Below are 72,089 nucleotides of genomic sequence, written 5' to 3' on the forward strand. Positions count from 1 at the left end.
CCCCTAGAAGGAATATTTTAGAGTAATTAGGTACTTAGAATAAAATTTTGGTAAGCCTTTGACTGTTATGAGAGTAATATAGCATAGTTATGAACATCAAGTTGATAGTCATTTATAATCATATTTGGCTTATAAAAATAGCAGAAAAAATAGATTTTTTCACATTCCTGATATTTTTAACTTATCTTTTCTCTCCATAGGACATTTTAAATACCTGTGAAAGAAAAAAAATTCAATGAATTCTCACAAGTCTCACACATAGTTATGAGATGTATTTCGTAAAAGGTGTTCAAACATATACAGTTTTGATATTTTCGGAGATTTAAATAACTACTTTTATAATGATAGGTGAAGTATTATTTAGAACTTGAAAATATCTACAAATTAAAGGATCCTGAAGTGCTTGAGGATTTTTCCAAACTAATAAATTCCAGGGCACCTGGGTGGTTCAATCAGTTGAGCATCTGACTCTTGATTTCATCTCAGACCGTGATCTTGGGGTCATAAGCCCCACATCAGGCTCAGTGCTGAGCATGAATCCTGATTAAGATTCTCTCTCCTTCTTTCTGCCCTTCTTTCCTGTTAGTGCTCTCTCTCTCTCAAAAATAAATAAATAAATAAATAAATAAATAAATAAATAAATAAATAAAGTAAGTAAGTAAGTAAGTAAGTAAGTAAGTAAGTTCAATTTGTTGAGTATCTATTCCTTAGGAGGAAACTTTATGTTCCTTTACTCATGTCCCCATGGAAGAAAGAATTATTTAGGAGAAATAACTCAGGTCTCTCTATCTCCTTTCTTTATATCACATATTTCCATATGAGAAAGTGTCATTTACCTGTCAATGTGGAAAGAAGAAATAGCCTTTTTCTCTGGGAGAAGCATATCTTATTTTCTCCTCAGCTACGAGTAAGTGTTCTATCAACAATGGAGACGTCTACCATTGTCCAGTTCTACCTGTGACAGATAATAACTTGATAAGTAGTGGAATGTGTATGTGTGTTGGGAACAGGAAGGGAAAGTTAATGGAAGTTTTGAGTATTTTCAAGTACATTTGGTAACAGATCACAACCTTGTTCTGCAAGCAATTTGGCATGATTAATAGTGATAGGATTGGAAACTTGCTAAATTAATATATGCAAAGAGTACCAAACAAAATATTTTTGATGTGTAAATGTTAGCCCCTGTCACCATTATTATTATTATATTGAGCAACATATTTTGATCTCCATATATCTCAGTCTTTTGCCTCAACTGGTTCCATTAAGGAGGGTAAGGGAGATGTGTTGTTATTGATCCATTGAACATCAGGAGAATCGTTACAAGCTCTATAGTAGAGTAACCCTAGGGGCACCTGGGTGGCTCAGTCGGTTAAGCGTCCAACTTTAGCTCAGGTCATGATCTCGTGGTCCATGGGTTCAAGCCCTGCATCGGGCTCTGTGCTGACAGCTCAGAGCCTGGAGCCTGTTTCAGATTCTGTGTCTCCCTCTCTCTCTGATACTCCCCCATTCATGCTCTGTCTCTGTCTCAAAAATAAATAAGCAGTAAAAAGAAAAAGTTAAAATAAAAAAAGAAGAGTAACCCTAAAAAAACAGAGAGAGTAGATGACCTAACCTTGGAATCTAATATATATCAGCTAGATACAAGAGCTTGTACCCTTCCTTATTCCTCAGTGCCTCTCAGAAGTTAACTTATAATGAATCAAAATACAACTCAAAGTCTCCCCCCCCCATTATATAGTAAGAGCAAAAACAACAACAAAAATAAACTCTTTTTTCAGATATTTATGTTGTGATGGATTCTATCTGAAATGCCAGAAGTTGTATTTTTCCATTTAAGACTTCAAAAATTTAATAACACTCAAGAAAAAAGTTAATGACATTCAGCTTAATGGACATGAAAACAACATTGGCACTTGTGTCACCACTTTCACAAAGCTATTTTTTAAAAATTAAAAAAAAATTTTTTAAGTTTATTTATTTTTGAGGGAGAGAGAGAGCGCGCACAAGCAGGGGAGGGGCAGAGAGAGAGAGGGAGACACAGAACCTGAAGCAGGCTCCAAGCTCTGAGCTGTCAGTGTAGGGCCTGACACAGGGCTTGAACCCACAAACCATGAGATCATGACCTGAGCCAAAGTCAGACACTTAACAAACTGAGCCACCAGGTGCCCCTATAAAACCATTTTAAAAGTGAAGTGATGATATTGTTTTCTTCTGGTGTCCAATATTAAGACAAAAGTTCAGAATTCAGATTGATGTTAATGTTTTTCAATGTATACTTGTTGATGTAATGGGTATAGACATGATCAGTTATCATTTACAGTATATTTTAATAATGCCTTGCCTTTAAACATTAATTATCATGTTACTATGATCATTTATTTTTTCAGATTTTGCTCAATGTTCTTATAAAAATTGTTAAATATTCTATTCCAATGTTCATTTTACTTGTTTTATTACTTGGCTTTGAAGTTATTCAGTTGTACATCTCTGCAGTAGTCTTATAAGTGCTCCCCACATTGTTCTTTTTTCAGGTCCGTTCAACAGCTGTCATGGTAAGTACTGCCTCCCTATTGGTGCATATGAAAAGTTCTTGTTGTTTGTTTTCTCCAATTAGGAAAACTCTCCTTCAAAGATAAAGTAAACACTTAAAGCGGTGCTTTGTACATACCAAGCAATGAATGATTTTTATTGTATTAAATTAAAATGAATTGAAATAATGCATTTTGCTGTCTTCTTTAATTTTTTATTTATCGGGAAACACATTTACCTGTGAACCTTGTGGGACCGGCAATTCTTCCAGTAAAAGGGAGTAATTTATGTTTCTTCATTTCCCAGATTTCACATCACTCAGAAGCACATGGACAGGCTTTCAATGAGGCATCCATGAGAAGACTCAGTGGGATGTCTGGCAGTTTAAAGCAAAGAGAGAGGAGATCAGGAATTTGTAGGGACGACCTACAAAACCACCAACATAAAACAACCTTTCTAGTTTTATGTTTCCCTTTGTCAAAAAAAAATGAACTATCTAAAGTATAATACAAACATGTGATCTCTGTTTTGGCAATTTCTTAAATATCTTTTTAGCTCTGTCACTCTGGACTGATATTTCTGTTTCTTTATGGTGCTATCACATCACATGACACAAAGAGAATGTGCCAAACCAATCTATATATGCAGTTGAATAAATGAAACTAAATCCCGTATGAAATCATCTTCAGGGAAATGTGCCATACATAAAAGTATTCAGACTCTCTGATAAAAGACGATTTTATTTTCTTAAAATGAATGACACTGTTTAACCATGGGATCAGTTACACACAGATATGCTTATAGTTTATCATCACAGGATAAGTGATCTTTTTGGTTTGTTATACATACAAACACACACAAAAATATATATTCAAATCCTTGGTTTATCATCCCAAGTGTTATATTGTGGAAATAAATGTAAAAAGAAAATTGTTTTAAAACTAAGTATTACATGTTTTAAAGCAAATTTAAGGAGTATATTGCAGGAATTTGTGTAAAAACTGATACAATGAAAAGGAAAATTTAACAGCCACATTAAAGGCTATTTTTGATATTAAAAAGAAAGCAGTGGCAGCTTTAATTAATCATTAGGGTGAAAGAAAATTCTGTGTATATTTTTTACCTATTTTTGGTACCAAAGATACTGAATTTTATATGAAGGAAATATTGATTAGCACCACATTTAATATAAATTCATTACAATACTATTTGCAGCTCTCGTGCAGAACCATGAAGAGTAAGCCTGGGACTGTGAATACATTTCAGGACAAGAAGAAGAAAAGGAATATGAAGAAAAAGCAACCCGACTTAATGAAAAATGCTTAATGTTCTCATTCTGATTGTATAGGCAGATTGGATGGTCTTATTTTAACACTAGTGTGCTTATTAAATGCATTAACCTCAGGTACCAAAGCAATATTATATTTATTTCTTCTTTTTCTGCTCATCAAATATTACTCCAGTTATATATGACAGGGAAGATATGGGCAGGCAAACTCTGAAAATATGGTACTTCTGTCAAATGTCTTTTAACTCAGGTTCCTGTCATTTTTATATTTATATTTCATATGCCATGCAAAGTTTTCTTGTGGGACTGTCATAAACTACCCGTGCTTATTTCTCACATGAGCTGTGATCAAAACATCAACATTTTGCCAGAGGCTTTTATTTCAGTTTGTTTTATACCAACTAACTTCTTCTTTGGAATCATTACAAAGCATTAACGGAACATTCTAGAGATGGGTTATGCACGGCATGCTCACTGATGATATACTAAAATGCCACATATTATCATTTTGTAACTGGGTTTTAAAGGTTACCGGCAAGGTTGTTAAAGGAAAACAATATAAAAGTTAAGAGAAATTGTATTATGTTAGTTTTTGAGGTTTTTTTTTTAACATATAGCGTAGGCTAGAACCTTTTTTCCTAAGGCTTGCCATTTTCTCTTGAACTCTTAAATATATTTGAGAAATTTATGATATGAAGAATCATGAGATGTTTAGCAGCTACAGATAAATATGTGAAGGGTGAATATCTAAGAGTAAATTGCAAAGGGCGAGAAGCCAAGCATTAGCACAGAAAATGTAAGAAGTTAGATTTGAAAATACTGTAACTATAATATCGTAAAGGGAGAAGGAATAGCTTGCAGCTAATGTTAAGCTTCTGCCATAGCTGGTCTTCTTTTAAATTTTTCTCATTCGAAGTTTTATACTTCAATTTACACAGAAAGTAAAACATTTTCAATGTCCATAATAATCATAAATTTCAAAAGACACAGCTTTTTAAAGAAAAATGCTTCTTTTTAACAAACAAAATGTGTTTTCAATTGAAATCTCTAGTTAGAAAAGATTTCGCTCCTTCTCTTTTGACATAAAATTTCTACTTAAAGCAAACTGATGGTCAAAGGATGCACTGAATGACATGGTAGAAAGGACACCACTAATATTTTTATAATATTAAACAAGTCAATTATATATAAGTCTCACTCCTTTTTTTTCTTTCATAAAAACAAGATAAAAATTAACACAGTGGTTTTCAGTCTACTCATAGGAACATCTGTAAGTATTCAGAAAACATTTTATTTAAGCAACCATTGAAGCTCAGTACTTGGCGAGGTTCATGATCATTGATTGCTGCTAGTCTTTGGGCAGGAGAGAAAGGCCAAGGCAGACACCAGTGGAGGGTGAGTTGCTTAAAGATGACAAGAATTTCAAGTCCCATGGCCTCAGCGATGGTCCCTTGAGGCTTCCCGGTTCCCCCAAAGCTAGAGTTTCTTGAAATATTTTGTTTGGAAGATGGAAATCAATTTTCTGAAATAAAGCTAGATATTCTCTATTTTAATACTCTTTAGTGATCATTACAATTCTGACATTCTAGAAATTAACTTACTGATCAATTATTCTCTCTTGACCATAAGAAAGCTATGTTATTCACAAAACTTTAAAACCACTAAGAGTAATTTTAAACAATTAAAGAATTCAGATTGATAGAACACTGAAATACAACCCACTTAAATTATTAAGAATACTGTGGTCTACGTACCTAAAAAGGAATTGAAAGTTATCTTTGTACAACATAAATTATTGGCAGTAGGAGAAAAGGTATGTTTGGGAGTAAACATTACCCAACAAATTAGTGGGACAGGCTTAAACAAAGAACAATAGATATTGAACAAGGAGTTAGTTTATATAGGTAAGAATATGATCAAACCCTAATGCCTGGGCCAGAGCGTACGTTCATATTGAGAAAGATAATATAACGCTTCAGGGCAACATGTATCTCCTTCTTTAGGAAGAGAAGTAGCCCTAAGAGTTAGCAAGATTAAAAATATAGAAGAGGATTAACTCTGAGAATTTAGCTCTGGGTTTCTTCAAGTATGATCCATATGCTCTCAGGAGTAACGTTTGTTAGTAATGTAGGTTTCTAAGCTCACCACTTGCGTCAGAATGTAACTTCTTTTTTATAATTGATTAAGCTTAGGTAATGACTAAAACAGAGTAGTGGGGAAGCCTCAGTTATCACGTGACAAGTTTTATAAATAGTTTACAAATTGTTAAGGAAACTTGCTAAGGAAGAAAAAAAAACTTTAGAGAGGAAATAGCAAAAGAAAATCCACAGCGTGGAGGAGAAGCAAGTTTAATGTATGACAAGAGAAGAAAAATACAGATAATCCAAGGCAATAAATTTGAATCACAGGGATGATAAATAGAATGTACCGGATCATGAAAGAAAGGACATATGCCTACGGTTCAAAGAGTTAATACCCTTACTCCCCAAAACAATAATCAGAGGACTAAATATAATACTTTGTCTTACAAGTAGAAAGTGGAAATGAAATCAGATAACCCCTCAAATCCTGTAATTTTATTCTGTCCAGTGATGGGAGCCACAAAGGTTGCTTATTCTCATACTGCTTTCTAGGCTTTCACATGGCAAATGTAAGAATTGGAAGAATTTTAGAGAGGACAGAGAAGAAAGGATGTGTGTAGAAAATGAGTAAAAGAACTGGAGAGAGTTGGAGCTCCTGGGTGTCTCCGTCAGTTAGGTGTCTGAGTTCAGCTCAGGTCATGATGTCACAGTTTGTGAGTTCAAGCCTCACATTGGACTCTGTGCTGACAGTTCAGAGCCTGCTTTGGCTCTGGAGCCTGCTTTGGATTCTGTGTCTCCCTCTCTGCCCCTTCCCTGCTTGTGCGCTCTCTCTTTCTCTATATAAATAAATAAATAAATAAATAAATAAATAAATAAATAAATAAATAAATACATTTAAAAAAGAAATGCATTAAAAAAAAGTAATCAGAGGGGCGCCTGGGTGGCAGTTGGTTGAGCGTCCGACTTCAGCCAGGTCACGATCTCGCGGTCTGTGGGTTCGAGCCCCGCGTCGGGCTCTGGGCTGATGGCTCAGAGCCTGGAGCCTGTTTCCGATTCTGTGTCTCCCTCTCTCTCTGCCCCTCCCCGGTTCATGCTCTGTCTCTCTCTGTCCCAAAAATAAATAAAAACGTTGGAAAAAAATTAAAAAAAAAAGTAATCAGAGAAAAATGATAGTCGACATGGGAGATGATGCCATTGTTTACCATTCATCCACTCTTCATTTATTCACAAGTACTAAATGCCCTTACTCTGCCAGGTAAAGACAGAAACTACAGAGGGGAATAAAGCAAAGCTCTTGACATCAAAGTGCTTAGTTTTGTGAGCACTTGGTGAATTATAATGGGGACAGTGGCAATTAATGTTTTGGGGGTAGATCAGCATCTGAAGGGGAACAGGTACATCAAAGAAATAGCTGTTCCACTTTAAGGATAAAACTCAAATTTTAAACTTGATAGCTAGACAATAGTCCTGAGAACCCAGCTTTGTTGAGGAAGAATGCAGGTTGAGTGAGAGAACTGTAGGAGCTCCACTGAAGTGCAGCGATAGGGCAAGTGCAGGGAGAATTCAGCATAGGGAACATGTTAGAAGACAAATCATAAATATGAAAAAAAAAGCCTGTAGAGTCAATTGTTTCATGAAAAAATGTGCTTAAGAGTATCAAACATTGCATCTAAACTAAAAATTGCTTATTTTATTTCACACTAAGGTCGCTAGCAATCTTAAAAATAACCCATTCAGTATAGTGGCCAGGGAGCATTGTAGAGAATATTAAGTAAGAACTGAGCAGCTAATGTAAACAACTCTTCTATAAAATTTAAGGTGGTATCAGAGAAATGACTGTGAAATACAGAGGATAGTTGATGCTTTAGCTATAGGGGTTTATAGTATAGGGAGAGAGAATAATGGGTGAATCAAGGACCTCAAGCAAACAAGGTACGGGACCCAGAGCATAAGGAAAGTAATCATCTAGACAGTAAGAGAGAAATGTTCTTTGATATTTTCATCATGACAGTAGGGGAAGAGATCACAAGATTTCTAGAACTGTGCTGGTATAAGTATGAAAGAGTCTCAATTTGATGGTTTCTATTTCTGTTTCAGAAGTAGTAGAGAAGGAGGCTCTCTTCCCAAGTGAAGGGAATGGGAAGTTGAGGATAATTGAAACATTTTGAATTAGCTACTGTGAAGAATTATAAAAGGGAGTTACAGAAGTAGTTTTAAGGAGCATTGAGAATTCCATTGAAGCAGATTACATAAAAGTACTGTAACTTGTGAGGAAAGTATCTGTCACAAATGATGGATAGAGTTAGGATGAAAAAAGAATTTGGGGCATTAATTTTGAAAGGGATAAAATGAAACAAATATTCAGTTAAGAAACACTGAAAGGATGAAAGTTGCCTTCAAAAAATGTGCCCAACGCAAACTTAGCTAACTAAAATTTTACTGAAGGGTAGTCCTAAAATCAACTTGCTCCGTGGAACTCATTGATTGAACTTGCTGGTTCAAGCAAAAAGTCATTGAATTGGGCAGATTTATTGAAAAAAAGTCAAGGATTAAAGCCTGCTGCCTTAGACTGTGATCCCTGGAGTTGTGTGCAAATGGTGTATAAAAATTGCTCCAGAGAGATAGGCTTGAAAAGAAGTTAGGGAGTGTATCCATCCAGGTTTAACCAGCAAAACAGACCAAGTAGGAGGTATATGTTAGGAGACTAATGGCAAAAAATCAACTTAAGCAATTGTGGGAGCTGGCTGACTAGTCAAATTCAAAATCCATACAGCAGGCCATCAGGAAGGGTAGGCTGGACCTCTCAATACAGGCTGAAGCTGTTGTCCAGTGAGCCTCACTCTGTTGTGAACACTTTTTAGCTAATTGAATCAGGCGCAACCAGATTATGGAAGATTTCACCTTACTAATATTCTATTGATTATGGACTTTAACCCAATCTTTAAAAAATACCCTTGCAGCAACATCTAAATTAGCATTTAATTGAATAACTAGGGACTACAAAACACCATCATTGGAAGGTATGATTGGACTGGACACACCCAGTCCAATGGAGGTTGTAATGGAGGCCTCAGTCCTTCCTCTGGGAGCTGAGCTCACCCTTCAAAGTTGTCCCAGTTGAGGCATGAGTGTAAGGCTTTTGTATTTCCAAAGACTCAAATAAATTCTCAGTATTGACCATTCTGAAATTGTCTAGAGAGATGGTGGGTTCTTTTTCTTCAGCTAAATAATTTGCTCTTGGTTCTAGAAACATAGGATCATTTGGTATAATCTATATTCAAATAAAAAAAAATTTCTCTTCCCATTCTTTGTGACTTGATTATTGTGATTCACTCAGCAACTGCTACTCCTCATTTCCTTTGATGTCTTTGAAGCTTTTGCAGATGAATCTTAGTGGATAGGAACTTCATGTTGATGAGGAAAATCAACAAAACAATTCATTATGTAAGTGACTTTTTCATCTGAGCTGAATCTATCAAAAGGCAGATATTTCATTACTTTCATCATCCTTTTTCTTTTTCTAATAATCATATCTGGAAATAGCCAATCATAACAGAAATGTCTACAAGCACACTGGTGAAATAAACAACCATTTAACTATCTTAGTAACCTATGAATTCACTGTTTTTTGCTAAATATGCTATTATTTTTATTCGAAGTGTCATTTAACATTAACTTTATATCTTTTGTCTAAAAAAATCCATGTTTAGGAAGTTTTCTTAAAAACACAAGAAATGTCTATATAAATATCCACACAAGGATGTACATACATAGTTCTAATAACAAAGCCATGATGCTCAGTTCCAACTCTCTCGTCTTTCAACTGTGTCACATTAGAAACGTAGCAAAACATTATTTAAAAACTTACAATTTCCTTTACTATTCCCAAACAGCCCAAATCTCTCTAGATTTTCTTACCTTAAACCCCAACATGACTGTGGTACTCCGTCATAGTCATAGCCCTTTGGTTTCTTGTGGTCCCTTCGTTCATTCTCTCTCTTCTATTCTCAGCCATGCGTGGTGTGATCCTTATCAGTCATGGTCATATTCTTAGCCTTTCACAGTCTGCCAAGTAGGATCGCACTGTCCTTAATGGCTCTTTCTCCCTCGAAAGCACTATTCCCAGACACTAGGAAAGTCAGGCAATGGTAGAGGGGTTATGTTCATCTTTATCTTATAAGACACAAACACTGTATCTATATCTATCTATGTATCCATGCATCTACCTACCTACCTATCTACACATAAACTGGTCAATAATTAATGAAAATGAAGAGAATGTTTATTTGTGAGTGAACTTTATTCAGACATTTGAGTCATTAAAGGAGAGTGTTTGCTGATTCCCAAAATATTGGTGAAGGAAAACAGTTCAACACAATTAATGTTTTAAGGATTTGTATAATACTGAAAAATAGCAAAAGGACGTACATAAAAACCTTAAGAGACATTATTGAAGACAGTAGGATGATGATTAGTTTTGTTTTCCTACATATTTATCTGATTCCCAAGATTTTTTAAATTGAGCATGGGTAGATTTCAACAGGGCAAAATATACAAATTGATCTCATATTAAAATGAAATATACCCTATTCCAGAAGACAAAAGGAAATAAATATCCAAAATAAATTAATGCTGAGATATGTTTTTAACTTATTAGATCTGCCTCAACTGAAGATGAGGTTATACCCCCAATAAACTCATCATAAATTGAAAATATCATAAGTAGAAAATACATTTAATACACCTAACCTACCAATCATCACAGCTTAGCCTCACTACTTGAAACACCATCAGAACACTTGCGTAGCCTACTGTTAGGCAAAATCATCTAACACAAACACTATGTTATAATAAAGCGTTGAATATCTCATGTAATTTTATTGAATACTGTACTGAAAGTGAAAAACAGAATGGTTGTGTCTTCGTTGTTTACCTTGGTGATCATAGGGCTGACTTGAAGCTGAGGCTTGCTGCGGCCATCCAGCATCATAGGGTATGGTGCCACCTATCTTCTCTCTAGCCCTGGCGATCAAATTCAATATTTGAGGTAGAATTTATATTAAATGCATATCACTTTTGCACCATTGTAAAATTAAAAAAAAAGAAAGCCAAACCCTCTTAATCAGGAACAGTTTGTACTCAAAATTTCTTACATTGTAAAATAATATGTATTTCCAAATAGTTTATATTTTAATGTTTAATATTTTCTGAAAACATCATTATGAAACATTTGTTATAATTTCCGTCTTTTAAAATATTAGGTCACTGTAACTATCTTTCTTACTCCGCTAGACTCTAAACTCAGTCAAGCCATGCACAATGGTGTACAACGGCCAGCAGAGAACAAACACACACACACACACACACACACACACACACACACACACACATATACATATATACTTTTTTTCAAGGCAAACATCCCATTTAGTATTGATTAATTTACAGTTGCAATATTCCTGATTCCATACCACATTTTTAGTTACACTTTCATTTTGACAATCATGTTTATCCTTCACCACTTTTTCTTCTTTGCATCATACCTGTGGAATCGATTATGCTCTCCTTAGTAACAGCTATTGTTTCCTGAATATTCAGTCTTTACATGTAGCCTATTTTCAGCATTTGAAAGATGATAGATTGTGCTGAATTGTGTTAACTTACGGCACTAAAAAGGTTTATCAAGTTTCTCCTGCCCCTTCCTCTGAATCGGAGGAGAATAGAACTCTCCCCGACTCTACTTCTGTGTCGAGGTGTAAATATTTAAAAAACGGTCTTTCCAGATTATTCCCATATTGCATATAAAGCCAGCCACAGCGTGGCTTTGGAGGTATAAATTGCTTTAGCTCCTTTATGTTTATCTTCTTAGCATTTCCCCTTGGTTATATGCACAGAAACTAAAATAGAATGTGCTTGTTTTACAAGTACATCTCAAGCTATCCACCCAACTCTACATTTCCAGGTAGATTGACACCATAAACCATTACTACATAACATTTTCAGGCTGCCACTTATAAGAAACATTTTACTTTTTTTATACCTCAAAGTAGCTTAAGTCTAAACACACTTTATCATTAAAATTTAGTTCTTTTTCTACTCTTATGATTTTGGTGTCTCCATTTTGATTTGAGTCAAACCCTGGTCCCTTCATTATCTTGGAAGGGGAATGAAAAGTTAAGGATAGGGAATATGATTTATTTTTTAAAACAGACAGAAGAAAAGATTTATCTTCCCTTGCTTATGCATTCTTTGTTATAGAGACTCTTCTTCTAAGTCAACATTGTTTGCAGATAGGGAAACAGCAAGTAACTGCCTGAAGTCATGCTCTAATGAAATCATGACGAGAAAAGTGACTCTTTGGAATAACTGAAGGAAGTAAAAAGTGCTTGAGGAGACCAAAAATATTTTTTGATAAAAATTAAAAAAAACACACAACCAAAATCTCATACACACACTGTTGGAAAAATATAATTTAAAACAAAATATCCTGCCAAGCTATAAAACCTCTCCACAAAGGCAGAAGAGAAAGAAAACAGTTGCATTATTGAATAAGCATTTAACCAGAAAGTGACGCACATCATAGACAATGCACTAAGAGGCAAAGACAATAGTCAAACATTTACATACACACTCTTAAGATAAACAATAACGGGGCAGCACCACTTGTCACCCATAGTTCATCCTAGATTCACCTTGTCATTGAGGTGACTGTTTGTGTTAGCTAATTGGCTTTATCCAAGGAAAAATAATTTCCTCATATCTTTATGGCAGTAGGTATTTTTGCAAATTGCAGCAAGGCCCCCACCAAAGTTAGATTCCTACCCTCCCACAGAATATGGGAGGTTAGGAGTGCTGTCTTCCATGATGATTGCATTTCAAAGGTCCTTGAGAAAGATATCCCTTGGTTGTAAAGCTGGCAAGAGGCTTATTTAGCTCTTAAAAAGATTTATATGTACTTCAAAGAGGCAGAGACAGAACAATTAATATATTTCTAATGTAAATGGTCTAAGAAAGAGAGGTAGGAGAATTTCTTTCCTTATTCTCAACAGGGAGAATTAAGGCTCTTATTTTTTAATTTATATTTGCCCTCACAACACAACACACACACACACCCCACCACCACCACCACCACCACCACCACCACATACAGCATATAGAAGTTGACGGATTACAGGGAATCGTAGAATAGCATACAAGTATGTTAATTGTTTCTCTCGGGTTTCGCCATGCTCTTAAGCTTTTATACCTTTCCTTGATAAAATGCTATCAACACCCTTTAACTACTCTTTTAGATAATTTGCACTGGTCACTTCTACAGATACCACTGCAAAGATTAAAGAGGTCTTTAGACAGCAACCTCTGCTTATTGATTATCCTGTGAAGTAACCCATCCAAAGCATCTCACACTCAGCATGACATTTCAGCTGTTTTATAAGATACATTTTATGTCTATGGAAGAGATCTCAGGAAACCAGCAGGGAAGTGACTGATATGCACAGTCAGTTCAACAATTTTTTCTTGGGCAGCTTGTCTATATCATGAAGTCAGAGAAACTTCCCTCTAGACCATTTCCTTTCTGGAATCTTTCCATATATTCCACTGCTATTTTGGTCCCAACTATTTCCCTCGTAGACATCCGACAATTTTGAGCTAGCTATTCTTTGGTCTGTGTATGGAAAGTTTTAAGTTTGTTTCTTTTCTCGACTCCCTGCTTGCATCCTGCTGCTAACACATTTGGTTATTAAGCAATTACTGTTGATTGATTCTGTTTATTCCAATATTTTCCTTTCTAACTTCTGTTAGAAATCTCATTCCATACGTTGTGACTTGACTCCATGTTTTATTCAAAGATCTCAGATTATTTCCTTTACTATTTCTTTGTGTTTCATGACTCAATATTCATTTCATTAAACCATTAGAGTTCTGAATTCTTTGCATTATCCCCAAAATACAATACTTATCATTTGCAATGGAAAACAGTTATTAAGGGTAGTGTATAGTTTTATACTAGGTGGAGAAAAGAACAAGATAAAGCATATCATAAATTCCTAATTTTATGACCAAACTGGGCCTGCCTTTGCCACAGCTCATAAGATAAATCCATCTCTCTCCATCCATCCAAAACATGAAGAGACCCTACTTAGAAGTTAGGGATGGCTGGGGCACCTGGGTGGCTCAGTCAGTGAAGCGTCCAACTTCGGCTCAGGGGCCCCGTGTCCTGCCCTGTGCTGACAGCTCGGAGCCTGGAACCTGCTTCAGATTCTGTGTCTCCCTCTCTCCCTGCCCCTCCCCCATTCGCACTCTGTCTCTGTCTGTCTCTCAAAAATGAATAAACATTTGAATTTTTTATAAAGAAGTTAGGGATGCCTTGTGGAGGGAGAAGTGAAGAGGCAACGATATTTTCAATGAAGTTTTGAAAATAGGCCACAATTTGTTTGTCACACTGTGCACTAATTTCATTAACTACAATTCACAAATCTTACTTTTGTCCTATCGTTCTATCTTGAATAATCAAATAATAGGCCCAACAAGTGCTCCAAAGTCCTACAATATAAAAACTAAACATTTGACTGGATATTGCTTTAAAAACACAATTTAACTCTTCATAGTATATATTTGCAGAGGTTAGGAGAAATGGTCTCACTGTTTTTTTTTGTAAATGATTAAAGTTAGTGGTGTCATTGTGATTCTTTCACAAGAACATACATTATACAATGAAAATGAAATTCTCAATATTTTTTCTTTCTGAAACATCGTTATCGGTTTTCTCCTTAATGTAAAAGAAATAATGTTTAGCCTTGCCAAATTTCCTCCTATTCCTTTTTGCTTGCCTCTTTCAAGTGTCTCTGGAAAGATATCAGGCTTCTGTTTATTGCAACTTAGTCAACCTGTATATACTTATTTTCTTCCAGTAGTACTCCAGGTACTCCAAATCAACACTGGTCAAAAAATAACCATTTTCCAAAGAATATAAAATTTGCATTTCAAATACAAATTGTTAGAAAAAGAAACACCTGCTATTATTTTGATACAGCCATGTAAGTTAGTTTCATTGAGTTTATAAGGAAGGAACGTCAAATATCATTTAGAGCTTTGAATTTCATATAATTTTTTCTCACTGCACACCATTTCCCTCAAATTTTACACAAAATGAAAATAAAGAAAAAATAAGTATCAAAACAGAGATTCAAGCATTATGCAAATCATCAGATATAGGTGCTGAGTTAAAGCACAAGAAAATGGGTAATCATAACCTTTTGCTTTTCATAAATCTGATCAAATCCCATTGAATTTAATTTTCGGGGACTGTCTGGTTTCAGTTGATAATGAGCAAGCCATAGTCCTGAGCTTCAAAATCATTATTGATTGTCAGAGAGTTGAATTAGTCTGACTGAGTCCACAGCAGTCTGGTTCAGAGATGTTTAGATAAGGTAATACATTTATAAACTCATTGGACTGAAAGCTATTGTACTTTCAGGAATTTCAGCTTCAAAAATATTCATTCTTTATTCAGCTATTTGTCAAAATAATTCTGGATTGCTCTTCCCTCTTTTTCCCTCTCATTTCTTCTCATCTGAGTTAGATACTGTGGTGTATGTGCTGTTGAAATAAATTTGTCACTCCTTCACATTACATAATATTCACTTAGTTTTAGTAAAACTAGGAAACTCCTTATTCTTTTTCAAAAATGTGGGTGATGTTATGGACCACTAGTTTTTTTTTTATTTTATATTTCCCCTTCCCTGCTAAAAGAGTTGGTACATCCAGTGAATCTTTGAATTTCAACATCTAGTGAGGGGGATATCAATGGGCAGAGGAAATCTTTGAACTTGGGCATTGTGACAGCAACGAAGTTGATTTTGATCCAGCAACTGCATCATTTGAGACTGATTTGAATCAACAGAAAAATCATGTTGAGAATACAGAAACATTAAGAAATTTAATACATATTTCTGAAAACGTAATTTTAGGAAAAATTGCATTATAAGCGATATTGTCTCTGGACTCATACATATTTTATTCAATAATATGCAGATGGTAATCTTTTATAAAAGGGTTTTCAGACTTGAGGAGCCACAATTAGGCTATCTTCTCATATAAATTTCTAACTCGGTGACATAATGGCCAAAGAACAAAAACCACGTAATACTATTTGAAACTATAAATCAAGCTAATATTTTCAAATCAATATTGGTATCCAACGTAACTTTATATTAAACATATAATTTCAGAGCAACTAAGTGGTTTTTCCACAGACTGAAAGAACTCATTATTTTGGCATTAGCTTGCTCATTTTAAAAATGAATAATAACTAATAAGTATGAATTCTAAGCCATCTCACATCTTACTAGGGCACAGATATTTTGCTGTACTTTTTGGAAGGCTAGGACACATTTAAATCAATCTGTAAACCTATGTTTTCTCACCTTGTTATTTATCTTCACTAACTTTAAGAAGCACATACATAGTGTGTAAAAACTTCTTCAAAAGCCATTTTTATCACTTTTTTCCTAAAAAGTCTTTAATTTTCTGGTACAAATTATTTCTTTTTGTGGTCTTCCCAAGTGATATTGTAAATATCATAATTTTATATGCCTGACTAGTGTGAAATAACAAGAGTATGATCCCCAATCAAAGAAACAAAAGCTTTGGACGCATTGAAAGGCTCTGATCAAACTGATTATTTTCTGGAATATAATGACAAAATACTCTTTCATTAATTAGACAGTGGTTTGGTAAAAATTTTATAGACTTTTAATGATTTATGGTTTTCCATGTTTTCTTATGCAACATCCCACCAAACTACAACTTTCCAAAAGTTGTAGTACTGTGTACGTTTTGGTATGACAGAATTTGCGTTTTTTTCCTTTTTTAATTTTTTCCCTTTTTTGAGAGAGAGAGAGAGTACACATGAGCAGGGAGGGGCAGAGAGAAAGGGAGATAGAGAATCCTAATCAGGCTCCACGTCCAGCACAGAGCCAGATGCAGGGCTCGATCTCACGACCATGAATGAGATCATGACCTGAGCTGAGATCAAGAGTCAGACATTTAATTGGCTGAGCGACCCAGGCTCCCCAACAGCATTTTTATTTTAAAACCAGAATTGGACTTAATGTGGCTTTCTTTCTGAAGCTAAAATTTATGCTTTATGTATAGTTTTATGACACTGATATCCTAGTGTCTCATTACCTTTAATCAAAAGTAATTACAGTCTTACTGAAAAGTAACTTATGTATCAAATAATGAAACTCCAAGTTGTAGTAAAAGTGAAAAAAAAAAGTAAAGGGCAAAAACACCTTGCTTCTTTGATTAATGCTTTATGGAATAGAATTTGTATTTAATTAGAATGACTAAAGACCCTTTTTTGGCAATGAGCTCAAAAGAAGCAAGTGTAATTGTTAGATCTCTTGGTTTTTGTCATTTGTTTACATTGTAATATCAACTAGGTATAGTATGTTGATATGAAATACTTCTGAAATACATACTCTTTTTAAAAAGTGGAACTTATGCAAAAATTACATACTGCTAGATTGGGTGTTGAAATGACTGGTGTGTTATATTTTTTAAAATCTTCATTTATGGTCAGCATAAATTTCCTTTAATTTGTTAAAGGATTTTAATTTTGGGGTTTCCAGTAGGATTTCATTTTGGGGTTTAACATGTATGAAGCCAGTATAAAGTTTTACAATTTGGTAATTCTGGATTAAGTCTGGATTAAGATGAAAATTGAAATGCAAAGTTTACAGAAGAAAATTAATTTTCTTCTTCTGTAATGTCTAAGTCTTTGTCCTCTTCATCATCTTCTGTTTGTTGATCCTTTTCTGAGTAGACAGGTGGCTACATGTCCTGTTCAAGATACAGACTTAGCTGACAGTAATCTTTCAAGAGGCCACTTTGAATTTGCTCTGACCAGATTTAAACCTGAGGAACAATCTGGTGGTACGGACAATTTTGGAAAAGCTCTAAATCTTCCTCAATAATCTTTCGTATGTTTTGGTAAGCAGCAGTGTAGACCGTGAATGCTTTGCCAATAAATAACATTTCAATAATGATCTAATCTGAAAATATAGTCTTTAGATCCTTACTGCTTTTCGAAATTGTCAATAGTTTCCTCCAGATGATGAGCTGTTTGGGTAGCATCCATTGCAGCTCTCTCTGCAATTCAGTTTCTGTCTGTGAAGTAACATGCGGAGCAGATGGGTTTTGCTGACATGTTCTTTCTGAGTTAATTGTTTAGCTTCTCAATTCCTTGCTGTTAATGTTGCTTTGAAGTCATTTCCTTTCATTCTCGAAATCGGTCCGTAAGCTTTCAAAGCTTCAACCACTTCAGCTTCAAATCTTTCAACCTCTGCTTGTAGATAATGCTCAAGTTTGGCAAACTCCTCAGCGAAGTTTTTCAGGCCCTGCTTTAAATGTGGGGTCTCTGCAGAGGCATACAATTGATTTCATTCACCAGTAGGTCTGCTTTGCCTCACAGTCTGGCAGTTTTCCGCACATAAGCAGCAAAGATTTGGCACTGCTCTCCGAAATGCTTCTCCACATTTGTGAGAATATCTTACAGTTGTCTGGTTGGAGCGGCCTGGTTTTCCAAGCCCCGCCTTCACACCTTGCCTTGTGCTCCACTGGGACCCTGGGCTGGGGCCTTTGACCTGGGTGTGTGCTAAGGGGTGAGTCGCCCTTCCTGGAGCCCTTTTCTTTTATGTTTTATTTTCTAACTGCTTCTTATTTTGTTGTAGTAAAAAATACAACATATGAAATTTATCATCCTGACCACTTTTAAGTGTAGAGTGCAAGTGATCTCTAAAACACTTTCATCTTGCAAAACAAGCTCTAAAACCATTGAACAACTCTTTCTCCCTCTCTCTCACCTCTGGAAACCACCATTCTACTTTCTGTTTCCAAAAAAATTTTTTTTGACGTTTATTTATTTTTGAGAGAGAGAGAGAGACACAGAGACAGAGCATGAGTGGGGGAGGGGCAGAGGGAGAGGGAAGCATAATGTGAAGCAGGCTCCAGGCTCTGAGCTGTCAGCACAGAGCCCGACGACACGAGGCTCCAACTCACAAACAGCAAGATCATGTCCGGAGCCCAAGTCAGACATTCAACTGAGCCACCCAGGCACCCCTCTGTTTCTAAGAATTTGACTACTTTAGATACCTTGTGTAAGTGGAGTAGTGCAGTATTTGTCCTTTTTGTGACTGGCTCATTTCTTTTTAATGTTTATTTACTCATTTTGAGAGAAAGGGAAAGCTTGTGCTGGCAAGACTAGGGAAGGGGCAGAGAGAGAGGGAGAGAGAGAGGATGACAAGCAGGTTCCACACTATCGGGACAGAGCCCTGTGCAGGGCTCCTTCTCACAAACCGCGAGATCATGACTTGAGCCAAAATCAAGAGTCAGATGCTTAACTGATTGAACCATCCAGGTGCCCGTGACTGGCTTATTTCGCTTAACATAATGTCCTTCAAGTTTCATGTCCTAGCACGGGACAGGATTTCCTCAGTAACATTTAGAATGCCATAATTACTTTGATGTATTTCTTAAAAAGTTATTTAAGTAATTCAGAATTTTTTTTTATATTTTAAAGCAAAGAAACATCTTTGTAAATGATACCTAAAAGAGAACACCCATTATATAAAGCCAATAATGATGATCATTTACGTATAACTTTGTTATGTGCAATTTTATTTAATAATATTTTTAAAAAATTAATGAGTACAATGAGTCACTAAAATTATTATAATAATATCATGACACAGCATGCTATGAATTCACTTTTTCATTTGAGTTTTACCTCCTGTTGTGTGCACAGATAGAGCAGATGCTCTCAAATATTTACTTGAGTGCAGGTCACATGTATTATAATGACATATTTGATTGTATGGAAAAGACTAAAATCATTTCCCTCCTAATAGGTGAAATATTTACAGAAAATGGTTGCATTATGTACGTGCTAAATTACAAATTAGCTAAATTACAAATTAATGAATTAAAAAAAATATTCCCTGTGCCTAAAACAATAGAAATAGTTGATAAAAATTTGTGGAGAGCTGGTGCTTGGTCATCTGTAGGGAACAAAAGAGACAGATCTCAAACTAATTCTTGTTTCTAGCCACGGTGAATAGCAATAGTATTTATTTTTCAAGAATAAGAAACTTATAGGAATGTACAAGTTTTTAAAGGGATAATAACTTCAGTTTGGAAAATCTTGGGTTTTGGAGATCAGTTGAGTGCTCCAGGTGGAAATATTTGGCTAAAGTTGTATGTATGGATTCAGATTTTAGGAGAGTTATGGACTTGGAGATATTGATTTGGAAGTTAATACAAGCAAAAAGTCTACATAATGAGAAGGTAGAGTCCAATTGTCTATGGAATGAGCCTAGTTCCTAATCACAGTTAATTTATAATCTAGTCAAGAATAATCAAGAATTGACTACGTATTTCAAAAGAACAAGTGAACCAAACTTGTGCTGAAATACTTGTAAAGCCTCTATGGAAACCAGCTTGAAAAAAATTTTATCTCGTAGGATAAACTGAAAGTAGAATTTAGCCAAATTTTTCACAATAGCTCCAGTTATCTTTCTAAATACTTTTGTACTTAAAATAATTTAGTGCCTTCCTACTGTGCACAGAATATTTAAAATATGTGCTTGAAATACTTTATGTAGATGTCACTTATATATTATTTATCTCCCTGTATTATACATATTTTTTATCTTAGTTTTATTTTATTTTTTTGCCTTCACAAATTGTGAGATACTTGAGGTCAGGGACAAAATTATATTCCTAAGTGCTAAATGTCATTGACTTTATTTATAGTGAAACTTCTTTTTGAAACCCTAAAAAATGTGAAATTGTGACTGACATCCAAGATATGTTTACTGACTTAGAAAGTGACCTGAAGATGAAAGTCTACTGATGTGTGTTTGGCACCCACCAACTTGTCGCTGCTGTTGCTGGTCTCCCAAGTAATGAGCAATAATGATTTCTCCATCTGATCAGTCTTCCTTGTTGTAAAGTCGCTTCCTGATCTGCAAGGACTATAGCGTTTACTCAGTCAGACAGAACAGAGTTTAACTGATTATTGTGTGCGTGTATGTGTGTGTCTGTGTGCTCTGAATTGAGATTCACCTGGGCCTGGAGAAATGATCTTATTTAGTGTAACTATCTCTTCACAGACTTGGGAATTTCAATTCCTTTGTCCATGTTTATTCTAGTCTTTCCATCTTGCAAACAGTATTCTTAATAGAAAATTTGAAGCACATTTAAAGATGACTGCTTTTATTCTTTCTATATCATCTTTAGTTGAGATATCATTTGTCCTACACTTTTTAGCTCTTCTTCTTCTTTTTTTCCATAACATGCTTCACAAAAGGGACTTTTAAAAGGATGTTAGTATTTCCTACACTCCTCTGTCATTTAGGTTCAGATTTTTCTGAATCTCTTCTTAAAGTCTATGCTGTTAATTTGTCTTGGGTTTTACATCACAACTGCTGTCTTACATACATCCCTTTAAAACTGGGCTTGCCAGAAAATAATCTTTGCGGCTATATGAATTTCTTTAGATTCTTCACTATCTTTTGTTCCTGTTTTACTTTGTTTGCTTGTTTGTCTGAGTAGGAAGATTGAATTAATCAGAAACAATAACAGTAAAGTCCTTGTACCCTGAGGCCTAATAGTAACTTAAACCCCTGCCAACATCTGAATCTAAGCCTGGTATTTGGGCATATTTCACCTAGGTAAAACTTTAAATATGCACTTTTTAAAGTACATATCCTTACTTTCTCATTTTGGATGATATATAGCATACTGCTTGTTAGAAAAGGTTATTTATAAGATTTTTAGACACCTGCAATGCAATCTGCTTGAGGATTATTACAATAGCCTGATTTAAATATCAATTTGTCAGTTTGAAGAATTAGATTTCTACAGTATATCAAAATTGACTTCTGGTTCTTAATAAGATGACAAACTAGTGTGGGCTGCTGATTCCCTCTTTCCAGTGTAACCCTAGAGATGCTGTAGGTGGAAGACTGACAGACTTGAGATACTCATATAGATTTTTTGAAAAAACACTAAAGAAATGGAAGTGTCACAGAGGTATAAAATGGCAGCCCAGAGCACCTAAGGGACCATGGTTATTTATGGGAGTCTGTGGGTAGAGCCATTTTGTTATACAAATTTTGGACCCTCCCATTACTAAGTCCCTCTTTTTCCACCCTTTTACCACTGAGAGGCAGAACAATAGAACTCAGGTTCTCTGAGGGATGGATTCAGTGGGAGAGACTAATAATATTTTATGAGGATCTTATAACCAAAAGGATATTACTGTGCATGCTCTTGATACTCCTTTCTGAGCCCATTCCCACGGGACACATAACCAGAGGAATCTGCACTGGAAGTACAGAGAGCTCCCTGGGAAGCAGAATCCCCTAATGGAAAATAAATGGGTGTGAAGCATTGGATGGGAGCTTGTCAGAGAAGCTTTCAGAACAGAGTTGTGTCACTGTCCCACCTTCCCACATCAGCAGGATTTTACCTGGGATCAAATTAATATGAGAGAAAAGCAAGATTCAAGAAAAAAAGAAATCATCAGGGAAAAGTGGGATTTTTAAATACTGGTAAAAGAAAGACCTATTCAATAAAATACAACGTCTATAAATATATATTTAAAAAGGCAATAAGGGTGCCTGGGTGGCTTAAGCAGTCGGTTAAGCAGTTAAGCCTCTGACTTTAGCTCAGGTCATGATCTCATGGTTTGTGGGTTCGAGCCATGCATCAGGCTCTGTGCTGACAACTCAGATCCTGGAGCCTGCTTCGAATTCTGTGTCTCCCTCTCTCTCCGTCCCTCCCCTGCTCTCTCTCTCTCTTTCTCTCTCAAAAACAAACAGTAAAAAAAGTTAAAAAAAAAAAGCAATATAATTCAAGTATGCTCGGAAGTTTTAGCACGTTTCCCAAAAAATGATAGATTTGGCAGACAAAAGATAAGCAAAGTTATTGAAGATTTGAATAATTAATAGTTAGAATTAATAGCTATATATTTATGCCAACAGCATGGGTAGATTTATTCTTATCGTGTACATTTGAACTTGAGAAAATTAAGCAACTATCCGCTCATAATGGCACCCCCCAAGAACCTTATTTATAAGGTCCAAAAGAAATAATATCATATTTCATAACCAAATAAATACTAGATATCAATAAGAAAGGATAAATTAAAAACTAACAATCATAAAACTTGTGTCTATAAAAAATACAATACAATACAAAAAAATAATTCTTGAGTTAAAGAGAAAAATCAGGAAGTAATTATTTAAACCAAAAAACTGAAGTTCAAATCAAGCCTGTAAACCAATATCAAGTAATTAACCTTATTTGACCCTTGAGCAGAATTTAATATCATTGAGAATTTCCTTTTTCTTGAAACACAACTCTTTCTTTGGCCTCTGTGACAATAGCTTTGTCTATCTTTATGGCCTGTTTCCTCAGGTTCCTTGCAAATTAATCCTTCTTAGTCCTCCCATGAAATGTTTTAATTCCTCAGGATCATCCCAAGACCTTATTCTCTATTTTTTCTTTTCTGTACTCTTAGACATACTCATCCATATACTTGTCTTTAATGATCAAATGCTTACAAAATACTTCCAAAATACTTCTATTCTATACCTTTCTTTTGAGTGCCAAACACCTATGTACCAATTGTCTATTTGACATCTCTGCTTGATTATGTAAAGGCAGATGTAACTTAAAGAAGACTCCAAAGAATATCCTTGTGACCTTTATCCCTTAACCAGAGTCCTCTTTAATGATGCTGTAAACAATGTCCAATATATCAATGTTATATTAATAAAACATTAACATATTGATATGATACTAGCATCTTGTGCAGTATATGTTCTCTATACTCGATGATATTTTTTCACAATTTATTCATATACTTTCATGTAGTCTTTTCAACACTCCATAACCTGGGTTATTAATTGTAATCAGATCTTAAAGACTTAAAATTATTTATAGAGAAATTTTGTAATTTGCTCAAGCTCACATAATTAGGAAGTCACTGAGATGAGCTACAAACCCAAGTAATCTGACTTCAGAGCCTTCACCACAATCTCTCAGCACACATAACTGAATCCTGCCAAGTCCAGCTGAACAATTTCTGAGTCCTGCCTATTCTACAATATTCACTAAATATCTGTATCACTGACAGTACTTAGATTGTTGTAACAAATACCCCCCTAATGTGAAATAGCTCAAACCAACTCAAAAAAATATTTTGTTCAGAAAATATTCCCAGATGGGACACACCTGGTTGTGGATGACTCCCTTTCATTCAGTGGTTCTGAGATGCAATCTCCTTCTGTCATACAGCCTTTGCCTTTCCCTCTGATTGTACTACAGCTGTGTCAGGATGGTAAAAGGGTGAGAGCATAGTGGGTACATGTTGGCTTTTTTTAATGAGCTACTCTTGGAAGTGGCTCATGTCCCTTCTGCACAAAGCCATTATTTATAACTCATTCAACAGATAACACTCTTTAGGTAACTGAGGAAAGGGTTGGGAAATCTACTCTCACTGTATACTATTCTTGCTCTTGTATAAAGCTATCGTCACTTTTCACATAGTTTACTTATATAGTCTCCCAAATATCCCTTTTGTATTTTTCTTGCTCTTTTCTAATTTGTTATCTACTTAAAACCTAACCTGATCACATAATTTTCTTGCTAAAACCTCTTCAATCCTTTCCATTGCTGTGAGAAGTCCTCAAGTCTAGCAAGCCTTGGCCTCCACTTACATTTCCAACCTCATCACACTCCATACTCTCTTTTTTTCTGAACTCCAGATGTGCAGACTTATCTTTGAGTTTGTAAACACGACTTGCTTCCTCTGGCCACCGATAATCTTTGTACATGCTGATTCATCTCCCTACCATGCTGTCCCAAGTCCTGACCAGTTCTAACTCATTTTTCAGAACAAATAAACACCTCACTTCCTTGGGGAAGCTTCCATAACATTCCCTTTTTGAAGCACATCCAAAATTTTGAAGTTGGTTTCTCTCATATTCTTACTGCATATTTAATGTTCTTTTCCTACATTATAACACTGCTTTAATTCTAATAGTACGTATTAACATGCATATTAGACTACTTAGGGATGGACATATAAATATCTGTTCTTCACAAATTTTTCTGTCATTCTAGTGCCAGAAAGTATAGTTTTTCTCTGGGGTTAAATGTAGGATACAGAAGTGGCCTTCATGAAAAAAAAAGTGTATATCAGAATAAGGGGAACTATTCCAAAAGGAGGACACACCCAGAAATTTTAGCAGGAATTTTGTGGCAAGATTCTAAATTGTATGGGTATATCAAAAATTATGTGTATGGGGTACATTAAGACAAAACAGATTGTTGTCAGAGTTTGCTTTAATATCTGGCTCTTCTAACTTCCAAATTTTTGTTAAGTTGATCACACTCTCAAAGAATTAGTGTGTGATTTTTAAGGTGCATTTTAGGGGCGTCTGGGGGGCACAGTCAGTTAAGTGTCCAACTCTTGATTTCTGCTTAGGTCATGATCTCACGGTTCATTAGATTGAGTTCCATGTCAGGCTCTGTGTTGACAGCACAGAGCCTACTTGGTGTTCTCTCTCTCTCTCTCTCTCTCTCTCTGCCCCTCCCCCACTTGTGAGCTCCCTCACTCTCTCTTGCTCTCTCTCTCTTTTACTTTAAATAAGTAAACATTAAATACATTCTAGTTCATGTTTATAGCCTACCAACTTGTTCAGACATTAACCAGATGATCATAAAACATACATAGAAAGAATTGGCCTTTTAAATCTCAATGAAACTTGAATCATCTTTGTTCCCCACCAGGAAATTTTGAGAGATAGAAAGAAGTTGGGGGAAAAATGATTCCTTCCCCTCCATATCTAAAATCAAGAATTCATTAAAATATATGAAGTATTTATTTTATGGCTCTTTTTGCACAAAACATCACATTTTTACAAGATGCAAGGAATATAAAGATGAAACAAAGATAAGGCCCATACCCTTCAGCTGAATCACTTAGCAAGCAGGATTAGAAGAAAGAATCTTCAATAGTGGGGTTTTTCTTACCGTAAAGGTGGCAATGACAGTAGGAGAGAATCCCAAGCAGCTGTTGAAGGATAAGGTGAAATAGGGAAGCCACAGGCATTTGGGCAGAAGGTACTCTTAGCACAACACAAAACAATTTCACATAGTCACGGATGTTTGGAAAGTGAAAGCAGCAGACAGACCACCCTGTGTGTGATCATCTGAGATGCATTGGCTCAGTTTCAGCAAAACTGTCATGTAGCCTCAGGGACAGATCCATAAAAGAGAAAGCTGAAATTGGGTGGATGCTTATAGCTTCTCAAATCCTGTTTGGGGAGAAAGGGAAAAAGGCTTGGAAAAAGGCCATAAATCAGCATGTATGAAAGGTCATCCAATATGTTTTCATCAAATTCCTAATAAAAATGATAGTGTCAACACCTGCTAAGAAAAGCAAAGACTAAATCAGTTCTCTACACAAACAGTGTCGAACATTGTCCTTTTCAGTTTCCTCAGTTTGTCAAGCAGGTTGTGCTACTGACCACAGCCTGGTTTATGAATATTGAGGACTGAATTCACCACATTGGTCTAGAATGGTCATAAATCACCTCTTCAGTTTTCTTAAAACAAATCGTTCCCTTTCTTCCAACACAACCCGGAGAGAAAGAACAAAACACTTGTATTTCTACATGATGGGTATTTTTAAAAACTCTCTTTCCCAGGTCATTTTTACTAGGGCTTATTTAGTGATTGTCTTATGCTGTGTTCTGAATCCATAGTGCAATTTCTTATTTCAATATTTGACATTGAGACAGAGAATGACTAAAATCTGAAATTATGCATTTCATGAAATATGTATATATGTATATATACACACATAGATATAATTATTACTTGTCACACAAATAAAGGGAATTGACTTTCAAAATGTAAGTTTTGAACCCCATGAAATTTAAAATATCTTCTTTTGAAATCTTCTGTTTCCAGATGATAGATATTCTATTAAATCTTATTTAGAGAAAAAAATAGAAAATAAACAGAAAGAAGACAGAAGAAGGAGGGAGGGAAAGAAGGAGGAAAGAAAGAAAGAAAGAAAGAAAGAAAGAAAGAAAGAAAGAAAGAAAGAAAGAGAAGGGATGTAAAGTGACATACGTTATTAAATACATTATTAAAATATAGAAATACATTACAATTCCCTGAGATATAGTCCAAATTCCTAAAACTGCACTGGGAGCTGGAAAGCAATTCCATCTCAAGGCAGATGTGACCTGGTCCTCTTTGCAGTGCTGAATGACATCCTATTACAGGCCTCCTCTGATAATATCCTCTCTTCTCTTTCACCTCAGACTCGTTTTCTCTAATTCTCTGTGTGCATAGCTATATATGGGAACCCCACAATTCAAGCATTAAGAGAGAACCACAAATATGTCACAATCCCAGATACAATTTTAGATGACAGAGCTTCTCTTCAGCCCCATTTGAATCAGGTGTCTAACCCTCTTACCTACAGGTATGGCTAACGATAAAGGGTCATGGTTGTTGGGGGGGGGGGTGTCACATCTCAGGGTGGGAAAAGTTGTCAGTAAAATGCAAGTGGATTATGCTCCTAATAAACCATTTAAACTATCATTTAAAAATAAATAAATAGAAGTGAATTGCCATTTAAATGATTCTATTCTCACATATGAAGTTAGTGAGCTCTCACATGTCTATACAAATGGTGTACAACAGTGAGAAGTATTGAGAGCTTTGTTCCAAATATAATAACCTAACATCGATTAAGCTATGACATTTTTGAATCCTTTATTGAATAATTCATATGCGATTAAACTACACATAATTAAAAGTGAACAAAATCATAAGTTTTGACATAGATTCACCCATGAAGACACATTAAAATCAAAGACAATGAACATATGTACTCCAACTCTTTCCTCATGCCTCTTTATAATTTTTCCAAACTGCTCTCTACCAAGCATTCCCCATCCCTAGGCAGCCACTGATACACTTCCTGTTGTTAAAAACAAAATTTTATTTGTAGAAATGTATATAAATGTAGAATAATAAGCATCTATTGTTTTGTCTCTCCTTTTACTCAGCATACTTTTTCTGAGATATATTCATATCGGTGCATATATTCAATACTTCTTTTTTAATGTTTATTTATTAGTTTCTGAGAGAGAGAGTGAGAGGGAGCACAAATGGGGGAGAGACAGAGAGAGAGAGAGGGAGAGAGAAAATCTCAAGCAGGCTGCATACTCAGCAAGGAGCCTGACACGTGCTTAATCTCATTACCATGAGATCATGACCGTTAGATCATGAGATCATTTGTACCACTTTTTTTGCGTGGGCATATGTTCTTTTTTTAATCTTTAAAGAGAGAGAGAGAGAGAGAGAGAGAGAGAGAGAGAGAGAGAGAGAGAGCAGGGAAGGAGGAAAGAGAGGGAGACACAGAATCTGAAGCAGGTTCCAGGCTCTGAGCTTTCAGCACAGAGACTGACATTGGGCTTGAACCCACAAACCGAGAGATCATGACCAGAGCTGAAGTCAGACACTTAACCAACTGAGCCACCCAGGTGCCCCATGTGGGCATATGTTCTTATTTATCTTGAGTAAATACCTAGGCATGAATTGCCAGGATATATTTCCAAACCGGTCTTACCAGTTTGTATCCTCACCAGCAGTGTATGAAAATGCTATTATTCCTCAGCTTTGCCTACACTTGGTATGATCAGTCATTCTAAGTTTAGTCATTTAAATACTTGTGTAGTGGAATCTAATTGTGTTGGCTAATGATGTTGACACCTTCATAGGTGATTATTTGCAATCAGTATATTTTCCTTTGCAATTCAAATATTTTGTCCATTTGAAAAAGTTGGTCGTTAGCTTTCTGTTCATTGAGTTATAATAGTTCTCTATATATTCTACATACATTTTTTGTTAACAAATATGTTTCATAAAGGGGATACAGTCTGTCTCTTACCTTCTCATTTTTTGATGAAACCCAATATATTGATGTTTTTCTTTCATCGTTCACATGTTTTAAATCACATTTTAAGATTATTTACCAAAGCTAACATCATCACAACTTTCTCCTAATTTTTGCCTAGATACTTAATTTTTTATTCTCTCATTTATATCTATGACACATTTATATTTATTTTTTCCTGAATTAAGTTTCATTTATTTGAGGGCAAATTCAAAAGGATTTTTTTCTTTTTTGCCAAATCTTAGCATATTATTAATGAAAATATCTGCACACTTACCATGATACACTTGAAAGTGAGACAAATAAAATATAAATACAGATATGGATGTAACATGAAAAGCCCAAATTAAATTTTGAATATATGGTGTAAGGTAAGTACCTAGATTTCTTTTTTCAATATTGCGTAAGAATATCCAATTGTTCCAGTACCATCTGTTGACTAATTAATCATTTTTAAATTGAATTGCCTTGGCATGTGTGTTAAAAATCAATTGGCCATATGTATGTGGGACTATTGTTTTCCACTGATTTATGCGTCTGTTTTCAGTACAATATCACATAGACTTTATAACTGTAGCTATATAAGAAGTGTCGAAGTCGGGTGCTTTAAGTTCTAAAACTTTATTAATCTTTTCAACATTGCCTTGACCATTTTAAGTAGATGGTATTTCCACATACATTTTAGCTTTTCAACGTTTATAAATAAGCCTATTTGTATTTTGACTGGATTGACTTGAATTTATAGGTCAATTTTGAAAGAATTAATGTTTTAACTATATTGAGTGTTCTGACCTATTACCCATTAACATAATATGCTGCTCCATTTACTTAGGTCTTCTTTCATTTGTCAGCCATATTTGTTTTATAGTAGTCAATGTAAAACTTAAGACTTTTGTCAAATATATACCTATATATTAAATGTATCCCTAAGAATTTTATTTTTACACTATTGTAAATAGTAACTTTTATTTCAATTTTCAGCTTTTCTTTGTCTGACCCACTCCAATTTTCTTTTAATAAGAATATAGATACTCCAACTTGCTTTTGATAAGAACATGATTTATCTTTTTCCATATTTTAAATTATAACCTATCCATGTCTTTACATTTAAATGTTTTGTTTGTTTGTTTGTTTGTTTGTTTGTTTTTGTAAGCAACACATAATCTCCTGGCTTTTTTATTTAATCTGATAGTTTCTGCCTTTTAGTTGGGGATTGAGACTAGTTATATTTAAGGTAATTATTCATATATTTAGACTTAAATCTAATGTCTTGTCATTTATTGTTTATTTGACCTAGCTTTTTCCTTTTCTTCTTTGCCAATTTTCTTTAGATTAGGTGAATATTGTTTTCATGATGTCATTTTCACTCATTTGTTCACTCACTAGTTAGCAGGAATTGTTTTGCCCTTTTAGTGATTACTTAAATTTTATGGTATATATCTTGAAATTAATGCATTCTAACTTCAATATATATTACACTACTTCACTAATAGTATTAAAAATTTAGAACAGAATATTTGCACCCTCTCTTGGCTTTTTTGCCATTTGCTCTCTAACACTTTGTCTCTGTGTTTTTATTAGTCCCACAAAAGTATATGTATGTATGTATGTATTTTGCTGTAAGAAGTCACTTATTTTTTAAAATATTTGAAAACATACTCTTTTGCATTTATCCACACAAGTTAGTTATTTCATGTGGAGAGGTAAATCTGTTCCCTGTTACTTCCTACTTTCCAAGATATGTCCAAAACTATCTTTTACTTTAGATTTTATGCTTTCTTCTTCATAGTTTCTTAGCCTATACAAAGATAAATATTATTTATTATTCAGATAAATAACAAGCAAAAAGACAGAGTCCAGATTTAATCATTCATGATTCTTTAACCCAAATATCATAGTATTTATAGATTCTGCAACAGTAAACATTTAAACTTAAGAATCATTCTGACTATAATTATGAATCTGAAATATTTTCTACTTCATATTTTCCAATTGAAAATTTTCAATTTCAAATTTTCTCTTGGGAAAGTAACAAATGTGTGATATTGAATTACCACAAATCGATAGATGTTTATATAATACAGCAAACAAGATTCTGTGGGGATACATGTATCCATAGGATACATAGGATATGTATGTCAGCACATAGGAAAATAAATAAAGCTCAGATTTCTGAAATCAGGGTGTCTGTGAAGCATGTATACAAATGATTTAGTGAATGTTTATGTGTTTGTCTGGAGTTCATTGGAGGATGTTATATTTTTGGCAGTATTAATAAATAGCTAGCCAAGTTCTTGAGTACGATGAAACTGTCAAAGAGAGTTAAAAAGAGGATAAAGATTAAATTTGATGATGTGATCCTGGAAAACTCAGTACACAGCCACAAATTAAAAACAGGAAGCATGTAAGAGACAGAATGAGACAGAGATTCTAAAGCTTTATTGAACTGTTGAATTAAATAAAGAGAATGTTCTTCTCTCTTTTTTCTTTAAATGTTTATTTGTTTTTTTGTTTGTTTGTTTGAGACACAGGGAGCACAAGCAAGGGAGGAGCAAAGAGAGTGGGGGAGAAAGAATCCCAAACAGGCTCTGCGCTGTCAGCATGGAGCCCAAAACAAGGTTCGAACCCACAAACCATGAGATCATGACCTGAGCCAAAATCGAGAGTCAGAGGCTTAACCAATCGAGCCACTTCCCTTAATAAGGTACCCCCCTCTTCCCTTAATAAGAAGACAGCCTGTAGTTTTAACTCTATAACTCAAAATACTTCATTTTTTATTTCTAGATTTTAATATGCAAGGCAATTTCATTTGTTTCAAAAATATTATATTAATCTACCCCTCTCTTTATTTTGAGGAAAATAAAGTCATATTATTAAAATAGGCCTAAGAATGGAGAGGGTGCAGTTGGAGACATTTATGTGAGCCTGAAGTACAGGGTTTAATTTAATCATTATTTACTAAATGCCTACCTATAATCAGTTACTGTTTTAGGAACCAAGATACATGAGTGAAAAAAGATAAACATCTCTGAACTGATGGACTCAGGATAGATTACGTAATTCTCAGGGTTCAGTGCCAAATGAAATTATATAGTCTCTTGTTTAAAAAAAAAAAAAGATTTTCAAGGTGGTGAAAACAGAGAATTAGCTAAACACAAAGCATAAGTTTCTATAATTTCACAGGTCACTGATCCATAAAGCCAGTCCGGTGTGAAGTTAAATCCTGTGGGAAGAAATAAATCATGTATAGAGTTTTAAGGTATTCCCAATCGTGCCTTAAAATCTCTTCCCTTACATTCTAGATTAAAGAGAAGAATTAAAGAAAGAAAAGATATTTTCCCTTAATATTCCTTGAAAATCTACTCTTTTGGAACATTAATTTGAATATTTCAATAAAATTTGCCTAACACTAATGAAGAATAAATATTCCTATAAATATTTAAAATAAATTGTGAAAGGTCCCATATGGGGCACATAGTCAATAAAAATCCAGTTTGAAATTCTTCAGGGCAGCTGGGTGGCTTAGTCAGTTAAGCGTCCAACTTCAACTCAGGTCATCATCTCATGGTTCGTGAGTTTGAACCTCAAGTGGGCTCTGTGCTGATAGCTCAGCGTCTGGAGTCTGCTTTGGATTCTGTGTCTCACTCTTGCTCTTGTGCGCACGCTCTCTCTCTCTCTCTCAAAAATAAATAAATGAACTCTATAAAACATAAAATAATACGGTAAAATTCTTGAACGGCTCACTACCACTTTTCTTATTATACTTGTCTTCCCAACATTTAGCTTTTTATTAGCTACTAGATGTAATATATATGGATACACATTTTTAGAAGACATTATCTGATGACATACAATAAAATTTCAATTTCAACAGCTAGCTCACCTGCATGTCCCAGCCTCAAACATAGTTAATAAATACCAACTTTCCACTTTAGGGTCTGCATCTTGTGAATTGGTTATCTAATGACTAGGTCAGTGATCAATCTGAATATGCAGTGTCATTGCATAAAATATGTGCAAACATTCTAACTGTAGATTCCGGAAACCTGTCATATTGTCCTTTTACTGTTTCTGTGCCATAATTGTGTAATGGGTTGGAATTTATTTTAGTGAATTTTATTTCCTCTGATATCCTAAAGGATTCATCTTTGTTCAAATCCTTATTCAAATTCTTTATTACATGTGAAAGTTATGATCTGATATTCATGTTACCACTTATTCTTATAGGGTTACCATCAAATTGTGATTCCAATATTGATATTAATTTTTCTGCAACCATGACATCAGAATATGTATATATTTTAGATTATCTTCCCCATCCACATAGGAAGATATACTCTCAATTTATTCTTATCATACAATTTGTTGTTATTTTATATGTTTTCCTATAAAAGATTCCAGAAGATTCCAGTTATATGCAGTAGAGATGTGTCATTTGAAGATTCAGAATGACATTTAATTACATTTTTAATTCAATTTTCATCCTTTAAAATAGTTACTCAACTTCACAGATGTTATCTCAATTCATATGCAACTTAAATTTAATATTATTCTAGTTGTTGCTGTCTGCGCTGTAAATTGTATTTACTAGACACATAACTCTGAAGATGATTTTCTTGATGAGGGCCTATATATAAAGCGTACCAAATACTGATTTTTAATATATTTTACAACCATGTTATTTTATAATAAATTGGCTAAATTTTCTGAGGTTAATCCCTATTCCTAAAAATATGATGAAAAAAATCATATGGATGTAGTTATTTTCCATAAATAAATATTTAATCAAGGTATCCTGTATGCCTGGAGTTTTTCATTTCATCTCTAAACTTTATTTAAGCAGACAGAAAGAGGAAAATTTGGAGGAATTATTTAGAAGGTGATGTCAGCATACTACTAATAGGCATTATAGTTAGTCCTTTTCCTTATTATAAATTTACAAATATCAAAAAATTGACAAAACTTACATATTTCTACTGTATATAATTTGTGATCTTTTAAAATTTTTGGAGAAATTCATATCTCTGATTCCCAAATTTGTGTGTGTTTTTGCCATATACTACTCTAAGGATTAATATCTCAATATTTTAGTGGCTACTTTAATTTTCAAATTCCAGCTACTTTGTATAGATGTTCAGTGCCTGCATAGGGTTCTAACCTCTCTCATTTTCTCAGAGACAAGAAAAGTCTATAGAAATTTTGATTCAGAACTGAAAATACCAAGATCTAGTTGCTTGCAACTTCACAAAGTATAGGTGTTATAGCCAATATTCTCTGCCAGAGTTAGCCCAAAGCAATGGAGAAGCTTGAAGCATACTAGAACTCAAAGAGTTCTGAAGACATTCTAATGACATCCCAATTTCTGGATCTAGTGTTCTTGAGGTCATGCTGAATTTCTATCCTTGTGGAAACAAATAATTTATCATTCAATTGTTGGCACATCCTTTAATTCTACCTGTACCACCTTGGATCTCAGCAAGAAAAAGAGCACACTTGAAAGAGAAAATTGAAAAAAAAAATTCAAAAAGACTATATACAAAGGTATGTGCAGGGTATAGAGAAATAGCTAGAGATGGCACGGTATGTGGGAAACTAGCAAGATTGGGACATTTTTATCTACGTCCAGATTTAAAAAAAAAAGGCAAAGGCAGAGAGTGATTATCTGAGCCTGAAGAGAGTATTTGTGAGTTTTGCGCTTCCCACTGGAACTTTGTCCTTTGGTGGAGGGAGGCAACCAACTCAGGAAATACAGGACAGGGAAAGCGGGGAGCGTAAATAAATATTCAGTTCTCATTGTCTTAAAGCCTTTTTTGCCAGTGCTTTTGGCCATGAGCCAAACTCAGCTAGAGACATAAAGAAATAATGTAATTATTAAGATAAAATGGAGGGACTAGGTTTCAAAGAGGATTTGAGCACCTCAGGTTGAAAACAAAGCTATCCAGAATTTGAAAGGTATTTTATTCAACCACTAGGAGTATGTTACACCTCTAAAACACACACACACACACACACACACACACACACACACGCACACACACACACACACACACAGAGTGTATGCCCTAGTGCAGAGTCTAAATCATACATAATTACTAATATGTACTTTGTGAGAATGTGAAAGAAAAAAATTACAAAATTTCATATTCATCTTCAATTTTTATTTTTTTTGTATACACACACACATGAATCATATATTCAGTATTGTATCACAGATAAACACACATGCATGAAATACATCACTCATAACATTTCATTGTAAAAGAGAGGAATACATTTTATGAAATATTATTTTATTATTTTAAAATGCTTTTAAAAGTGGAATGAAAATTCAATTTTCTCAAGGAGTTGGAAGCTTTGGCTCATCTTTTAGAGCACATATTGCTGGGAAGTCTATTGCCCCGTTTGTCATTTCACTTTTCCCTACAGGCTCTGCCCTTATGTGAGATATATTGCTTGTCCAACATAAAGAGTTGGAATATTTAAAGTATGGATTGGTTTTGGTCATATAGTGTGAATCACCTAATATATGAGGGATTTTGTTACTTACATAGTTTTTATAATTTAATAGAGCTATCTTTTTTGATAACATCACAATCTCAAAGTTGCATAGCTTTTATGAACTATTATATTTATCAATAAATAGAAACTGATATCCAGTATGTTTTATTTATTTGAGAGAGACAGAGACAGAGCGAGTGGGGAGGGGTAGAGAGAGAGGGAGACAGAGAATCTCAAGCCAGCTCCATGCTGCCAGCACAGAGCCCAACCCAGGGTTCAAACTCATGAAACTGTGAGATCATGACCTGAGCTGAAATCAAGAGTCAGACGCTTACCTGACTGAACCACCAGGTGTCCCCGACTCAAATGTTTTTAAGTTATGAAAAATTAAAAGATCAAGAAGATGTCACAATATTATATAAAACACCTGTTCCTTAATTTTATGTGTTGAATGAGAGTATTGTGAAAGGATATGGTCATTAGCAATCAAAAAATATCTTTTTTTTTTCAAGAGAGAGAAAGCATGGAAGCGGTGGGGAAGGGGCAGAGGGCAAGGGAGAGAAAATCTTATGCAGGCTCCATGCCAACCGTGAAGCACAATGCAGGGATGGATCTCATGATTGGGAGATCATGAGCTGAGCTGATATCAAGAGTGGGATGCTTAACCGACTGAGCCATCTAGGCCACCCAGCAATCAACAAATATCTTAATGCTGTTATTCTAAGATGTCAAAAAGTAATCAAAAACTATAGAATAATAGTTATAAAAGAGTTTCTGTTCTTAAAATATTGGGGAAGAGATAGAACATTATATAGCAAATATATTTTACATCTTGAACTTATAATTAATGTTGATAGTTTTTTCGGAAAAAGATGAGATCTCTTTCAGCTGTGTAGATAAGGAATGTATTATACAAAAAGCAACACTGAGCTACATTTTGAAGAATAGGTAGGTATTTGACAGGCAAAGAAGATGGGCATGTCATTTATCACTCATGCATGACTCTGGAATGAAAAATCATAAAGCATGTTTAACATACACTGATTTATGCCTTCACCGAGGTATCTTGATTTGTATCAGTTTCCTTGGAATACTTTTTGTAAGGAAACAAACCTGAAGAAACAAGACTGCAACTAGATTATAAATGCTTTGAAAATCATGTTTCTTTCATTCTATTAAAAATGCCTTTGCTGAGGTCAAATATCAATAAATTCTATGCTCCTCAGTCCTTCAGACTTAGAATCATGGCATCACTTGAAATGGTTGATTGGTCCACATTCTGTTTTGCCTTCTGTCTTAGTCTGATTGGGCAGCTATAACAGAATACAATAGACTGGATGGCTTATAAACAACAGAAATTTACTTTCTCAAATTCTAGAGGCTGGGAAATCCCAAATGAAGGTGCCAGCAGATTGTATGTCTGCAGAGGACCTACGTCCTGGTTTGCAAACGGCCATCTTCTCCTCTTACCTTCACATAGAAGAGAGCTGAAAGAATTTTAAGTCTCTTTTATGAGAGCATTAATCCCATTCATGAAGATTCCACCCTCATGACTTACTCACCTACCAAAGGCCCTACTTTCTAATATCATCACATTGAGAATTAGGATTTAAACATATGAATTATGGGTAAAAAGGCGGTGGGGGAGGAGGGAGACATAAACATTTAGTTTATGGAAGCTTCCAAGGCACTCCATCTCTTGTATTGTTTTGTTTTCTCCCCCAAATTTTATCTTTTCTCTCCTAGTTTCTTTTTAGGCTTACTTTTCTTTCTGAGCCTCAACTCAGAATATATATATTCTATATACAGTCTTATTATTTCTTTTTCTCCTTCTACAGAAATCTCTTAGATAACAAAAATCTGTCCCAAAATTTTATTTTTTAATGTTAATCAGTAAAATGTTTTGTCAATATTACTTATAGTGAATAAATTTATAATTCAATGTGGCTAAAACTCAATTAATACTATTGATACCAAAGGTTATATCCTTGAGTTCTAACTCTGACTGCCTTTTCACCTGTTCGATTACTGAAGTCAAAGACACAAGTCATTATTGACATCTACCTCATGCCTCACAGCCATATCCAATGCATCATAATTATAGAATGAGATTCATACATTCTTTTTAACTATTGATGATTTGATTGACTGCTCCCTATTGGCTCTATTCTCTTCATGTTCTGAATGAACAAATTCGATAGTTGTTATTTTCTTAGAGATGAGGTTTAAGCTTGTCTACATCTTTTTCATCAACTTCTTCAAACCTATATTTATTTTTAAGAACATTTTTCCCCTGTACTTAAAATCTTTTTAGTCTTGGGAAAGGGGACAGTATATAGGGATAGTTTCATGTATACAACATTCATTATTTATGGAGAAAATCTTTACTGAGTTTTCCCAATTAACTCTAGAGATTTATTTACAAGCCAAGAGTCTTGGAGAGACCTCCAAGTGAAGCTTCTTGTTGGAATGCACGTACTGGAATATAGTATATAAGCAATAAGCAGACATGCCTTGAAAGCTGTAATAACCCTATGGCCCATGGACTTTAATAGCATATTCAGAGTAGTGAAAATTTTTGAAATTTGTAACTATGCTGAACAAAATAGGTCATATGTGTAAGATAACTGTCATTGCCACACAAAGCTTCCTTTATGATATGTTTGCTGTGTAATGCATTGTTCTGGGGAAAATATTTCACTTAGACCAGAATATCCTTTTTCCTCATCCCAACTTTGTAATTTAACCTCCAAATAATTAGCTATTTTCTTTTGATCATTTCCTTGACTACCTGGAGGTTTCTGTACCATTGCATTTATAAGATTTTTAACTTAGTATCTTACAATTTACCCTGAATATTAAAGTTAGCATTATCCTTTAATTCTTTGAGACCGGACATTTCTTCTGCTACGAGGTAAATATGCAGAATGGACAGTGCTTTTCAAACAAACTTACTTCATATACCTAGAAAATATTTATTGCTACAGTCTCATTCATCAACAAGGTTTTATAAATCAGACATTTGTACACAATCTCTTCAATGTCAACTATGTTCCCACTTTGCCATTTTTATTATGTAGCATGACACAGCTCTTGAATCTATCCAACTATATAAGGCTTGTTTTTAATATTAACTTCTTTGCTGACTCATGACTCTTTTCCACAAACTCCATCATCAGCTGCTCAAGCAAGGTCATTACCTTCAGTTGGATCAACAAGTGAAGAAAGGGATGTCACTATCACTAGACTCTTCGTCCATTTTACTAGTTATTGCACAAGTTTTTCTATCACAAAATTAGGTGTTCCTTTTGTACAATGCATCTTACTATCAAATACTATCTACACAACTTCTTGTTCACTCTTTATGTTAGCATGCACTGTGGTAACTGGCATATGCAGCATGCATATTACTGTTTTGCAATGTGCTCCTTTATCAAAGACTATTATATTCTCATTTGCATTTATTCAACACATCTCAGTTTTTGAGTTCAAATACAGTTCAAGAGAGATTAAAAACAAAGGCTAAATAAAAAAAGCATTGAACAAACACATTGAGAACAAATACAAAATGTCAGACAACTCTTACTGAGTGTGACCCTGAGTTGCCTCAGAGCTAACAATATCTCAGATGCTCTTATTGAAACTCTGCATGTTTTTCAGAGAATAATAGATATGAAGTTCTGCAATTTTATTTTCAATGTTGTTCAAAGATATTTCTGTGTACATATTGCTGTTTTTATTTGGTTCAGGGAGTCTAAATTTTTTTTCATTTATAAATATTAAGCTAAAATCATTGAATTAAAAGAATATATAATGAAATGCATTTATTCCATAAAAATGATACTAAGAAACAAGGAGAACTCTAACATTTTGAAGAAGATAGCAGGGTTGACAGGGTATGTCTATTGTTAAAATTTGTACCTTCTCACTTGGACATGTCCAAAGGACAAAAACCCCAAATCATTTAAAATTGAATTTATTAATCTTATTGTTACAAGTGATAGGGGCACCTGGATGGCTCAGTCAGTTAAGCGCCCAAGTTCAGCTCAGGTCATGATCTCACAGCTTGTGAGTTCAAGCCCCAAGTCGGGCTCTGTGCTGACAGCTCAGAGCCTGGAACCTATTTCAGATTCTGTGTCTCCCTCTCTCCCTCTCTGCCCCTCCCCTGCTTGTGCTCTGTCTCTCTCTCAAAAATAAACATTAAAAAAATAAATTATTATATGTATAAACATGATAAAGAAAATAAGTATACTCAAGTCATTAGGAATCAAGATTTTGAGTATTAAACAGTTCAAAATATAAAATCTACAAAGTTAATTAAAATCCAATAGTCTCTAATTTGAATTGTAATAGTATTATGAACATATGATTTATTTTTGCTTTTTAAAAGCTATGTAATTCTTAACTGTCCCCTGAGAAATCTTAAAAACTATAACAACCCAAAATAAGTGGGAATCTCTAGGGTCCCAAGTACTTGTAAGTACCACTTTCCACTAGAAAAAAAAAAGCTAATTCTAGATTTGGAACATAAATTTGAAAGATGAGACATGAAAAAGGATTCTATCAGTAGAATTTAGGAATTAGCCTAAAGTGGCTCAAATGGGGTAAAAGATGAGATATTTTGGACATTAAAACAATTAAGATGTAGTGGTTTGAAGTACATTAAGTACTTCAAAAATTGAAGTATCCATAATGAAAATCAACTAAAACAAAATGATGCCTCATGGGCCATCATTGAGTTTACTAAAACACCAAATAATTATTCTGAAATTGTTAAATAAAGGTTAAAAATTTCAATGAAAAATTAGGTTACTTTTCATTAGAATTTAAGTAGGAGGGGCTCCTGGGTGGCTCAATTGGTTAAGCATCCAACTTTAGCTCAGGTCATGATCTCATGCTTTGTGGGTTGGAGCCCCACATTGGGCTCTGTGCTGACAGCTCAAAGCCTGGAGCCTGCTTCGGATTCTGTGTCTCCCTCTCTCTCTGTCCCTCCCCAGCTTGCACTCTATCTCTTTCCCTCTCTCTCTTTCTCTCAAAAATAAATAAGCATTAAAAAAAGTTTTTAAAAAATAAAAACTAAAGTAGAATAAGGGAAATGAGAAAAAAAATATTTATTCTCTTCTCAGTTTTCCAATGCCCACATACATATCATATCTTATGTATCACCTTTATGCTTTTTTTAAGGACAATATAAAGATTTCACATTTTCAAATTTATTAGCCATTCTCCACTCTTATCTCTATCTCTATAATTGTGGTAAGTAACATTTAAATTTAGGTGTAGTCTATCAAGCAGTATAACTCACTATTTTCTAAGTCCCTGTTTTCAAAATAAAAGAATATTTTATGGAATAGGACCAATGTTATATAATTACATCATAAAGACATATCTTTGATATTTTTCTTAAGAGATCCCAAAGTGAAATGCAGGAGGCCTCTTGGATCCCATGATTTTTGATTTTCTGAAATCCAAGATACTTTATGCAATTTTAACCAGAGTTTAGTCTTCATTTTATAAATGTGGGTTGCATCAAACTCTGTCTACCTACATGAAGGAAATGGTGTGCTTTCTCTGGAAATGTATAAGGTTTAGAATCTACATTTCATTATTTAAAATAATCTAAAATTAATCCCTTTCTCTTGGCCTCATAGAATGAATGTTTCAGATCAAATGGTATTTATGGCAAAAGCTTTAGAATGGGACACTGGAAAAAGAAAAATAAGTAAAGTGGTATAGATCTTAGGTATTTGTAATTAACGTAGAATCTAAAGGGCTAGTCTGAATAAAGTGCTTAAATATAGCACAAGTGGAATAAGATATATATTCTCTTCTCGTATTAATAAGAGCAGAATGTATACAATATTGATTCAAAAAATAATGTTCAAATATTGTATTTGTCACTTGGACTACAGTAGTTCATGAGATATATATGTATGATCCTTGCCCTTGGAAGACCATCACACATATTTCAATGTGGAAAGTCCAAGGGCAACCACCACCATTTTACTCTGCTTCCATGAGTTAAAATTTTCATTTTCATTTTAGATTCCACTCATGAGTGAGATATACAATGGTGGCTACTATGGCAAGGGGATAGGGAAAATGTATAAATGCTGGTCAAAGGGTACAAACTTCCAGTTATAAGATGAATAAATTCTGGGAAACCAATGTAGAGCTTGGTGACTATAGTGAATAATGCTGCATAGTATACTTGAAATTTGCTAAGTAAATGGACCTTAAGCATTCTTATCACACACACAAAAAGGTAACTATGTGAGATGATGGATGTGTTAATTAATTCAGTCGTAAAAATCATTTCACAGTGTATACGTTTATCAAATCATCATGCTGTACACTTTAAATATATATAATTTTATATTTCAACTATACCTCAGTAAAGCTGAGGAAAAATCATAAATTGAAAAAAGAGAAAAAGACAGAGAGGGACAGAGAGAAAGCCCAGGGGCATTATTGTGAAACATTATGCAGCAGTAGGACAAAAGTTATTATATCAACAATGTGGAATCACTGAGGATAATATCCCAAGAGGGATAGGTATCTGAAGGAAAAAGAAGGTCTCATAATTTGGTGAATAAAAACAGAACAGGAAAGGGTTCTCTTGTGTCTTAACGTGAATTTGTTTTACTAATCCAGGTATCCTCAAGGCTTGGAGAAACTTGGCTTTATCACTAAGCAGATCCTTAAAATGTCTCTTAACAGCACATAGGATGAAACACAAACCGTTATCTCACTACACACTTCCATATTCATTATACCTTCTAATGATACTGTGGATATATCCTTAGCTCAGGCCACGGTCAGGAATAAAATAACCTCAGGAGCTAGTGTCCTTTATTCATAATAAAGTACTAAATGTTTACTTCAGCTGATTTGCTCAAAAATATGTGCTATCAGATACAAGAAAGATAAGAGGAGAATGTAGAGGTAGAACTGAAAAGCCAGCGTAGTAGAAGGTGAGTCAATACTTCATCATTAAATTTGAAGGACTGCACAGTATTTCTGATATGCTTACTTGATGTATTTACTTCAACTCACCATACACTTGATCTTTACAAGCCGACTGACCATTTATGCCTTCACTTTGAGAACTGAACTGAGCCACTACCACACAAGTGTGGCATCTGATGGACTCTAATGAATGTAATTACTCCAGTTTATTGGGTCAGTAATCTGTGAACAAAAAATTATCTACAAAGATTTTGACAATATAGATCCAGTGAATAATTTTCTTTTACAAATATTTTTTTCTTTGAAGATAAAGAATTGAAAACAGCTAAATTTTAAAAGTCTGGCTAACACTATAATTACTGGATAAGCAGTATGAAATAAACAATTACTTTGCTGAATGCCAGTAGGTAATAATTGTCTGATGATACCCAAATTAATTTCAGATCTTGGAGCATACAAAACTGTTAATTTCCTAGATTTTAAGAAGGGATAATAATATAACATGTCTGCCTACAAGTACATAAAAGAATGTTGTTCAAGGATTGAGGAAATACGTATGAAATCAGTGCTTTTGTTAATTATAGAGTTTTACTTGGGCTTTGCCTTTTTACCAAAACAGAATACTTTATAACAATGTATTTTTCAAGGACTTCAAGAATATGTTTGGCAGTTTTCTTTTTCTCCAAAAGGTCATCAGTGTTGTTGATTTGATAGAAAGACAAAAGTCAATTAACTGCTGATCAATAAAAGGTCATTTTTCTGATCTAGATGAGATGTTTAATCAGAAGGTCTGAAATGTATTTTAACCTAATCATAAATATTTCTGGCACTGAAGGTAATGTGATTAAGGTGTATTAAAAACATCAAATTATATACAATTTTTAAAATTACTGTTCCAATTTCAATTGAGAGGTATTTACATTTTAAAGAACATTTAATGAAATGGGTGCGCTTATGAGTAAAAACTAACAAGGCAAATATTTTTACTTTAAGCCTAATGTTACTGTAAATATTGATACCATATTGGCTAAACAAACAAATTCTAATTGAATAACAATAGAAATCATCCTTCAAGGATATAAACAGCCTAAATGTTTTTTTTTCTGTGAATTATTCTAAACTCTTACTCCTGATTCAAAGTATTGATGCATAACTGACATGTCTGTTTAAGAAATTTAGCCTATAGATTGGTTTTATATTATATTAGACGCATCCTATCATAGGCTGATTGTAGAATGCACTATTCATGGTCTTTTGCACTCTATAATATTGTTCAATCATTATCTTTTTTAGTTTTCCAGACAATGCTGCCTTAGATAAATTTTCTTGCTCTATTTAAAGATTTGAATACTGACTACAGATGTGTAAGAGGTCATCCTGACTTCATGTATGTGCTGTCTTGAGGTAGATAGAAGGTAGAGTATGATGGCCCAGGAGTGCCATGGTGAGTCAGAAGAGAGGATGGAAAGTGGTTAATGGTGAGGGTTTGCATATAGACATACTTCTGGACACTTACAAATAGAAGGACGTGGGATTATACTCTGGAGCAGTGAGACAAAAGTGAAGGAGTGGGAAATCAGGGCATATTCTGTGGTGGGAGCATTAGAACCCAGTAGGGCAGTAGTGTGCATACCAAGACTGCCCCACCTGGAGAACTGTACAGAAGGTGAACTTAGGTTGATGACTTACTATGGGCTCAGGGGTGAGGAGCAGATGTGCTTGGACAAGGCCTGGGCTCTTAGGGCAGCTCTCAATTTACAGGGAGCCCAGCATATACTGGTCATAAATATAAATACTACTCTTGAGACCTGGCGTGTTTTGGGTGACATAGCTCCTTCTTTTTTCTACTAAGATACTGTGAATCTGAGTTCTTTTATGCAAAAACAAATTAAGCTCATGCTTATTTAACTTCAGGGGGGCTATAAAAATCTGAATTGACTTTCATGGACCATTTTGGATATTTGGAAATGAAAAAAAATTAGTAAAACTATTATATGTCACACAATTATAAAAAGGGCAAGAGGAAAAGATGTTAGTTGGGCTTTTGGGAATTTTTCCTCAAACAAAAAAAACTGTCCCATAAGCGGACCAATTACACACAGTTAACAATCTTGAATATTAGAAACCCACCAGTGAGACGGGTAATTTCAAAACACATCATTAGACTTCCAATGCCAATTAACATGGCATAAGCTAATCACAGCCTATCTTTTCCATTGATTACAATTAAAATCCCTAAACAATAGAGGACTGAGCATTTTGAAAGGTAAATAGAAAATAAATAAGCAGATTCTAGATATGGACCTAGGAGTTCAGCATCTTCTGGAACAGATTTGAAGCTAAAGTGAAATAAGTAAACTACTGGGTCATAGTGGAATGCATTAGAAACTCAGTATATGTAAACTCCCTCTTTTCTACTTTTCTTTTAAAAATGTTAATAATGTTAACCGGAAGATTATAAATTCCAACTTCTAGTCTCGTAAGAAAAAAAAAAAAAAAGGAAGTGACATAGTTTGCTAGAGAGCCATCTGGTCAGGTGCCTGAGAGAGACTGAGTCTCTTGAAGCGTCCACAATTGTTCACCTGATTTTTGTTATTATTGCTGATGGTGGCTGTAGGGTATGTATTTGTTTGCTTGTTTTGTTTTGTTTCTTGCTCTACATAGAACCTAAGATATTCTTGCCAGAGTTCTAAAGAAGTTTTGATGGATAAAAAGGCCTATGGAAACCAGAAAAGACTTGGAAGGAGAAAGAAGCTTTATTTAAGATTTATTTTAAAAAGTTCCTGTCAAATTGGGCCAAGAGTGATAATTTCGTAAGATATATATATACATGTATATACGTATCTATCCATCCAACTCCACAGGGATTAGTAGTTACTAATTACAGATGAGAACAATTTGTGTGATAACATAGATAATGATTAATTGGAATAATTGATCAGCACCATAGGAAAGTTATCTGAGTTGGATCAAAGCAAGGACAACAAATATTGCACTTTACTCTCTTAAGCTTAACTACATTTTTTAAAGTGTTGCTAAACATGAGGCAAGCTGAGCTACTAAAACTATTCTACCCTAGAAACAATAGAGATTGAATCTACTACCACTTATATTTAAATAAGTTTAATAAGTTAAACGGGTTAAATATTAATTTATTTATAAGTGCTTGATTTTATTGTATATAGTATGCCCATTTGATTCCCATATACATTTTTCAAAAAGCAAGGCTATCAATGTAATTCTGTTCTTGGAAAAGAAAGGCTTAAAGTATTTCAATTGGCAATCTTCTAGATAACTACCATTATAGTAAAATAAATACTAATTAACATGCTAATTTTGGCAATTAATTGATATCCAATCAACTCACTATAGTTATTTTGTTAAACACCAGTTAAATGTTCAAATTCTCTGCAAGTTTAATGTATGAATTTGGGCAATAAAGCACATTTAATGTTTTCCTTGTTGAGATAATTATATGGCAACTAAATTAACTTACTCTTACTCATTTAAGTTTATTACAATATCATGTATTTAGTGTACAATAAATGTGTAATCTAATTTAAATACTGAGAAAGTGCTAAGGTTTATGTAGTTCTAGACTATTTAAGGACAGTTCCATAAACCTTTCTTAGGAAGAATGATATAAACTGTTTTTGTGGCTCTTATCCATTCTTTGCTTATTTAAGTTGTACTTATGAATGTGTGTATATCTATACAGATACAGATATTTACAATAAATAAATTTGATACCCTGGCCTTAGAAATTTCTTACAACTGTCTTATTCATAAAGGTAAAAATGTTTATCCTTCTAATATATGTCAGTAATTTTAGAAAACCATCATCTAAGAAATAGGTATCTTCAAATTATTCATGACAGTCTTTTATTTACAGAAAATATTCAGAAGTAAGGTTGAATAATCAACATATCTTTCTGGGATTGTTAACCATTGAAAACTTAACAAAGTTAAAAATTACTTAGGAATCAAATGCAAATGCTAAATGCAAATACTAAAAGTATTTTTTCTTTTAATTTCTAAACTTTCACAAACTAAATTTAAAATAACTAATAAATCCTTTTGCTGTTACGTTTTTCCCTGATTAGTCATGTAGACATCTGCCTGTTATTCACACTATAAATACTCCAGGAAAAACCAGGATTTATTATACAAAGTATGTATATTGGCCATCTATTTTTTTCTGAACACAGTGAAACTGCACAGTAAAATTCACTTTGACGATACAAGCTATTCACTTCTATCCTGCCCAGCCTCTACTCCAATCTGACTTACCTAAAGTCCTTCTCTTCCAGAGTGTATTGGGTGAGTAGGGAGCAAATGCCTCAGGGAGATTGAATATATCTGCCTTATAAACATTTGGACTTTTTCATTTTTATTTTTGATCAGTTGTATAAAGTCTGTTTCATAAACTGTGTGTGTGTGTGTGTGTGTGTGTGTGTGTGTGTGTGAATAAAACTGTCTTTTATTTACTTCATAATAATACAGACCTGTACTGATGCCCTTTCTGCTATAGCATATGTCCTGCTGGTATTCCACTTGATGTTGTTTTGAGCTTTGTAATAAAAATAAACAATTGACTCTTCTTATTCAAATTTTTCTTAACAATCTCAGAGTTTTCTCTCTGGGCAGAGGCCATCATTCCTACAGTGTTGACGTATTCAACCAGAAACATTTGTTGAATGTCTCCACGTGCATGAACTAAGTCTGGCAGATGGGGAACACAAGGATGTAGGTACCATTCAACCCTCTGGTCAGCTCCTGGGAATAAGTAGGGGCCCACAAACATAAATTAGTGGTGAGTTACGGTCCCTGTGTGTTACCAAGAAGTATCTAAAATGTTGTCAGAAAAGAGCATAGGAAGCCCTCATTCCTGATATTCAAAGTTTAAGCAAAGTCAAAGCAAGGGATTATTTTTCCAAGTTTCATGGTGAACTCAGGAATAATTCTGATTTTGACAGGCAGACAATGAAAAATTCAGTGAAAGAGAATCATACTGCAACGTAGTGATTCTGATTCTTAAAATTACAACATAGAGATTGGTTTTGCATAAATTGCAATGAATTTTATTTTACAATGCTATTGTAATCATGGAGGATAACTTGGCAATACATACCAAAAACCAACTGTTAAGAAATGTTCCTAAAGTAAGGTAAAGTATTATAAACATTTGCCATTTGCAAAAATTTAACTGCAAGGAGGAAATATATGTATTTGGAGTGGAATATAAAAAATAAAATTATGGTAGGTCTATAAGCAGATTTTATAAAAGCAGGGTTTTTTTTTAACTGCAAGGTGTATTAAGATTCTCTAGAAAAACACAACCAGTAGGAGAGAAAGAGAGAGGGAGGGAAAGAAAAAGAGAGAAAAAGAGATTTATTGTGAGGAATTGGCTTACATGATTATGGAGGCTGAGAAATCCCACAATCTGCCATCTGGAGACCTAGGAAGCCAGTGTTGTAATTTCAGTCCAAGTCCAGAAGCCTGAGAATCAGGGGAGCCAATGGTATAAATCCCAGTCCAAGGGCAGGTGAGGACCTGTGTCTCAGCTCTAGCAGACAGGCAGGAAGTCAAAGGAATGAATTTCTCCTTCCTTTGCCTATTTGTCCTATTTAGGTCCTAAACAGATTGGATGATCTCCACTCGTGTTGGGAAGGGCAATTTACTGAGTTCACCTATTCAAATGCTGATCTCATCTGGATACACCCTGACAGACACAGCCACAAATAATATTTAATCTGGGCACCTTTCAGCTCAGTCAAGTTAACACATAAAACAACCTTCACACAAGACTATTAGCGACTAATAAAATGCAAATTATAAATAGTATGTATTAGATGATCACAGCTTTACATTACATGTGTAAATGTGTTTATGTGACACCATACCTGTATTTATTTATGTCTTGACCACATATACCAATTCTTAATAGTTTTTGTCTATGCATATTGAGATTATAAATAATTAAAAATTGTTTTTCTTTCATAATTTTTCCTTCAATAAACATACATTATTTTTGTAATTATAAGTGTTCAATGTTGTTTACTGTGTTTATCTTTCTCTACTCAGAAGGAAAAATTAAGCACAAATGTACATTTTTAAATTACCTTCACAACTGAAAGAGAAAGATGTCTCTAGTTCAATCAAGAGTAAAAGAAATCCTGCACATGGAAGAGAGTGGAGTGCTTTGTACACTGTGGATATTCAATACAAGTGTATTTGTTTGAAATAAGCTTTTTTATCACTCACCAAATTTCTTAGCCTCTTCTGGTATATTTATTTACAGACAAATTATTTACAGAGAAATGGCTTCATACTTAGCAACACATTTGACAGTCCTCAATTCACATGTCCAAACACATTTCATACAATGATTTGTAAGTTATTATAGGATTACTAAAAACAATAATGAATACATAAATAATCAATAGATTGTCATATATATATGTGTGTATATATGTGTGTATAAATGAATTGCTAATTTCATCCATTGTTAAATTCTGTTAAACATCATTTTGAAGAAATCTAATTATGTATTAGGGTAAAGGAGCACATTTTCCTTTTCTTGATTAATCTCATTTTACATGGCCACACTTTCCATGTAAGATTAAAATACTTCTGGGCTAAATAGTCATACCTCTAACCAGAGCCTCAAAAATTACACACACAGACACACACACATATGTGCAGATACATACATACAGCTTCTAAAGTATCCAGATATACTCAATTGTTTCCTTCAGTTGGGCCTAAAATTCATCCCTTTTTCCATAGTTATTTGCACTTCTTTACTTCATAATTTTTCTCATTTTGCCTTATGAAGACTAAGAAATGTGGCTGCAGACTGCCTGCAAAGTGACACAGGCAAGTGTCAAGTCTAAGACAATAGAGGACTCCAGATTCTATTCTGTACAATGACAGAGGTCAGATTTTAAGTAACTTAAAAAAATTTTCTTGATCTATGCTAAAAAAAATATGGATCCTTTCTGAATAACTTCAACCTTTCATTTTATAATTTAAGCTTTATGCTATGGTCGGAGGTCTACAGAACTGTGCATTTACGTCATTCAGTTCTTACTATAAGAAATATTGATACTTGAATAAAGGTATATCATATACAGTACGCTAAAAAGTGTAGAAGTGAAAATAAATTTTCCAATTACCTTGTGAATGCAGCTTTGGTGCAAAAGAGATCATTCATTGTATGCTTAATACTTGACAGAGCAGAAAAACAAAAGTATGCATTAACTAACCCTGGTTTCTACTGCCCAAACCCAAACCAATTAACATCATGTTATTTTTTTTATTAATTTTATTTTTGACAGAGAGAGACAGAGCATGAATGGGGGAGGTGCAAAGAGAGAGGGAGACACAGAATCCGAAGCAGGCCTCAGGCTCTGAGCTGTCAGCACAGAGCCTGACGTGGGCCTCGAACTCATGGACCTGGAGATCGTGACCTGAGACGAAGTCGGATGCTCAAACGACTGAGCCAGCCAGGCGCCCCAATCATATTATTTTTTAAGTGCTATTTTATTTTATTTGAGAGACACAGAGCTGGTGCGAGTGGGGGAGGGGCAGTGAGAGTGGAGAGAGGGAGAGAGAGAATCCCAAGCATGCCCTGAGCATGCCCTAAGCTCAGAGCCTGATTCAGGACTCAAACTCACGAAACCATGAGATCATGGAACCCGACTGGAAGCCAAGAGTTGGACACTCAACTGACTGAACCATCCAGGTGCCCCGACATTATGTTACTTTTAACTGAAGTCTTTAAGTATGCATTTAGATAAGAAAGTAATTACCACACTATAAAATAGAAATCCAATGAAATTGCTTTACACTGTAAAATCTGGGAAAACTTATAGTGGCCACATCCAAGACAACTTCCCCTCCAATACATTGACTGGTGCTATTTTAAAGCTGCAGAATATTTGAAGATTTTTTAAAAATCCTACCATTAAAAAAGGAAAGGAAATGAAATTGAATTCTATGAAAATTACTCATTTTATCCTAAAGTCATAAATAGGTTGGCACTGGAATTGGAACTGAAACTCAGACTTCCTGACTCAATACATATTAGATAAATCTTTTATGTAGCACATAAATTCCTGAGCATAAATTTTCAGAATTGTGTGTCATTTTTAACATAGACTTCAAGATTACATATGTTGATACATTTAAAAACTATATCACATTTTCCCAAAACTTACAGCTATTTTTGACAGTGAGAAAAAATCTGGGCAGTTATGAAACTATAATAAAGCATGACCTCTGCCATGAGGTAAAAAATAAAGATGTTATATAAAACAATAAATTAAAGAAACCAACTGTTAATCGACACTGACCAGTTGTCTGACTAGTGATTTTTTTCAGGTTAATATTTTTAAATGATTCTGAAAGAACTTATAAAACTCCAAAGGAGGGGTTGCATTAAGAAAGGAATGGGAAAGGCAATTACTAAACTGTCATTCTAGCAAATCTATGTGAACTCTGTAGTCAAAACAATTTTTAACTCTTATGTCGATAGACAACTTAAAATTATAAAGGTAATATAGTATACTTTTACTTAACCATTTTCTATCCTGTTTGCAATATTGGCACATTTCAATAGTAAACTTCCCCTCCTCCCAAAAAAAGAAAGTGAAATGAAACTAATAAAAAGATAAGAAAGCATAAAGAGATGTATCTTCTGGTACACGGGGGAACAATCTAATTTTACTTCTCTTGTATTTCTCAACATAAGGCAAGTAAAAAGGATGGCAAACATCATTATATTCTGAAAATCACACCTGGAATACGAATATAAATCGTGTCAATGCAATGCCACAAATACTTGCGTTCAAATTTGTCTTCTAAGTATTATCCTTCTCCCACCACTTTAAATGACATGAAGAAAATCAGGTTATATTGACTTGCTTTTAATGGTTTCTGCTTGGAACCAGGATAAACAAATGAATATAGAGAAGGCAGGCAATGAGTTGAAAGATTACTAAAATTCCTAAAAGTAAACTTTGGGAGCATGATGCACACGTTCACTTGTTGACATCCACTCCATGTCAGATAGTTCAAAAGATAGTGAAATATAGTGTAAATAAAATCTAGTCCCTGACCATAAGAAGATACACACTGGTAGGCAAGGCAGGCAAATGAACAAGATATTACATACTGACGATGACTTGAATCATAGAGATGTGTATCAGATGCTGTGTAAGGATGGAATGAGGACACTAATCACAGAAGAGGACAAAAGTAACAGTTACAGTAAGCCATTTCAAGAAAGGTGGTGATTTAGCTGAATTTTCAATAATAGTCACAGATGATAAGGGAGGCTACACCCTTCAAAAGAAGCAGCAAAAAAAGTAGCAGGAATATGCAAAGGCTAAAAGTGATCTGGAACAGTTTTTCAGTCACTTAGTGCTCAAAACTGAGGGTTCAATTTAAGTGTGTAAATAATGGGACAGAATCTGGCAGTGTAGAAAAGTGTATTGTCTATGCTTGTAAGCCTGAATTTTTATGTCTACTACATTTGCCTTCAAATGCCATTTCATCTAAATATTAGTTACTGACATAAGGAAGTAACCCTTTGCCTCAGTATTCTGAACTGGAAAATGGAGAGAACACTGTATATCTTGCATGTTGTTGGAAACATCCATGATAATATTATTTAAAGCCCCAACTCTCCAACTAACCAAACTTGTTCATTGCAACCATGATATATGTATTTACAACATACATATATGGCATTCATACTATCCTTGATCTCTCGGCAACATGCCTCAAATTTGGCCCTCCTTCTTTCTGAGGAATAACTTAGAAAACTTCTATGATTCCACTTTCTGTTCCTCATACTTTCTGGCACCTTACACTTAACTTGTCTTTGTTAATTATTACTTTTTGTTGGGTCTTTTTAATTTTGAAATTTGTCTCTCTCTGTGCTCCTCACTTATAATTCTACATTTTTAGTTTTGTGAATGTCTTTTATTCTCATGACCTCAAAAGCCTTACACATATCTTACAAATATATATTTAAGAGCTCAGCTGCCTTACTTTAGCTCTAGGCCTATATATCTAAATGTTCACTGACTATCCCCACTTGGTATCTTGCTGACATCTCAATCATGGTAAAAAGTATCCTGATATTGACTGCAAAAATATATTTATTTCCTTTGTCTTTCATCGTGGTAAAAAATATGTTACTATTCAACCAGTTAATTTTCTCAATTCTGAAACCGATATTGACAACTTCGTCTTCTTCCTTTCTATTCATTGTCAAATCATGCTCATCATGAACACAGTATATGAATTAGATTCCTCAGTTTGTTACCATCTCTGCATCCATAACCTTGTACTGTTTGGGTTATGTAAATGATCTTTGAACTAACCTCTTTCTCTACTTCTCCCCAGCTCTAGACACCATGCCAATCCATTCCTTACATATCCAGAATAATCTTTTAAAAATATACATCATCAAGTTTTTCAAATACTCAATATTCTTTCGTGACTTTTCTTCACCTGGAAATGTTTTCATCCTAAATGTTCGTAACCATGATTATAATACCTTATAACTCTACCTGAAAATATGCCCCCTGCCCATTTTTCCTAGCTAATTCCTACAAATCCTATAGATTTCAGTTAATTATTATTTCTACAAAGAGGCATTTAATAACCTAATCAGATTTGACCCATCTCTCTTGCTCTTCACAATGTCTATTGCAGTCTTCAATGTTACATGCATTTGTATCTTTTGTTTTATGTTTATCTTTGCCACTGAGCTTCAAGATGTCACAGATTTCATAGGTGGCAAAAACACTACAGGACCTAGCACATAGTGAGTGCTCAAAAATAGTCACTGAATAAACATAAAATGGATAAATTAGTTATTTCTTGTAGATATGAGTCAACATGATCACAAGCATGAAATAGCTGGGGTGTATGAAAAGTTACTTTTATGTTTTTCCTTTTTTGTAGTAAGGCAAAAAAAATTGTAAAATAAATCCTATTCACAGAGAACACTTTTGGTTAGACTATGCCATATAACAGTACATTTTTTAATTTTTTTAAATGTTTATTCATTTTTGAAAGAGGCAGGGGGAGGGGCAGGAGAAGGGGGAGATAGAGGATCTGAAGTGGGCTTTGTGCTGACGGCAGAGAGCCCGATGCAGGGCTGGAGCCCCGGATACTGTGAGATAATTACGAAGTTGGATGCTTGACCGACTGATCCACCCAGGCACTACAACAGTATATTTCTTAAATGAGTTCCTTTTTTGTTCATAAGAGGAAAAAGACTACATCATCAATTTGAGCATTGTGTTTCTTTATAGACAAGAGTAATAGTGTAAGAAGTTAATTTTTCCATGGTTCCCTCACCTTCAGTCACTACTATGTAAAGCTAAAAACAATGTCATTCTATCTTTCAATTTTAGTAATCTAAGAAATCAATGGTGCTGGGCAGTTTACGTTTCATCAGCAAGAGCTTGAGATACTGCTCCATATAATATCAAATTGAAAGTGACAAGTTGCTGTTCTTAAGTCTTTTGGTCTTTGCAGGTTACCTAATGTCAATGCAGGTTTATGGCATCAGATCAAAAGGAATCTGTGTTGTCAAAATAATAATAATGAAAAAGATGTTGGTGGAATTGGTTTATTAAGGTAGTTAATCAGAGTTTCTCCAGACAAACAAAATACCTCTATAAAACCTGTTTGGCTTATTTTTAACAGATAAAAAATAATGTAATATATGATAGTTAAATAACTTGTTATGGTAAAGTTTTTGATTTTTTTTCTCAGAAGAATATGTGACCTATGCCACATAAAACAGTCTCAAATTTACATTATCTGTCTTGCTGAGTACACAGTTTCTTAAATCTATGTTGAAGAACCAAAGATGCCTGAGAGATGGGAAGTTTTCTTGAACTGCCAGAAAAGCATTGCGGGGCAGGAGACCCCTGTGTCTGTGCATATCTGCATTTACACCTGCATCTATATTTAGATCTGTATGTTTTCTCCCCTTCGGACACTCCTCATACCTCAAAAATGAAGGGACTTTTGGGTGATGACAGCCATGAGAAAGTCTTAGTATTATGCATGAAGTGGTTTCTAAAGGAAAGTATGAGTTTTCTACAAAATGTGAATGGTGGCAACAAAAGACAGTGAACAAAGATTGCGTCTTCCCTAATTATAAGTGGAGTGAATCCAAAGAGGTGCAAAAAATCAAGTAGGAGGGAAACAGCCAAAATTTGTGTGTATAATTCTGTGTATAATCATTGGACTAACTTGTCCTTTTTTCTCCTGAGAAATTCAAAGAAGACAACAAAAACAATGAGGGATTTATTGGGCTGATATTAGATATTTTAAAACTTATTCTTTTACTTTATTTCAGTTTTTCTGAATTCTTTTTATATATATTTTCAATCTCTCATTAGAGAGTAACACACACAATGTTAAAAATGTTAAAATGGCTTATCAAAATGAAATATACAATTTAAAAGGATCACAATATACTATTTTCAAATAGATCTTAAAATATGTACTCTTATGAAAGAAGATAATTTACATTTAAGCATTATCGGTTTACTTCTCTTATCCTTTTCGTCATTCGTGTGGGGTGTGTGTGTGTGTATGTGTGTGTTGTATCCCTACCATGTACCAAAACCCAATTCTGAGGTTACAAAATGTACAGAAGTGAACACTACATAATCACAATCATCAACTCAGTGTATTGGCATTGCCAAACCCCAAAAAGTGTTCTGGAAAATGTTACTGGTGAATATGTATTAGCTAAATTCAATTGATTTTTAATTGCAATATTTAAATCTTTTCTGTCGTTTGTGACTGTCTCTCCTCCTTGAAATTCTCTATTCTGTCTTGTTCCTCTTCTACATGTATGGCAGCTGATTCTCAAATTTCTGCTAAAAGTTGAAGAAAAATGGAGAAATTTTATGTCAGAAGTGTAAGAGTGTGTGTGCCTGACATGGGCCGGAAAGCAGTTTTGAACAGCTGTATCACAAAGAGTAAGTGTTGGAGAATGGCCAAACACTAGGTCCAGATGCTAGCACAATGGCTAACACATATAGAAGTTCAATATATTATAGCCTCTTTTTTTTTCTCATACACAAATCCTTTTATTATGGTTCTTTACCTTGATTTTTTGTGTGTCTTTTTATTGTCCAGAAAACAATGTTTCAAGACCTAAGTGTGTCGTGAAAAATCCTCCATTACCTCACTCATGAAGACTTTCCTGCTTTACTTCTCACTTTACCGACCTCTTTCTGTTCTCTCCAACAGTGGTGCCCCAGAAAGCCCTATCCAAGAGGAAGTTGTCAGATGATGGAAATGCTCCACATCTGCATGATCCAATATGGTACCTACTAGTATTTGTATTTATTGGTCCAGTAAGCACTTGTACCTAGTGCAATTGAGGAACCGAATCGTTAATTTAAATTTAAATAGCTATATGTGGCTAGTAGCTATTATATCGAACCACACAGATCTAGAATTTTATTTAGTAGTAGGTTAAGAATTGCAAATGCATTGGATAGTTGTGCTAAAAGAATTAGGCTTTTGTATAGTAAGTATTTCTCCTTAGATTTTATGTTTAATTAGTTCATGTCTCAGAAGACAGAGATGATTATAATTATAGGTAAATTAAAACCTACCTCCATGCTATTATTAAAGCTCCCCCAATTTATATTCCAGCTGTAACATACTGTCTGCAGTTTTCTGAATTCACTATGGCGGTTTCCCACCTCAAAGACTTGGCTATTGCATATCCTCTAGAATGTCATTCCACCCTTGGCTGCCTGGGAAACACATACTTATCTATCAAAACACAGCTCATTGTCACTTTTTAAACATAGGTTTTCCAGAAACACAGGAAACATTACCTAAACTATGTGAGATTCTCTCTAGAATTCCCTATACTGCCCTTTATCCCACTGTAACAAGCTTATATTTCTTTCTTATTTCCACTCTATAGTTTCCTATAATTCTGTCAAGCAGATTTTCTTGATGACTTAATGTTTTTAGGAAATATACATGACAGTCAGATGTTACAAATGCTGCTCTCCCAATGACCACGTTGAATGCATGCAATAGCTACCTCAATGAATGAAATAGCAAAAAATTAAGCATCATGCAACTTCCAGTAAAGTTTGGTTAAAGTAGTTTTTTTATTACATTATTTGCATTCAGTTTGTTTTACCTTTTTACGTGACAGGTCAGTCCTTTTTAAAACTTACTCAGAAAACTTGAAATGGCGGTAATGGTTTACATTTGAAAAAGTGTTCTATTACATACGTTTTATCGTGAAAGATACGAAGGTTATTTCATTCCATCCAATGTGTTTTTGGTTGTTTTATTTTGTAAGCATCTGTTGTCCTCTTTTCTTGTTTGAGAAGGGCTTGCATGAAAGGAGCACACTATATTACTTGAATTTATCTCTCTCCTTTTGCTAGCAAAACCTTTACTCCTTTATCTTCATCTTTTAAATCTGACAGTTTGAATTTAATTTTTATCAGTTTTGTCATTCCCATTCTTTTAGCTACATGGGAGCTTGAATATCTCTCTACGGTGTATTGATTTTTGCCCTTATTTAAATATTGTAAAAATTACTATCGATTGTCTCAAGATGATTCTGATGCGCTCCCGCCCCCGCCCCCGCCCCCCCCCCCCCCAGCCTCCTTCATTACCAGTATCTTCATGCTAATGGTGTGAGGGTGACTTTGACTGGGAAAGAGCTAAATTAAACCGGGGTCCTGCTTACTGCTATGTCCTTGGAATACTTTTCTTTGGCAGCAGCACTTCCTCCCCCACCCCCTCCCACCCCCCGCCCTGCTCTTCCTGCAGTTTTGTACAACAACTTGTTCAGATATGCAAGTATAGTACTGAGTCCAGCTTTGGTATCCATGGCAGCAATTTCTGCCCTAGTTTTATCTGACTTTTCATTTAATTCTTCTGAAAGGGCATTCATCCCTTTGTGGAGGAAGCTAATGAGGCGCTGGTACCAGAGCCCTGGTTCCTATGTGCCAAAAACAGCATCTTGCAAAGCTGCAAGACACATGACCTTGGGGAGTAAGTCTCGTTGAGTAAATTTTGCATTTCAAATATCTTCAAACATTGTCCTACAACATTAAACTTTTTTAAGTATCAGAAATAGAAGTGGATGAATAGATTTTCACTGAATATTTTTTTCACTATTAGGGAAGAAAGAGCTCTTTTTCTCTTTCTCTACCCACATTTGTTGAGTTTTATCCAGGTTTGGAGAAATACAGCATATTCCACTTCCACTGGTTGTAGTGCCCAAGTGATAACTTGATAGCATGGTCAAGAAAACTTCTTGTGCTACTTTATAAATTATAATGGGATTTCATAGCCCATACTACATTTAATCTCTATTGATACTTAAAAAATCAACTCTCAAAAAGCCAATATTTCAGAAAAGTATAGTACAAAATAGTAATCCACATAGTAAAGTTATTAAACTTTACCCAATAATGCATAAACCGAAGGGATTTAAAAAAGAATCAGCAGTTGGGGTGTCTGGGTGGCTCAGTCAGTTGAGCAACCCACTTCGGCTCAGGTCATGATCTCACAGTTTGTGAGTTCGAGCCCCGCATCGGGCTCTGTACTGACAGCTCACAGTCTGGAGACTGTTTCGGATTCTGTGTCTCCCTCTCTCTCTGTCCCTCCCCTGCTCATGCTCTGTCTCTCTCTGTCTCAGAAATAAACATTAAAAAAAAAATTAAAAAAAAAAAAGAATCAGCAGTGAGTAATGTCTTTGCCATTGTCCATTCCTTTGCTAAACTAGTCAGCTCAGCTTTACATGTTTGTGGTAAAAGAAGTGGTAATAATTTAACTTCAATTATACTTTTTAAATTTATATTTTACGCAAATTAGTAAGGCTAAGCTAAATAAAGTGTCTTTTTGTCTCTGGATCAGAAATTCTAGCACTGTATTTTTAAAAAGATTTTTTTTTCAAAGTTTATTTATTTTTGGAACAGAGAGAGACAGAGCATGAACGGGGGAGGGGCAGAGAGAGAGGGAGACACAGAATCAGAAACAGGCTCCAGGCTCTGAGCCATCAGCCCAGAGCCTGACGCGGGGCTCGAACTCACGGACCGCGAGATCGTGACCTGGCTGAAGTCGGACGCTTAACCGACTGCGCCACCCAGGCGCCCCTAGCACTGAATTTTTAAGTCATGTTATTCTTATAAAGGAATACAGAAATGTGTCAATCACCAAAATTGCTTACAGAAAAGATTACAAATAATTTTATGCACTCAAGATAAGCATAAATGTCAATTTTTCATTAAAAAAGTAAAAAAAGAACAGTGAGTGTGTACCTAAGACACAAGTTTTATTACCTTTGTTTTGTTTATGGTATTTTTCATTAGCATTTCTTACTATATTTCTGAAAATCCCATTATATTTAACATATACTGGTCTTACCATTCTAACGTTTAATTTTAAATAATACACAATGTCACAACCTTATACATATAAAAGCTATTCAATAAATATTTTCTTATTATCATTCACTATCTTGTATATTTAAAATTTTGAGAAATCCAGTGTCATTGCCATAGCAATATAATTATATAGGGCCTTAATTTCCCTAAAACTTCTTCCTGAAAATTAAAAACATGTGTATAGAATATACTTATCTATTTTAAGAGCAATTTTAACTCAGAATGCATAATACTATGCATAATAATGTTTGTTCTTTATTTAAGCAATAAAAACAACATGAAAGCTAAGTACTGTTTTGTTGAATAGTAACCAAGGGTAATCTGAGATAAGAAAATGTCACTAAATTAATCTCTTAGAAAAAAAAAACTTAGATTTTAATGATAATAAAACATTTTTTTTCATTTGAATGATATTTAAAGAATCATAATCTCACTTTTGTAGCAGAGACCACGGAGGAGGCAGGGCTTGCTTGCTTAATAATGAGATTTGTCTCCAATTTAATACGTGGGTAATATCTTAGGTAGAATAAATTTAAGGGATATTTTTAAATTAATTATTCATTGATGCAGTTATGCTAACTAGCAACTATAAAAGGAGAAAAAAAATAGTAATGAGAAGAGAGTACATTTTGACTGGAAAAGTATAAAGGATTAGGTTTCAAGAAAAGGCAACTGTCACAGTCAGAGAGAGTACCTTAGAATACTCTGGACAAGATAGGTAAAAATTACAGTTTTCAAGGTAAGTCTTAAAAACTGTAATTGTTATATAAGGTAATTTCTTGGAGAATGGGTATGACGTGACAGAAATTGTCCTGCATGTTATGTGTCTCTGTTCATAATGTCAAACGGTAAGCCAGTGTAACTTTGTAAACATACTTAAGTTTTTACCCATTAAATTAATTTCCAACTGAAAATGCTTGCCTTTACCTTTCATTTTTCAATCATAGACAACTCACTAAATTTCACTTGTCGCAGGTTTATCAAAGCCTTTCCATAGAAGCATCACTCAACACCACTAATCCAGTTAACTGGAGACTCTTAACACATCCCTGATGTGAAATGGAGCCTCCTTTTTACTTCCCCCACCATTCTGTTTTGTGTTGACTCTGTTCCATCTTTACATGTTTCATCTTCTCCATGCCAATGTGTTCCATTCGTGTACAAATTAGACTTTTTAAATCTTCTTCTTTTTTTTTTATTTAAAAAAAATTTTTTTTTCAACGTTTATTTATTTTTGGGACAGAGAGAGACAGAGAATGAACGGGGGAGGGGCAGAGAGAGAGGGAGACACAGAATCGGAAACAGGCTCCAGGCTCTGAGCCATCAGCCCAGAGCCCGACGCGGGGCTCGAACTCACGGACCGCGAGATCGTGACCTGGCTGAAGTCGGACGCTTAACCGACTGCACCACCCAGGCGCCCCTCTTCTTCTTTTTTTAATGTTTATTTATTTTTGAGACAGAGAGAGACAGAGCATAAATGGGGTAGGGTCAGAGAGAGGGAGACAAAGAATCTGAAGCAGGCTCCAGGCTCTGAGCTGTCAGCACAGAGCCCAATACGGGGCTCGAACTCATGGACTGTGAGATCATGACCTGAGGCAAAGTTAGATGCTTAACTGACTGAGCCACCTAGGCACCCCTAGGCTTTTTAAATCTTCTTAAACAACACAATTAAATGGTATTGGGTATTCTGATCACAGCTATCCTTTTTTAAAATAGCTGTAATTTTAAAATCAACAGACATTTAAAGCAGCATATTCTATTCCCTCTGATTTTCTTCAGATGTTGAATACAGAACATGAAAAACATGGTTAGAAAAATAATACAAATTTTTTAATATAATCACTGCTTAATACGTGCACACCTACCAAGTTCTTCCAGACTAGAGTCCCAATTTATATGCAATGCAGTTATATCCCTCTTCATTTTGTTAAAATAATTGATACCTCGCATTAACTTCCTAATCACTCCCTAATATTCTCTATGCCTAATTAGCCCTGAATATTCTCAATGCATGCTTATACAATTTCTAACATCTAGCTAATTTTAAATACTTCCATTAGACATCATTAGATAGCAACTTACTTTTCTCCCTGAAGTTATGTCTGCATTTTCACTGTTTATATCATCATATATTTGAAAATAATCTAGGCTGATATTTCTACGACTTGATAATGAATTGTCCTTGTTTTCCTAGCGCTGCCTTCCTTGCTCTTTTTCTCAGATCTCTTTGATAAAATGAAATCATGTGCATTTATAGACAAATCAAAAAATCCAAATAATACATAATAAGTGGAATTCTTTAAAAAAAATTTTTTTTCAACGTTTATTTATTTTTGGGACAGAGAGAGACAGAGCATGAACGGGGGAGGGGCAGAGAGAGAGGGAGACACAGAATCGGAAACAGGCTCCAGGCTCTGAGCCATCAGCCCAGAGCCCAATGCGGGGCTCGAACTCACAGACCGCGAGATCGTGACCTGGCTGAAGTTGGCCGCTTAACCGACTGCGCCACCCAGGCGCCCCATAAGTGGAATTCTTAAAAGGATATTTCAAAATTAAAATTCCTACAGTGAGATTACTTAAACAACCTAAGTAGTAGTTAACAAAACACAAGATAAAGGATCAGAAAATTGATAGTTTACCTGAAGAACTACATACAAATATTTCTTGAAGCCCAGAGCAATGAATCTGTCTTATGATGTACAATCTAGGATTTTGCTGATTTAAAAAATGCTTCATTAATTCTATCTGTACTTTCTTTGTCTTAACTAAAACGAGTGTTTAGCAGTCATGTGTAATGATCAATGCATTTTTCTTAATAACTACTATTTTTTATTCATCATACTCTCTGTGTTCTCATCACTCTCATTTTGTTCTTTAAATTTTTCATAATATGATTCATTTTATGACTTATTTTCTCTTTGGGTGTTCTCTATATGTTTTCCAGACTGTCAGTATGTTCTTTATAGAGAACAAGAGAACTGTGCCCCAGCTGTGGTTTAATCCTGCTTTATGATTTAAGTTCATGCCTCTGGTTGTATATCCAACTGTTGAATTTTTTATCACTTTATGATAAAATTTGCCTTTTGTCCATAGTTCTTCTTTGGCAATTACTCTGACATTGTTTTAGATCTGAATGCGTAGTGCCTCTTTTTGGCACTGGTATATGCATGCATCTTAAATAACAATGTGCATAATTGCATAATTTAATTATATACATATTGAATGTTGTTCGGCAAGAACACATGATTGCAAATCTCTCTAACACAAAAGAGAAGGCTGTTTAAAGTTCCAATTTAAAATGTTTGCTTCTCCCTTTACTAATGCATGTGCTAAAGCTGACTTAGTACCCCTTTGCCCATTCTTTTAATCTCTCCAGATTTTATTAAATCTTAAATCTTCAAGCATAGTGTTTGCTTTTCCTCTCATTTTGAATCATCTGCTTCCCAGCACTCTTTCCAGATTGTTAATAAATATGTTAAATAGCTATGGGCCTGAAACTAATCCTAGAGGGTCTTACTAGATGCTATTTTTTTAAAAGCCCAATATGGTTCTATTAATAATAATACCTATGCATTTTAATATGGCTCTCTTTTTGATACCCACAATATTATGTTGTACTGGGATAAATTTTAATAGGATATATTTGATAATAGACTTCACAAATCCTCATTGAAGTCGTTATTAAGTTGAAATTGAAAGAATAGTATTCTTCATACCCATACCAAACATAACCCATGTATATAATTCTATTTAAGTCCATTTTAAGCAAGTATAATAAATGAAAATAAAAGCCAATGTGGCATCACCCAGGAGGAAACCTCTGGGCTATACACAGTCAATTACCTAATCTTCTGAACCTTCCTTGGGGTAACCCAGTAAGCACAACAAAGGCTGTGAGCATTTGAATTGATTATCTTGAGATTTCCTCTTTGGTAACCTGAAAGTGTTGAACTGATATCGAAAGTGACTTCCTTCTTTAAAACCCACAGGGATTAATAAAATCAGCGCCAGAAAGGACATTTTCAGTAAAGACAGTCCCCTTGAAACTAAACCTGCATGTAGCTGGAAATGTTGGCAGTCTTGGAGACCTTAATTGTCAGAGGCAATTCTGTACATTTAAGGACCTGGGGCTCACTGGAATTAAAGTCAACTGTAGCTGCAATAAGCTGTCTACAAAAATCTTATCTGGACCTTTACACAAATTACTCTTTCTTATAGGGTTGTTTCGTGTATATGTTTTTAACATAAGCATACATTATTTTTGTCTAATTAGCCTTTCCTTGTACTTTGATGTGAAGTCAAATGTCTGATTATTTCTTAATTATGTATTCTTTGGGGGAAGAAGCATAGATAAATAATCTGTGAGAACAGAAAACCCAAGACATTTATGTTGAACTTTAAAAGTGATTTCTTATTTGTGTTTGCAATTATGTTTACACTAAATGTTCAGGATTACATATACCTCAAGCCAAAATACGTGATCACAGCCAAGGTTAAACGTAAGAACAGCCACAGGATTTTTTTATCTTTTTGTTGTGGTATTTAACTCTTTGCCATGGTCTACCACCCAAGTAGAGGGAACAAAATAACTCAATCACAACTCAAAAGTAAAATGAAATACCACATTCATAATTCCTATTTACTTTTAGAGAGGGGCATGTTGAGGATATTTCTGCAAAAAATCCCAGCACTTCTCCCCACAAAAGGGAAGAGATAACAACAGATAAACATGAAACTGGATAAATCAAGTTACAAAACTGAAATATACTAGATGAGATTATACATGTAAAACAACCTCAGAAATAAACTGTTTCCTGAGCTGGAAGACAGTAAAGCAAAGGCTGATTGGACCTGAAGGAAAACTGCCATAGAAACAAAATGTCTATAAGATGGGGGATGGGTGCTGGGCGCTGTTGATCTGTTGCTAGGCAAGGAAAAGCATTGTTTATTCTGGTGGGTACGTCAGTCCTGTCACTAGAGAGAGGTTCCTTATTATACAGCAGAGACTCCATTAGTTCAGAATAAATACCTACTTTCAAAGACACCCACTTCCTCCCTTTGCTCCATGCAATGTTTTAAATGTAATTTTATCCTCCTTGATATTTCAATAGAAAGAGGGTGCGCTATGTGGGAGACTAGATTAACATATTTTATTTTCTTTCTTTTTTAAAAATGTTTATTTATTTTTGAGACAAAGAGAGAGACAGAGTACGAGTGGGGGAGGGACAGAGAGAGAGAGGGAGACACAGAATCAGAAGCAGGCTCCATGCTCGGAGCTGTCAGCACAGATCCTGATGTGGACCTCGAACTCACTAACTGTAAGATCATGACCTGAGCTGAAGTTGGATGCTTAACTGACTGAGCTACCCAGGAGCCCCAAAATATTTCACTTTCAAGGCAAATGAAATCCTTTAGTAGAAAGGCAAATGAATATCCGGTACACTAATGCCCAAAAATCCTGAAAAATTTTACTAGTTGGCAAACATTACAAGGAATTGTATGATCAGCTATGAATGTTAAGTAGTTTAAACAAATGCAAGCAGTACTTACTGTATGATCATACTTGTGTTAAGTGTTACAGGGCACACAAAAAGAACATATGGTTTATTTTATAATAAAAAATGTTCAGGGATTTGTTAGAAAATGATTGAAACACCCAGAAGATATATTATAGAAGATATGAAATTTACGTTGGACCTTGAAGGATGTTACCATTTTTACATCACCAGTATAAGAAATGTTAGAAAGATCTATCATGAGCTGAGCACAACCTAACATGGCAAGGTACGACTACTATCATTCACCATTATAAATGACATTCTTTCATGTTTTCATTATGGTCTGTTGTTATACAGTAAATTAGGATTCAGAATGAGTACTGGGTCTAAATTACTAATGTTGTGATTAAATGAACTAACAGTCACCCAAGTAAATATTATTGCTCTCTGTTATGTTAATGTCTTAAAAGAAGATATTAACAACCTAAAACAACCACATATTTTGTGTGTGGGGGGGTGCTCAGGGAGAGGAAGGAAATAAACCAATTTTAGTACAAAAAGAAAATAAACTAGTGTTGAAATGCCTCCTTCCCAAGAGTTACATGTGAACTATTTTGGGTAATCACACATATAAATTTTATATATTAGCAATTTTTGTTTCCTCCTGGAATTGATTGTTCAGAATTAAAAGCATTTATGACTAATCCATTTAAAATCTTTGAGAAAAGCTTACCAAGAACTACTGATTTTAAATAATTCATTTACACAGATATTTCATCCCTTCACCTTTCCAATATAATGTTTATACTTTAAAAAATGTTTGTGTGCATGACTTTGCTGAATAAAGATTATATTTAGCATTTGAAAAAGATACTTAGCTCTACTCCTAACTACTTTATCCTAACTACTTTATTAAGGAAAAGTTCAGATTTTGCACATTCTCTAAATTTACATTAATAGTTTGTTGGATTTTACAACTGTTCATTTAATATTGGCTTTAACTACTTTCAATATTCTATTAATATATTTTCAAAATATTAATTTTGTAAATCTTCTATGGAGATCATTTATCTTTATCTGTTTATTACTACTTTTCTCTTATGTCCCATGCCTATTTCAATTACATTTTAGCAACAGTACAATTTAATTATAAAACACATAGTGAGGCAAACTAAGTTTGGATTTCTGCTCTAACATTTCATTCTATAATTCCTAAGAAGTTACTTATCTCTCTCTTTGTTCTTCATCTGTATCTTGGATACAAATTTCAACTATCTTGTAGGGATTTTATAAGGCTTAATAAGATAATTTATTAAATGAGGTTGGCAACTAATGAGTACTCAATGAATATTGCCACTATTATGCTCCTTCTACTTAGAAATCTTCCCTTCTCGCCACCAATGTTTGACTTTAAAACTTTATCATCACTTTGCTAGCATTTTTCTAAATGTGGATTATAATCCATTAATTGGCTTTGAAATCAATTCATTGGGTCTAATTGCATTATCTCTTAAAAATGAAAATAAAATGAAATGGAAAAAATACCAAATTACATCAAACATAGTAAGATGAAGAAGTTTTATGAGACTTTTGTCTTAGTTATATGTGTGTGGGTATATCAATATTTTTTGTACCCTAAGTCACATTAAAATTCTAAAAAACACTTTCAGTGTTCTTTCTCTGAGTGTTTATGGAGTATTTGAACTATGCCTTGAACTAAGGAACCCTACTACTCCCAATTTCTATTTTTCTTAAGGCTGCCAAATTAACTCTCTGAAAGATGAATCCTTATGACATAGCAATCTGTTTATTTTTAAATAAAAACAAAATATAAAAATTGGCAAAATTTTGAGCTCCCAATTTAATATGACATGTAGGATTCCTTCCTAAATTAATTCCAACCTGTCTTTTCCTAGGAAGTCTGTACTCCATTCACACTGATTTGCTAGTAACTTCCTAAATGCCATGCACTTTTACCAACCTGAAACACCTTCTTTTCCAATTGTTTGCTTCTATTCATCCTTCAAGTCACAGCTCAATTATCTTCTACTCAAGGAAGACTTGGCTGACTCAAAAGACAAGTGCAGCCCTCCTTGGTTGCTCTTTGGTGTTATCACTGATATGGGTTTTTGTCTACCTAAAACAAACAATAAATTAATAGCAATGAAATAAATTTTGGTAGTGTATTTTTTCCACTAAAATATTAAGTTTGCCTCAAATTCAATAATTGTCAGTAATGACTTTATTACTTTTGAGCTATAAAATGATGCTATATTTTATGGACAATTTGTTGTATTTTTCTCTCGCAAGTTAAATAATTTACATAAATAGGAGATCTGAATTACTAAAAACCATTATCATGGTGATCATCTAATTTACATAACAATACAGTATTACAGGAATATGGTCACCCTGACACATCTCTATCATTTGAGAATCAGTATCTTCAACAGTCTACTTAACTCATTTGCTTTGGCAATTTTTAAATTTGTATGTTTAACTGAGGAATATATATTTGTGTCTCTGTACTATTTTATATTTTTTACAGTTTTTTTTTTCAGAATTAACATCATTTGAGAAGAAAACATGGTCTTATTTATATACAGCAGGCATGTCTTCATGTCTGTATATGGAAGTTTTGGGGGTTTTATTTTGCTTTTTGTTTCAGTAACTGTTAAAACATGTTTCATGTCACTCTTTTAGTAATTAAGAGAAAAATGGGGGAAAAAGTAACAGACGTAGCAGTATAAAAGTAGACTGTCATTCATCCAGGAAAAAGTAAAGCTGAATTAAAATAATTCTGACCCTGAGGACAATACTACAGTCACATTCAAGAGGAGGGAAGAAGGTAGATAGGACTTGAAAAAAAGGGGTGCCTTATTTTGCTTGACATAAAATATTTAACAGTACATATTTTTGTGAGAGGATCTGAAAAATACTTTCTTTACTATATCTGGAACCTTGGGGGTACCCAGATTATAAAAGTCAATAACTCAGAATCAAATAACCAAAAAGGCATGTTTTTTGCATTTATATGAAAGACTACAACCGAAGGGAAAATATGCTTCTTAGCTTGAATAATACACACAGGAAAGAAAATTTACATTGCAAAAATTGAGGGGGGGGGTATTGTTAACTTAAGAGATACAGTAGTCATTATTACTAACAAAAGTTATAGTCCAATATGCTGTCTTTATCATTTTATATATTTGTAAGACTTGTGAGTTCACTTCCAATCTCAGCATAGCAACTCTAGTGTTTCAGAAAGATTTTTAATCTCTCAATTTGGTTATATTATAGGGATTTTTCAGAAAAAATAATCCTTGCACAGATTGCAGAATGAGGGATAGGATAGGATAGACAAGATACAACACGCAGTATTTATACTCACAGAACTCATACTCATGTTGAAAATAATAGCATTAATAAAGATGCAACAATTGGATAAAGGTAGAGACTAAACCAAACATATATATATTATATATATATGATATATTATATATTATATATATAATATATAATATATATATAATATATATAATATATATAATATATATAATATATATATATATTATATATATATTATATATATAATGGATGGATATATAATATATATATAATATATATATAATGGATGGTCATTCAGAGAAGTAGAAAAAGACAAGTTTTTGATGGTCATTTTAAAGGTAATAAAGTTGGGAAATTTTCCAAAAATGATTAAGATTTGAATAAGTAGACATGAATGCTAAGTACATATGTAATGTAAATATTCAAATGGCACTAATAAATTCAATACTTCAACGTTTTTCACTATTAAAATGGAAAGCAACAGATTAACAGATGGTGATTTATTAAAATGCCTTGAGATATTGAATGTAATAATTTAACAACATAGATACAATGTTATAAGAAAATAAATGATTAAGACTAAATGTGTTATTCATAAACTGTGTTCAGTTGAGAGAGGAATCATTTGGGTGGGACATGGTAAAAAGTGTATCTTCATAGTTGTATAGTTAATGAACTCAGTTATGACTTACATACATATAGTGTGATTTGAACTGTTCCATGCACAAAGAGTAACATACTCAAATAATGTTCATAATGATTTATTCACAGTGACCAGATTAGATTTTTTAATAAGGAATTTTTTTCAATCAATAATAAAAGATAAAATCAAGCATACTGGGTAGAGGCAAATTGTTGTGGAATACAAATGCCCATAAAACAAAGCCTTGTGATTCATGTTACTCTTTGGGTTTATTATCATTACTAGTCCTCATGGGTGTGCAACTTTGCAATGTCAAAAATATTTATCTCTACTATGCCAGTTAGTTGTCAAAATAATTCTTTGTGCAAACTAAGCCATAGAAAGTTTAAATTATTTACAAGTAAAGTTATATATCTAATAAGTGGGGAAGCCAGGACCATAGTGCAAGTATTTTTTATAGCCAAGTCCATTGTTTTATTGGATACTTAGACTGCAAGTAATAGGAATCTGAATTTAAAATGGCTTAAACAGGGGCGCCTGGGTGGCGCAGTCGGTTAAGCGTCCGACTTCAGCCAGGTCACGATCTCGCGGTCCGTGAGTTCGAGCCCCGCATCGGGCTCTGGTCGGGCTCTGGGCTGACGGCTCAGAGCCTGGAGCCTGTTTCTGATTCTGTGTCTCCCTCTCTCTCTGCCCCTCCCCCGTTCATGCTCTGTCTCTCTCTGTCCCAAAATAAATAAACGTTGAAAAAAAATTTTTTTTAAATGGCTTAAAGAAACTATAGAAAGCATATGAAGGTAATTGAAGAAGATATAAAGAAATGGAAAGGCATTCCCTGCTCATGGATTGGAAGAATAAATATTGTCAAAATGTCAATACTACCCAAAGCTATCTACACATTCAATGCAATCCCAATCAAAATTTCACCAGCATTCTTCTCGAAACTAGAACAAGCCATCCTAAAATTCATATGGAACCACAAAAGGCCCCGAATAGCCAAAGTAATTTTGAAGAAGAAGACCAAAGCAGGAGGCATCACAATCCCAGACTTTAGCCTCTACTACAAAGCTGTCATCATCAAGACAACATGGTATTGGCACAAAAACAGACACATAGACCAATGGAATAGAATAGAAACCCCAGAACTAGACCCACAAACGTATGGCCAACTCATCTTTGACAAAGCAAGAAAGAACATCCAATGGAAAAAAGACAGCCTCTTTAACAAATGGTGCTGGGAGAACTGGGCAGCAACATGCAGAAGGTTGAAACTAGACCACTTTCTCACACCATTCACAAAAATAAACTCAAAATGGATAAAGGACCTGAATGTGAGACAGGAAACCATCAAAACCTTAGAGGAGAAAGCAGGAAAAGACCTCTCTGACCTCAGCCGTAGCAATCTCTTACTCGACACATCCCCAAAGGCAAGGGAATTAAAAGCAAAAGTGAATTACTGGGACCTTATGAAGATAAAAAGCTTCTGCACAGCAAAGGAAACAACCAACAAAACTAAAAGGCAACCAACGGAATGGGAAAAAATATTTGCAAATGACATATCGGACAAAGGGCTAGTATTCAAAATCTATAAAGAGCTCACCAAACTCCACACCCGAAAAACAAATAACCCAGTGAAGAAATGGGCAGAAAACATGAATAGACACTTCTCTAAAGAAGACATCCAGATGGCCAACAGGCACATGAAAAGATGCTCAACGTCACTCCTCATCAGGGAAATACAAATCAAAACCACACTCAGATATCACCTCACGCCAGTCAGAGTGGCCAAAATGAACATATCAGGAGACTATAGATGCTGGCGAGGATGTGGAGAAACGGGAACCCTCTTGCACTGTTGGTGGGAATGCAAATTGGTGCAGCCGCTCTGGAAAGCAGTGTGGAGGTTCCTCAGAAAATTAAAAATAGACCTACCCTATGACCCAGCAATAGCACTGCTAGGAATTTATCCAAGGGATACAGGAGTACTGATGCATAGGGGCACTTGTACCCCAATGTTTATAGCAGCACTCTCAACAATAGCCAAATTATGGAAAGAGCCTAAATGTTCATCAACTGATGAATGGATAAAGAAATTGTGGTTTATATACACAATAGAGTACTACGTGCCAATGAGAAAGAATGAAATATGGCCTTTTGTAGCAACGTGGATGGAACTGGAGAGTGTGATGCTAAGCAAAATAAGCCATACAGAGAAAGACAGATACCATATGTTTTCACTCTTATGTGGATCCTAAGAAACTTAACAGAAACCCATGGGGGAAGGGAAGGAAAAAAAAAAAAGAGGTTAGAGTGGGAGAGAGCCAAAGCATAAGAGACTGTTAAAAACTGAGAACAAACTGAGGGTTGATGGGGGGTGGGAGGGAGGGGAGGGTGGGTGATGGGTATTGAGGAGGGCACCTTTTGGGATGAGCACTGGGTGTTGTATGGAAACCAATTTGACAATAAATTTCATATATTAAAAAAATAAAAATAAAAAAATAAAAATAAAATGACTTAAACATTTACAAAATTTACAAACTTTATAAGAAAAAGTTCAAAGTAAAGCAGCAGTGTTATTTAATTAAACAGTACTGTCATTATTAAATTCAGGTATTTTTTCATACTTTGTCATCTATTATTGAATTCATCCTCAGAATATTGGCATTTCCGATCATTATATGAAAACATGATGATGTTCAGAAGACGAAAGAAGTATTTTCCTGTGATTTTTTAAGGGGCTTGAAGGAAAATTTTACAGAAGCACATTTCCCTTAGCCTTTTTGGGAAACATGCATATTACTGATATAGTCACTAGAAGTGAAAAGAAATTGCTTACAGACCAGATAAAACCTTCTCTGAAGTTGGTGGCAGGGAGTTGTCTTGTGTCATATATCTGCATGAAGGCAGGGTGGATAGCTAAAGAAGGAAGGAGGTATATGTGCTGCATAGATAACTCAAAGTGACAGCCTCATTCTGTGTTTTTTTTTTTCCTGCAACTATAAATGTAATATGATTACTAAATGAACACATATCAAGTGAACCAAACTGATACAATGTGTGTGATCTTTACTGAATGGCATTTGATAACTGGAGAGTTCTTGTTTCTTATTGATTCTGCAAAAATTACTGAAATATTAGCAGCTTAAAACATTATCATCTTAGAGTTTCATACCTTATTTTTGTAATTTATAAATTGCATTAAATGCTTATTTAAAATGGTCTGAAACTTGATTTGCTACATTGGATGTTTGATGTGTTATTAAGAAAAATGTTGAGTAGCCATAACTGCATTTACCGATATAGTGCAAAAACATTTGCTTGATAATGGGGATACTTGGATTTTGATCCAAGTTATGCCAGGAGAAAGCTTTATAACATTTTGCAAGCCAATTAATTCCTGTAGGACTCAGTTATCTCATGTGGTGGCCAGACTATATTATAACTTAAGGACCCTTTCAGTTATACCACTTCTAAATATCAGTCCAATATTTCTGGAAAAAAAACTCAAATCTATAGATAGCCATATTATGCTGATTGAACTATATGAATTGACATATTATTATTAGAAGAATGTGATTTCAGAACTGTATAGAATAATATACTCTTTGGGTTCCAATTTGAAATATGTTATTTGTTGTGAAATCATTGACTTATCTTACGTTTGCTAATTCAACTAACTCTGTCTTGAGAATCCAGTTTCCAAAATA

The 72,089-nt window shown here is 34.4% G+C and overlaps 1 pseudogene; it reads right to left on the reverse strand.

Moving 5' to 3' along the window:
• Positions 1–17,559: 17,559 nt before the first annotated feature.
• On the reverse strand, positions 17,560–24,806 carry LOC101100533 (annotated as a pseudogene).
• Positions 24,807–72,089: the final 47,283 nt, after the last annotated feature.

The sequence above is a fragment of the Felis catus genome, chromosome A1 (assembly GCF_018350175.1).
Source record: "Felis catus isolate Fca126 chromosome A1, F.catus_Fca126_mat1.0, whole genome shotgun sequence".
In the NCBI taxonomy this organism is placed as follows: Eukaryota; Metazoa; Chordata; class Mammalia; order Carnivora; family Felidae; genus Felis; species Felis catus.